This window comes from Phyllobates terribilis, unplaced genomic scaffold (assembly GCF_046119375.1).
Source record: "Phyllobates terribilis strain yellow unplaced genomic scaffold, ASM4611937v1 Scaffold_3__8_contigs__length_932513732, whole genome shotgun sequence".
Classification (NCBI taxonomy): domain Eukaryota; kingdom Metazoa; phylum Chordata; class Amphibia; order Anura; family Dendrobatidae; genus Phyllobates; species Phyllobates terribilis.
The window spans coordinates 8,341,255-8,413,343 of NW_027362763.1; the positions used below are offsets into that span (position 1 = coordinate 8,341,255).

At 48.7% G+C, this 72,089-nt stretch overlaps 6 non-coding genes across 6 annotated transcripts; 3 read left to right on the forward strand and 3 right to left on the reverse strand.

Moving 5' to 3' along the window:
- The first annotated feature begins 23,961 nt into the window (after nt 1–23,961).
- On the forward strand, nt 23,962–24,046 carry TRNAY-GUA (transfer RNA tyrosine (anticodon GUA)). Its single transcript is given in 2 exon segments — nt 23,962–23,998; nt 24,011–24,046. It is a non-coding gene; the product is annotated as a tRNA-Tyr (tRNA).
- A 1,287-nt stretch (nt 24,047–25,333) lies between these two features.
- TRNAN-GUU (transfer RNA asparagine (anticodon GUU)) lies at nt 25,334–25,407 on the reverse strand. Its single transcript has one exon. It is a non-coding gene; the product is annotated as a tRNA-Asn (tRNA).
- Nucleotides 25,408–28,306: 2,899 nt separating this feature from the next.
- Nucleotides 28,307–28,388, reverse strand: TRNAS-AGA (transfer RNA serine (anticodon AGA)). Its single transcript has one exon. It is a non-coding gene; the product is annotated as a tRNA-Ser (tRNA).
- A 4,554-nt stretch (nt 28,389–32,942) lies between these two features.
- TRNAS-AGA (transfer RNA serine (anticodon AGA)) lies at nt 32,943–33,024 on the forward strand. The gene has a single exon. It is a non-coding gene; the product is annotated as a tRNA-Ser (tRNA).
- Nucleotides 33,025–33,532: 508 nt separating this feature from the next.
- On the reverse strand, nt 33,533–33,617 carry TRNAY-GUA (transfer RNA tyrosine (anticodon GUA)). The gene is given in 2 exon segments: nt 33,533–33,568; nt 33,581–33,617. It is a non-coding gene; the product is annotated as a tRNA-Tyr (tRNA).
- A 447-nt stretch (nt 33,618–34,064) lies between these two features.
- TRNAG-UCC (transfer RNA glycine (anticodon UCC)) lies at nt 34,065–34,136 on the forward strand. The gene has a single exon. It is a non-coding gene; the product is annotated as a tRNA-Gly (tRNA).
- The last annotated feature ends 37,953 nt before the right edge of the window (nt 34,137–72,089 follow it).

The window sequence follows — 72,089 nt, forward strand, 5'->3', positions numbered from 1 at the left end:
TGGGGCACCCTAAAGGCAAAGGGCACCGTAAGAACGGCGGCGCCCGTGGTTACTCGGCCCTGCGGCCAGGCCGGTGGCTCCGCGGAGGTAGGGGGCGCTGTTGGAATGGCGGCGCCCGGGTGTACTAGGCCTTGCGACCAGGCCGATGGTATTTCCTGCTTTGCCACGCTCGAGGTCGAGGCGTGTGACGTCACAGGGGTCGCGGCCGCGGTTTCCGGTTGAGGCCTAGTCGGCGGCGGTGACGATGCAGCGACGGGCACGGCAGGGGGAATTTCGGGCTCTGCGACGGGGAGCTGGGGCAGGCACGCGGTTTCCCGGCTCGGGGTAGAGACGTCCCCTTTACCTGCCTCCGTCCGTTCAGCTCCCTTCTCGGCGCCGTCTCCTGCCTTCATTCCTCCTGCGCCATCCTCAGAGGCGGTCTGTCTCCTCGTCTCGGGTGGCGTGCTCCGCTGACGGGTGCCGGTCTGCTGGGCCATCTCTCGGCTCCACTCCGCCAACGTCTCCCGCTGCACCCGGGCCATCCTCCATGCGAGGCCCTCCAACGCGGTCTGTGCACACTCCCGGTCTCGGGGGAGCTGTGTTAGGATCTCCAGCAGGCCTTCTGGAGTGGCGACCTGCAACAGGCTCCTGACCACTGGGTCGGTGCTGCCTGACTCTCCCTCCATCTCCGGGTAGGCTTTCTCTGGACTCCTCTCCAGACTTCTTGTCTCCGGGTGCGCTCTCTCCAGACTGCTCCAGGCGACACCCATCTTTGTTCTCTTGTTCTGTCTCTGCCCACATCGAGGGTGGTCCCAGGGCAACTTTGTCATTGTCAGTTCCAGGGGCAGTTCTCTTACGCTGATGGACACTTCCAGCATCACAGTCTCTGTTGGTGGGCGCGGTTTCCGCTTTTGGCGCCATTCTTCGACCTGGCCCACGATGGGAGGTGGCCTTTTGCCACCCTCCGGCACGCCCATAATGGCGTCCGCTCTTCCAAGGCGGGAAATCTTTGGAAATGGCGGGAATCGTCTCCCAGTGGCGGGAAACTCCATGGATGGCGGGAAAAAGCTGCAAATGGCGGACAACCGGCGGGAAACGACCTGTGATGGGGTCCGTTGGCGGGGACCCTCCGGAACCGGCAGGAGACTTCTTTTTGAGGTAACGGTGAACTTCTCTTCAGGCACGCAGTACCCGGTTGTTGCGGGCACGTTATCCTGCCGACTACGCCAAAGTTGACGTGCCCCCTGGGCCAGTGTTGTTGGGGATACCCGGAGCCGGATCAGATGGGGGTTGTAGTCTCCGAGTGGCTGTGACCCGGTCCGTGCCCAGGGTGTCAAGCTCAGTGTGTGGCAGTCCTTATGATGTTACTAGATGTTCTTTTGTGTCGACTGCGCCACCCGTTGATTTGCGGTCAAAAGGCCGCCGCTGCAGCAGGGTCCGCTGAGGCTGTTGGTATGTGTGCAGCTTTGGTAGTATAACCCCCAACGGGAGGGGTATAGCCTCAGGGGGTCAGCCGTGGAGGATGGTGGTTGTGAAGGTGCAGCAAGGAGACTCAGAGGCATATAATGCAGTTCCAGGGTTTTACTTACTGGTGTTGCTCGGGTCACTGTGTACAGCAGTGACCACCCAAGCCGTGCTGCGTCCACCAGGTCCTGGACTCGGTCAACTCCCAGGCAACTCCGGAGTATGGTCCTGAGCTCCTTTCTGTCTCTCCCTTCTTCTGGCCGTTCCCACCAGGGATCCACCTAAGTCCGGCTCCCTCGGGCCTCTTGTTGGTCAAGCCTCCTCTGGGCTCCCTGACCCTATTCTTGGTCTGCCTTCCGGGTGGATTTAGTGGGTGATCGTGGCAGATCCTGCCCACGACCTCCGGTTCCTGGCTAAGGTGTGCTGTAGCCTCTGCCAGCTTGGGATCCGGTACCCTGTTGCCGACCCTTCACCCTATTAGCTCTCCTATGGGCTCTTGGGGTCCCCTCTGCGCCTCTGGGTCTCTCTCTCTTCTCCTCTGCTCTGCTTCTCAGGCTCTCAGACAGACTGTCTGACTGACTGTGGCTGACTGACCCTGATCTAAGATGGTTCCCACCTTATATACTCCCTCTATGTGTGAGCTCAGGTGACCAGCACCCAATGAGCTCCTAGCTTTACCCAGGCTGCTCCCCCTATCTGCCCCTACACTACTGGGATGTTCCACCCCCCTCCCACTCCAGCCAGGAACAGACACTGTCGTACCTGCACATTTCTCTAGTGGGAGTACCATCGGTCTGTTCCCCGGAAATGGGATGTGTGTAGTGCATGCAGCCTACTAGCTCAGTTCCACACTCCATCCTTACCCGGGAGTGGAATATCACACCTCTGGGTTGAGGTGCAATACCCCTGTAGCAGCCGAATCCTCAGGGTGCTACATGATTTCCATTGATGACTTTTGTGTGATTTTGTTGTCAGCACATTCAGCTTTCTACAGAACAAAGTATTCAATGAGGAGATTTCATTCATCAGATCTAGGATGGGTTATTTCACTGTTCCCCTTATTTTTTTGAGCTGTGTATAATAAATTCTCCTCCGAAAAATAGAGCTCGAGAGAAAACCTTGAGTCTCTTCTGTCACCAAATGTCAACTTTACTTCCACATCATTTTCTAATCCGCTTTTTATCTTCTTATGATGTTAGAAGGCTTAAAAGTTTTTATTATTTCAATGAAATGTACAAAATTTACAAAACCTGTTTTTTTTTGTGACAACTTGAGTCTTGAAGTAATTTTGAGGGGTCTATATGTCATATTGTGCCCAAACAAGACCCCGTTTACAAAGCTACAACCCCTAAAGTTTTCAGACCACATCCAAGAATTGTATGAACCCCTCAGCTGCTTCATAGGAAAACAAAAGGAAAAAATGACATTTTATTTTTTTTCACTAAAATTTTACTTTAGCATCAAATTTTTCATTTTCACAGAGATAACAGGAAACAGTGGACCCCGCAATGTATTGAGCAATCTCCTGAGAACAGCAGGACCCCACATTCGGTCAGAAGCTACTGTTTGGCCAGACGGCAGGACGGGAAGGAGCGCTATTAGACTTTTGAAGCACAATTTTGACTGTAATAAATTGTGGACGTCATTTTGCATTTGCAGAGCCCCTAAGGACCAAAACAGCAGAAAACCCCCACGAGTGACTTCATTTTGAAACTTGACCCCTGAAAAATTCATCTATGGATGTGGTGAGGAACATGAACCCACTGGAGATTCACCAAAGATTTTTCCACATAAATCTCTCCTATCCCCAAATTTTTCATTTTCATTAAGTGTAATAGGAAAATATAGACCCCATAATTTGGTTTGCAATCACTCCTGAATGCAGTAATACCCCACATGTGATCAGACGCTACTGTCCGAGGACACGGCCCGGCACAGATAGGAAGGAGCGCCATATTGGAGGGCAGATTTTGCTTGAAAGGTCTCCATGTGACTTGTATCATTTGTAGATCCCCCAGGTGCCAGAACAGAAGAGACCTCCGATGAGTGACCCATAGTGATGAGCGAGCGTGCTCGTCACTACTCATTACTCGCCTGAACATCTCACTTCTCGAGATGCTCGGCGCTCACTGAGTATTTCTGGGTTGCTCGGCGGGAGCTCGGGTCACCTCCCTGCATGTTTGGCGCTCATTACAGAGCCAATGAACATGCAGGGATTGTCTGCCACTGACTGTAATGTGGTAGCCATGTTGGTTGTGGCATTACAGTGATTGGCTGGCCGCACAGCGTCATCAGGTGTATATCAGACCTGGCGCCGCCATGCTCGTCACAGTCACTCCGGATCAGACAGTGTAGGGAGAGCTGCTACTGCGTCAGGGAGAGATTTTTACCTGCATTTAGGCTGGGATCCCACACCACTATTATTTATTTCATCTACACTAACAGTCCCTGTAAGGACTAATTCTGATGGATATTAATCCCGCTGATAGCAGTAGTTAAGCAGAGTTTGTGGAGACCTCCTATAGTACAGAATAGGGGCCGCTGCACGGTCTTTCTGCTGCTGGATCTCCTATCCATAGCCCTAGATATCAGGCTGATAATATTCTTTTTGCTCTGAATCCTGATACTTTTGGTAAGCAGTAATATAATATTCCATTCATACTGCTCCATTTGCTAGTTAGCAGCATACAGCCAGATTTGGTTGATGTGACTGGCATTTCTGTATTGTGCTATTTCCGCCTGTCAACTGAAAATGCTGATTGTCTGACTCTTATCAGAATGAATAAATTCTGGATTGGAGCCGACGTCTCATCACCACCAGATGACATCAGCGGAACATAAACTGAAATACATTTTTTTTCTGGTGTATTCCCATGCACCCCTTCACACCCAGACATGGGTAGATGCTTCAGCATTTAGACTTTTGATGTCATCCTCCTCCTTCTCCTTCTCCTCCACCACCATCTCAACAGGGTGACCATCATGCAGCACCCCCATTAATTTTTTTAAGAGTGTTTATGAAGCCTGTCGGAACTATTATTAGAGGCCTACCTCTAACATTCTGTATAATATATATGTATACCCCCCAGGGGTCAATGTTTTTCAGCGCACGCACTTAGTGTATGGGCATTACCAGTCTAGGATACCCACTCCTTAATAATGGAAAACATTTTTTACTGAGGCCCTCCACTACATCTCTTCAAAGGGGTATTGGAGCGCGTCATAATTTTTGGCAGCCCTTGCACTTACTGCATACGAATTAACAGTAATTTAGCAATAATTTACCAGATATATAGTTTCAATCCAGAAAAAAAACAGAAGCGACCAAAATATTAGAACTAAAAAACACTTTTTTATTAGAAAACATTTTAAAACCAATAAACAAACAGGAAAAGGTCCTGTAAAAGGAATGTGAAGAGCTCCTGCCTTCAGCCCCAGGGCATTTTGATGATGATGAGTCTAAAGAAATATGTTTTAGAGCACGCTTAAAACTCAGGAGGCTTGGAATTAATACTGTATGACTGCCTGGGGTGGAGTGTTCTGGAGAACTGGTGCAGCACAAGAGAAATCTTGTAGAGGATTTCAATCTTAGGTCATTAGTGGAGAGAAGAGAACGAGGAGAGATATGGCAGAGATGAGGAGGAGATGTAGTTGGTGCAGAACTGTGGAGAGTCTCGTGGCCGAGAGAGATAAGTTTATATTGTACTCTGCAGTTAATGGACAACCAGTGCAATGTCTGGCACAGAGTGGAGGCATAGGTGTAGCGGCTGGATAGAAATATGACCTTTGCTGCTGCCTTTGGTGCAGATTGGAGAGGGGAGTTTTTAGTAAGAGAGAGACCAATTAGTCAGCCGCCTAGACAAAAATGAAAAGAAAATCATTAATGAAACAAGGGAACGTTTTTTCTTTATTTTGCTTCTCTCTGGGGAAAATGAAAATTGGTTCTATCCTGACAAATTATCCATGTGTAAATGACGAGATCGGATCAATATCCATCATTTGTAAAATTGTTCTGATCAGTCACAAATCTTTTGAGTAGTTTGAAGTTAATGTAGCTGAGCTGCAATACTGTATACAACCTGTGGTCGGCGGGGGGCGTCTTTGGTGCTTGTATAATGCCGTCATGACTTTCATGTTGTGATGCTCTTGTTTTGCTTCTTATATAAATGTTTATGGTTAAAGGATTAAAACTAAATTACAAAACCAGACAAAGGCAAAAAAAGCTCTGGAATCTGTGATATTTATCTTGAGTTTTTTTCGTCCTTATTGAAAGCAGCGAAATAACAGGAAAAATGTCTAGAAAAACATCACAAGAAGAGCTGAGGTCAATATCCAACAAATCCTGGAATTTTTCCCAGACTTTTAGAGCTTTAAAGTAATATGAAGTGCGGTGCTCGCTCCAATTAATTGGTGATTAGCAATGGATGTACAACCTCGGTGCAGTCACCACTCGGTTACTCGGCTGTTGTAGACCTCTGCACAGTAAGACCTCGTAGTTCTCCAGTGATTGTCGCCTCGTACTGTGTCATAGACTAAGTGAGTTTTTCTGAACTAAACAGAAAAAATATATAACATAGTCACTCAGTTTAAAGAAAAATAAGTGGAGGATGCGGGCATCGATCACGCTACCTCTCGCACGCTAAGCGAGCGCTCTACCATTTGAGCTAATCCCCCTTTGCTGAGCTAGCGGTTGCTGTTCCCTTTCTCGTCACTAGGCGGCCGGTCACTTTCCACCTGATGTTTTCTTTCTTGGTAGTTGATGGTGGAGCGTTATATAATCTTCTCTGCTGTAATAATGATTCCCACAGACAGCAGGGACGTTCAAAGCAGGTTCTCACCGCATAGATGACGACTGTAAAATAACGTCTACTGATAGATCAGGACTCTCTGGCGATACAGCAGCTCCTGATGATGTTGTAATACAATCATGCCTCTTGATCCTGTTGTATTCCAGCAGGGTTGCCACCAGGAATTTCAGGGCCCCATACTGGCAAAACCTTCGGGTTCCTTTGAGACTCCACCCCAGCTGCTCCTCCACCCCTTGAACCTTTCACAGTCCCACCGCCCACTGTTGGAAAAACTCCATTCTGCACCACGTCCTCACCAATCACACATTATCAGCTCCCATCGAACACCAGATCACATACATAGCCAGCAGCTTTTGCTTTCGCCAAAAGATTTTTTAAGCCGCCACTGCGACAAGTTAGGGTCCTACTCTACTCTAATCTATTAAACAAGTCTTAAAATATCCAGTTCTCTTTTCAGATATATTTTTATTTATTTTTCTTTAAGGGAATGTGTCACATACATTTTTTAAAATGACCAATAATATCACATACAAGGGACAAATACCATCACACCATGACCAGATCACATATTACCACCACATAGTGACTGAATAATACCACATACAAGAGACAAATACCATTACATCATGGCCGAACTACATAGTGACAGAATAATACCACATACAAGTGACAAATACCGTTACATCATGACGATCCACATAGTGACCGAATAATACCACATACAGGGGATAGATGCTGCCACGCCATGACCAGACCACATATTACCACCACATAGTGACTGAATAATACCACATACAAGAGACAAATACCGTTACATCATGGCCGAACTACATAGTGACAGAATAATACGACATACAAGGGACAAATACTGTTACATCATGACCATCCACATAATACCACCACATAGTGACCGAATAATACCACATACAGGGGATAGATACTGCCACGTCATGACCAGACCACATATTACCAGCACATAGTGACTGAATACTACAATACTGATCATTAAAAAACCCCACAATACTCATATTAACATAAGTGCCATTATACACAGGTAATGCAGTGATCACCAGTGACTTTATAGACAAGAGCTCTGTATGAAGTGTATAGTGTATAGTGTAACACACTGACTCACCAGTGACATCTCTAGTTAAAGTCCTTTATCTTCACTTTTCCTCTTCATCCAGGGCACACCGCCATCACTTCTTCCAGCCAGGACTCATCTCAGCAAAAAATAACACAGTTATCTAGAGCAGCTTCCAGAGCACATTCCCCAATTTATCCCCAACTTCTACACTACGCATCATGAAGAAAAAAATGCGATATTGTGCCGCCCTGCACAGTAACAGGACCCCCCTCACTGAAAACAGTATCTTCAAAAATAAAATACATTATAACAGTAATAATATCCATAATTAGCTACTACAGTAATAGTGTCCCCCATCCTGGCCCCCTTGTGTCTCACTCCTAGCCCCATGAGACTCATTCTTGGCCCCAGCCATATGTTCTCTCCCCATGTGTCTTCATCCTGCCTCCATGTGTCTCTATTAGTGATGAGCGAGCACTTAAATGCTTGAGTGCTCGTTGCTCGGTTTGAGCAAATCGTAATGCTCAGGTGCTCGACCCGAGCAACGAGCATATGTAAGTCTATTGGAAACTCGAGCATTTTTCTTGTGGCCCACCCCCCGGAAGTCTGAAGGGGACTTAAAAATAGGACAAATCGATGGGAACAGTGCTAAAATGCTATGGGAACAGCATGGGAAGACCCCTGGAAGCATTTCTGACTCCCAGGTCACTGCTGTGAATAATGTTGTCAGAGTATTATGCCACTTTTACTGACTCACAATAAAACATACAAAAACGAAGCCAAAATGGATTTTCCTGAAAAAATGTTAAGGAACATTCTTTCCAGGGTACTGACTTGTATATAAGGCAAAATAAATAACCATAAACAAAAAATGCTCCTCCACACCTTGGGCTATGTTCACACGTAGCACTTTTGATGTGTTTTTGCACTTTTGGTGTATACCGGACTATTTTAAATTGATATATTTGCCACTGAACAGTGAGCAACACACTCAAACTGGGTTTTTTTAGGTAAAAATGGCCCAAAAGTGGATAATACAGAGGTTTGAACTGTGGAACTGCAAAACTACACTTCTATTTCTCTGTCCTACACCAGACTCTTTTAAAAATATATATTTGTGTCTGAACTGTCACAGACACACATTTTTTTTTTGGGGGGGGTGGACACCAAAAGGTTAATAAGGTGGGTATTTGTACAGTGTGAAGGAGGAAAAAAAAAAAAAAGAGGATTTAGATGAAAAAAAAAGGATTTTTCCTGGTCCCTGGTCCCTGAGACCTGGAGCTAAGTCCAGCAATTTCAGCAACAGGAGCACACAGGACTGTGATGCAGCGTTTGCTGGTATAACCACTGCGTCTCCTATACAGCCTGCCTGCCTGCCTGGTATCTGGGATGGTTATTAGTCCTGAGAAAGACTGTTTGATCTGGCAGCCATTACAGACCCTACACTAACTATTTCGCAGTATATATCTCTCCTTAAATCAGCAGCGCTGTCCCTACACTGGCTGATACGGAGCGACTGTGTCCAAGATGGCGGTGCCCGGTTTTAAATTCTCGAGGTGACGCTGTCCGGCCAGCCAATCAATGTAATGCCCACAACCAACATGGCTGCGGCATAATAGTGACTGGCTGGCAATCCCTGCATGTTCATTGGCTCTGTAAAGAGCGCCAAACATGCAGGGTGGAGAACCGAGCTCCCGCCCGAGTAACCCGGAAATGCTCGGTGCTCGCCGAACATCCCTAGTAACGTGATGCTCGGGGGAGTACCGAGCCGTGTCGAGCATGTTCGCTCAACACTAGTGCTCACACAGTAACTATAAGAATCAGACAGTAACCGCGCCGCCGCCCTAAGCAATCAGACAAGAGACATGCACACAGCAGATACTGGAGCAAAGTGTGCAGCCAGGACTGATAGGTAAGATGGCGGTCTTGCATGGTGGGAGGTGGTAAGCCATGCCAGCACGCCGCCAGGGATGTTACAGTACCCCGCCCCTTTATGCCCGCTCTTCTTCAAGCCTGCAAGGATTTTCTGCAGAGAATTTGTAGGCCGATCCTTCTCTTCAAGAAGATTACCTCTTCTGTCCACTAGAGGGAACGAAACATGTCTCACCATCTTGGTGACTAGGATGCTTCCTCCGATCGAGCCATCCTCAGCAACAGATGAAGTGAGTGAAGTACCCGGAACAGGACACAGGAAAGTCTCTTTCCATTTGTTAATATCGGGTAGCACCCCAAAGGATTCACGGGACAACTGGAAGTCCTCCGCCTGGTTGGAGGGGTGCAGAGACTTGGAGATAGCCACCGCCTTGATGGACTTATTGCCAGATTTATTAGAGATGGAGGAACCTTGTTTAGGGACCAACTTCAGTCTGATTTCTGAGATGACACGTCTGCGAGGAGGGATGGTACCTGAAGCCAGATCATTGGTACAATCGTTGAGACTGTGTGGGGACAATGCCTCCGCTTCCCTTCCTTCGGAGACTTCAGCACACAGCCAGTCAGCGACTAGCAGATCTGGTGAAGAAGATGAAGACACTGCTGACAGTCATGAAGATATGAGGACTGGACACCCCTTGTACCTCAACAGTCCCCCAGGAAACACCATACAGGATCTCCAGACCTGAGCAGGCACTAGATCTCTCGGCTCTGGACGACCTGTGGGTAAACCAGACAGCACCTGGAATGTGAACTTCTTCATGTGTTATGCTTCAATCTGGAGCTTAATTTGTACAGACATATTTTGACTGTTTCTAAGTAGGGCTCGTCCTTCCACTGACAATGCCCAAACCAGATTCTGGAGTTGTCGGATGGGATTCAGACACCGACTCTTCAAGGCAATACGCCAGAAACTTCCGGTTAATCCGAGGTCTTCACTTGTCATGGAGACTGTCACGGTCATCTGTGGAGAGGAAACACTAACGCCAAGGGCAGCCTCTCCTACAGGTCTAATGTCTTGGGATTCTCCAACCTTCGCTGGACAAAGATCGTCAGGGTGTTCCAAACAACTGCAGCGGGACCGCAATCCAATTTTGTGACTGAGTTCCGGCCTCTGCTTTGCCTGACAAACATGATCATCCTTCATGGATTCTGTATGGGTAGCTGCCTCTACAGGCTGGGGATCAGGAGGTCTTTGGGAGGACAGCTCCTGGCGTGATGATTTACCTCTACGCCTAGCACGTTTGGACTGCCTCTTGAGGTTGGGAAGAGAAGAATTCTGTGGAGCATTGTCATCCTGTGTGGATTCTGTGTGGGCAGCAGTCTCTTCAGGCTGGAGAGCTGGTGGGCTACCTACATGCATCACCCATCGGGACTGCTCCAGGATATTGGGAAGGGAAGCTTTAGCAGAAACTTCAGGGTTAGGGTCATCGAAGACCATTAGAAAGGCCACCAGGAAGGCCTGCTTCCCATAGGGGGGTGATCCAATTCAAGGCATCACCCGCTAAGTAGGACATCATAAATGCTACTTTAAACCGATCAGTGGGAAAATAGTGAGCATAGAATTTGAAATGCTGCATACATTGCTCCACAAACGCATGGCTTTGTTTTGGATCCCCGTAGTACCGTGGTGGATCCGCAGGAATGAGTGCTGATAGCTCCATTTGGACTGGTGCGTAAATCGCCTGGACCTCAGCTTTAGAAAAAATTTTTCCTTGGAGCACGTATTCTCCAGACAAGAATTCAAATGTCTCCGAGAGCGAAGGGCCGTGGGGCTCAACGGGGACCATGCCTGAGCAAACTGTTACGCACATGCCCGGACAGAATGGCGTGAGCGTGGTTAGTGATCCCACTGGACCATGAACTGAGGAGTGCCTGGAGGGGCGTGACTAAGTATCAACTCAGTCTGACCAAGGTCGCACTGCGGCTCAGTCGACTCTGTGAACCAGGGAGGAACTGAGCAGAGGGACCAGGTGCTACTCCAGGTCAGACCCCGGTCACAGCTGTTGACCCACACCGGGGAATGCAGGAACAGACAAGTTAGGCTGGCATACTGAGAGGTGGGTACTGGCAGGCACGGATGGTATGCAAACAGGTGGGTACTGGCAGGCACGGCTGGTATACAGACAGGTGGGTACTGGCAGGTAGGAACACAGGCAGGATAGGGACCAGTATAGACTGGGATAGAGGAAAAGCGACGCAGGTGCAGTAAACGAGCAGAGCAGAGCAAAACCCACAGGTGCGGTAGACAAGCAGAGCAAAGCAAAACCCGCTGGTGCGGTAGATAAGCAGAGCAAAGCAAAACCCGCAGGTGCGGTAGATAAGCAAAGCAGAGCAAAACCCACAGGTGCGGTAGACAAGCAGAGCAGAGCAAAACCCGCAGGTGCGGTAGACAAGCAGAGCAGAGCAAAACCCGCAGATGCGGTAGACAAGCAGAGCAGAGCAAAACCCGCAGGTGCGGTAGATAAGTAGAGCAGAGAAAAACCCGCAGGTGCAGTAGACAAGCAGAGCAGAGCAAAACCCGCATTTGTGGCAGACAAGCAGAGCAGAGCAAAACCCGCAGGTGCGGTAGACAAGCAGAGCAGAGCAAAACCCACAGGTGCGGTAGACAAGCAGAGCAGAGAAAAACCCGCAGGTGCGGTAGACAAGCAGAGCAGAGCAAAACCCGCAGGTGTCGTAGATAAGCAAAGCAGAGCAAAACCCACAGGTGCGGTAGAGAAGCAGAGCAGAGCAAAACCTGCAATTGCGGTGGACAAGCAGAGCAGAGCAAAACCCGCAGGTGCGGTAGACAAGCAGAGCAGAGCAAACCTCGCAGGTTCGGTAAACAAGCAGAGCAAAACCCACAGGTGCTGTAGACAAGCAGAGCAAAACCCGCAGGTGCAGTAATCAAGCAGAGTAGAGCAAAATCCGCAAGTGCGGTAGAGAAGCAGAGCAGAGCAAAACCCGCAGGTGTGGTAGACAAGCAGAGCAAAGCAAAACCCGCAGGTGTGGCAGACAAGCAGAGCAGAGCAAAACCCGCAGGTGCGGTAGACAAGCAGAGCAGAGCAAAACCCGCAGGTGCGGTAGACAAGCAGAGCAGAGCAAAACCCGCAGATGCGGTAGACAAGCAGAGCAGAGCAAAACCCGCAGGTGCGGTAGATAAGTAGAGCAGAGAAAAACCCGCAGGTGCAGTAGACAAGCAGAGCAGAGCAAAACCCGCATTTGTGGCAGACAAGCAGAGCAGAGCAAAACCCGCAGGTGCGGTAGACAAGCAGAGCAGAGCAAAACCCACAGGTGCGGTAGACAAGCAGAGCAGAGAAAAACCCGCAGGTGCGGTAGACAAGCAGAGCAGAGCAAAACCCGCAGGTGTCGTAGATAAGCAAAGCAGAGCAAAACCCACAGGTGCGGTAGAGAAGCAGAGCAGAGCAAAACCTGCAATTGCGGTGGACAAGCAGAGCAGAGCAAAACCCGCAGGTGCGGTAGACAAGCAGAGCAGAGCAAAACTCGCAGGTTCGGTAAACAAGCAGAGCAAAACCCACAGGTGCTGTAGACAAGCAGAGCAAAACCCGCAGGTGCAGTAATCAAGCAGAGTAGAGCAAAATCCGCAAGTGCGGTAGAGAAGCAGAGCAGAGCAAAACCCGCAGGTGTGGTAGACAAGCAGAGCAAAGCAAAACCCGCAGGTGTGGCAGACAAGCAGAGCAGAGCAAAACCCGCAGGTGCGGTAGACAAGCAGAGCAGAACAAAACTCGCAGGTTCGGTAAACAAGCAGAGCAAAACCCACAGGTGCTGTAGACAAGCAGAGCAAAACCCGCAGGTGCAGTAATCAAGCAGAGTAGAGCAAAATCCGCAAGTGCGGTAGAGAAGCAGAGCAGAGCAAAACCCGCAGGTGTGGTAGACAAGCAGAGCAAAGCAAAACCCGCAGGTGTGGCAGACAAGCAGAGCAGAGCAAAACCCGCAGGTGCGGTAGACAAGCAGAGCAGAGCAAAACCCACAGGTGCGGTAGACAAGCAGAGCAGAGGAGAACCCGCAGGTGCTGTAGACAAGCAGAGCAGAGCAAAACCCGCAGGTGCGATAGATAAGCAAAGCAGAGCAAAACCCGCAGGTGCGGTAGACAAGCAGAGCAGAGCAAAACCCGCAGGTGCGATAGACTAGCAGAGCACAGCAATATCCGGAGGTTCGGTAAACAAGCAGAGCAGAGCAAAACCGACAAGTGCGGTAGACAAGCAGAGCAGAGCAAAAACCGCAGGTGCTGTAGATAAGCAAAGCAGAGCAAAACCCGCAGGTGCAGTAGACAAGCAGAGCAGAGCAAAACCCGCAGGTGCGGTAGACAAGCAGAGCAGAGCAAAACCCGCAGGTGCGATAAACAAGCAGAACAAAACCCGCAAGTGTGGTAGACAGGCAGAGCAGAGCAAAACCCACAGGTGTGGTAGACAAGCAGAAGAGAGCAAAACCCGCAGGTGCAGTAGACAAGCAGAGCAGGGCAAAACCCGCAGGTGCGGTAAACAAGCAGAAGAGAGCAAAACCCGCAGGTGTGGTAGACAGGCAGAGAAGAGCAAAACCCGCCGGTGTGGTAGACAAGCAGAGCAGAGCAAAATCCGCAATTTCGGTAAACAAGCAGAGCAGAGCAAAACCCGCAAGTGCGGTAGACAAGCAGAGCACAGCAAAACCCGCAGGTGCGGTAGACAAGCAAAGTAGATACACAGAAGATACTTACAATGAAGTAGCGAGTGAACACTAAACTCACAAACAGATGTACAGAGACAATGAATTGGAGTTAGGTGCAGGATCAGACACTGCAGGAAAAGGGAAGATACGAACATAGAGACAAACAAGTAATGGGCTAGGACACTGTTCAGACAGGAACTGAACCAGGAACAAGATACAGGAACGAGCCTGGGGACTCAGCCCACAGGGTGGGGAAACAGACTAAAAGTCACAGATACAGGTAACGGGCCTGGGTATACAGCCCCCAGGGTGGCGGAACAGACTAGAAGTCACAGATGCAGGTAACAGGCCTGGGTATACAGCCCCCAGGGTGGCAGAAACAGACAAGATACAGGACAGGACCTGGCAACTCAGTTGCAAGAACAGACTGAAAGAAAGTGTTGCTCAGGTACCTCCTACTGGGTGGAGGGGGTTTAAGTACCAGTGACTCACAACAATAGGCTGGGGACGCATTAGGAGTGCTCACACAGTAACTATAAGAATCAGACAGTAACCGAGCCGCCGCCCTAAGCAATCTGACAAGAGACATGCATACAGCAGATACTGGAGCAAAGTGTGCAGCCAGGATTGATAGGTAAGATGGCGGTCTTGCATGTTGGGAGGTGGTAAGCCATGCCAGCATGCCACCAGGGATGTTACACCTTATAACTATTCAGTATCCAAGCTGGACACGTGGCATGAACTGGCTCTCTATGCCTTTGAGGTTCTGGCCTGCCCTGCCACTAGTGTTTTGTCAGAGCAGGTTTTTACTACCCCCGAGGGAATTAAAACTGATAGGCGCATCCACTTGTCAACTGAAAATGCTGTCAGGCTGACTCTTATCAAAATGAACAGGGGCTGGATTGGGCCAGACTTCTCATCACCACCGGATGATAGCAGCGGAACACAAAGTTTTTGATTTTGTCTATTTTCTGTTGTCCTCCTTCTTCTCCTTCTTCTCATCCCCCACCACAGTATCATCAGGGTGACCGTGATGCAACACTCACATAATTTTTTTAAGGGTGTTTACGATGCTCGTAGGAAATTGTTTTAGAGGCCTACCTCCAACATTCTGTATGTTATACAGTATGTTTTTGTGTACCCCCCAGGGGTAAATGTTTTTCAGCCCATGCTTTTAGTGCAAGTGTTTTACCAGTATAGGAGACCCACTCCTTACCAATATAATAATTATTTACAATTAAATAATACTATGGCATAATTTTTTTTAGTGAGGACCTCTTCTACGCCTCTTGAAAGGGGTATTGTAGTGCGGCCAATTTTTTTGAAGCCCTTGCAGTTACTTCATGGGCATTACCACTATAGGAGACCTACTCCTTAATAATGGGAACAATTATTTTAATGACGCCATTCTTTACGTCTCTTCAAAGGGCTATTGGAGTGTGTCCTAGATTTTGGCAGCCCTTGCAGTTACTGCATACACAATAACAGTATAGGAGACCCACTTTTTAATAATGGAAACAACAAAGAATAGCCGACTGATGGTTCTCTAACAATAGTGAGGGATGACTGCTGACCCCCTAACAATAGTAAGGGCAGCCTGATGGCCTTGTAAAAATAGGCTTTGTGACTTTCACTGTCCCTCCTTCATAAATGAAACAGGATGTGTCTGATCATGTCTCACACACCACTTGGCCAGATGAGGTAGTAAAATGTTAAAATTACATTTATCGGTGAATAAATTTTTCACCTTTGAAAGCAATGCAAAAGTGCAAAAACACATCAAAAGTGCTACGTGTGAACATAGCCCAAGGTGTTTAGGAGCATTTTTGTTTATGGTTATTTATTTTGCCTTATATACAAGTCAGTACCCTGGAAAGAATGTTCCTTATCATTTTTTCAGGAAAATCCATTTTGGCTTCGTTTTTGTATGTTTTATTGTGAGTCAGTAAAAGTGGCGTAATACCGCTGACAACATTATTCACAGCAGTGACCTGGGAGTCAGAAAAGCTTCCAGGGGTCTTCCCCATGCTGTTCCCATATCATTTTAGCACTGTTCCCATCGATTTGGCCAATTTTTAAGTCCCCTCCAGACTTCCGGGGGGTGGGCCACCAGAAAAATGCTCGAGTTTCCCATAGACTTACATATGACTCGTTGCTCGGGTCGAGCACCCGAGCATTACGATTTGCTCAAACCGAGCAAAGAGCACTCAAGCATTTAAGTGGTCGCTCATCACTAATAGAGACACATGGAGGCAGGATGGAGACACATGGGGAGAGAACATATGGCTGGGGCCAAAAATGAGTCTCATGGGGCTAGGAGTGAGACATAAGGGTGCCAGGATGGGGGACACTATTACTGTAGTAGCTAATTACGGATATTATTACTGCTATGATGAATTTTATTTTTGAAGATACTGTTTTCAGTGAGGGGGGTCATGTTACGGTGAAGGGCGGCACAATATCGCTTTTTTTTCTTCATGATGCGTAGTGTAGAAGTTGGGGATAAATTGGGGAATGTGCTCTGGAAGCTGCTCTAGATAACTGTGTTATTTTTTGCTGAGATGAGTCCTGGCTGGAAGAAGTGATGGCGCTGTGCCGTGGATGAAGAGGAAAAGTGAAGATAAAGGACTTTAACTAGAGATGTCACTGGTGAGTCAGTGTGTTACTTATACACTATACACTTCATACAGAGCTCTTGTGTATAAAGTCACTGGTGATCACTGTATTACCTATACACTTGCACTATACTCTGTATACTATGTACAGAGCTCCTGTGTATAATGGTACTTATGTTAATATGAGTATTGTAGTTTTTTTTTAATGATCAGTATTGTAGTATTCAGTCACTATGTGGTGGTAATATGTGGTCGGGTCATGACGTGGCAGTATCTATCCCCTGTATGTGGTAATATTCGGTCACTATGTGGTGGTATTATTTGGATGGTCATGATGTAACAGTATTTGTCCCTTGTATGTCGTATTATTCTGTCACTATGTAGTTCGGCCATGATGTAACGGTATTTGTCTCTTGTATGTGGTATTATTCAGTCACTATGTGGTGGTAATATGTGGTCTGGTCATGGCGTGGCAGTATCTATCCCCTGTATGTGGTATTATTCGGTCACTATGTGGTGGTATTATGTGGATGGTCATGATGTAATGGTATTTGTCACTTGTATGTGGTATTATTCTGTCACTATGTAGTTCGGCCATGATGTAATGGTATTTGTCTCTTGTATGTGGTATTATTCAGACACTATGTGGTGGTAATATGTGATCTGGTCATGGTGTGATGGTATTTGTCCCTTGTATGTGATATTATTGGTCATTTTAAAAAATGTATGTGACACATTCCCTTAAAGAAAAATAAATAAAAATATATCTGAAAAGAGAACTGGATATTTTAAGACATGTTTAATAGATTAGAGTAGAGTAGGACCCTAACTTGTCGCAGTGGCGGCTTAAAAAATCTTTTGGCGAAAACAAAAGCTGCTGGCTATGTATGTGATTAGGTGTTCGATGGGAAATGATAAAGTGTGATTGGTGAGGACGTGGTGCAGAATGGAGTTTTTCCAACAGTGGGCAGTGGGACTGTAAAACGTTTGAGGGGTGGAGGCGCAGCTGGGGTGGAGCGTGGGTGGAGTCTCAAAGGGACCCGAAGGTTTTGCCAGCATGGGGCCCCGAAATTCCTGGTGGCAACCCTGCTGGGATACAACAGGATCAAGAGGCATGATTGTATTACAACATCATCAGGAGCCGCTGAATCGCCAGAGAGTCCTGATCTATCAGTAGACGTTATTTTACAGTCGTCATCTATGCGGTGAGAACCTGCTGTGAACGTCCCTGCTGTCTGTGGGAATCATTATTACAGCAGAGAGGATTATATAACGCTCCACCATCAACCACCAAGAAAGAGAACATCAGGTGGAAAGTGACCGGCCGCCTAGTGACAAGAGAGGGAACAGCAACTGCTGAGAAGATCTCAGGGGGATTAGCTCAAATGGTAGCGCGCTCGCTTAGCATGCGAGAGGTAGTGGCATCGATGCCCGCATCCTCCACTTCATTTTTTTTTAAACTGAGGGACTATTTTATATATTTTTTCTGTTAAGTTCAGAAAAACTCACTTAGTCTATGACACAGTACGAGACGACAATCACTGGAGAACTACGAGGTCTTACTGTGCAGAGGTCTACAACAGCCGAGTAACCGAGTGGTGACTGCACCGAGGTTGTACATCCATTGCTAATCACCAATTAATAGGAGCGAGCACCGCACTTCTTATTACTTTCAATCTCTAAATGTCTGGGAAAAATTCCAGGATTTGCTGGATATTGACCTCAGCTCTTCTTGTGATGTTTTTCTAGACATTTTTCCTATTATTTCGCTGCTTTCAAAAAGGACGAAAAAAACTCAAGATAAATATCACAGATTCTAGAGCTTTTTTTTGCCTTTGTCTGGTTTTGTAATTTAGTTTTAATCCTTTAACCATAAACATTTATATAAGAAGCAAAACAAGAGCATCACAACATGAAAGTCATGATGGAATTATACAAGGACCAAAGACACCCCCCGCCGACCACAGGTTGTATCCAGTATTGCAGCTCAGCTACATTAACTTCAAAATACTCAAAAGATTTGTGACTGATCAGATCAATTTTACAAATGATGGATATTGATCCGATCTCGTCATTTACACATGGATAATTTGTCAGGATAGAACCAATTTTCATTTTCCCCAGAGAGAAGCAAAATAAAGAAAAAACGTTCCCTTGTTTCATTAATAGTTTTCTTTTCATTTTTGTCTAGGCTGCTGACTAATTGGTCTCTCTCTTACTAAACTCTCCCCTCTCCAATCTACACCAAATGCAGCAGCAAAGGTCATATTTCTATCCAGCGGCTACACCAATGCCTCCACTCTGTGCCAGACATTGCACTGGTTGTCCATTAACTGCAGAGTACAATATAAACTTATCTCTCTCGGCCACGAGACTCTCCACAGTTCTGTACATCTCCTCCACATCTCTGCCATATCTCTCCTCGTTCTCTTTTCTCCACTAATGACCTAAGATTGAAATCCTCTACAAGATTTCTCTTGTGCTGCACCAGTTCTCCAGAACACTCCACCCCAGGCAGTCATGCAGTATTAATTCCAAGTCTCCAGAGTTTTAAGCGTGCTCTAAAATATATTTCTTTAGACTCAACATCATCAAAATGCCCTGAGGTTGAAGGCAGTAGCTCTTCACATTCCTTTTACAGGACCTTTTCCTGTTTGTTTATTGGTTTTAAAATGTTTTCTAATAAAAAAGTGTTTTTTAGTTCTAATTTCTTGGTCGCTTCTGTTTTTTTCCGGATTGAAACTATAAATCCGGTAAATTATTGCTAAATTACTGTTAATGCGTATGCAGTAAGTGCAAGGGCTGCCAAAAATTATGACGCGCTCCAATACCCCTTTGTAGAGATGTAGTGGAGGGCCTCAGTAATTTTTTTTTTCCATTATTAACGAGGGGGTCTCCTAGACCGGTAATGCCCATGCACTAAGTGCGTGGGCTGAAAAACATTGACCCCTGGGGGGTAAACATATATATTATACAGAATGTTAGAGGTAGGCCTCTTATAATAGTTCCTACTAGCGTCCTAAACACCCTTAAAAAAATTAATGGCGGTGTTGCATGATGGTCACCCTATTGAGATGGTGGTGGAGGAGAAGGAGAAGGAGGAGGATGACATAAAAAGTCTAAATGCTGAAGCATCTACCCATGTCTGGGTGTGAAGGGGTGCATGGGAATAGACCAGAAAAAAAATGTATTTCAGTTTATGTTCCGCTGATGTCATCCGGTGGTGATGAGACGTCGGCTCCAATCCAGAATTTATTCATTCTGATAAGAGTCAGACAATCAGCATTTTCAGTTGACAGGCGGAAATAGCACAATACAGCAATGCCAGTCACATCAACCAAATCTGGCTGTATGCTGCTAACTAGCAAATGGAGCAGTATGAATGGAATATTATATTACTTCTTACCAAAAGTATCAGGATTCAGAGCAAAAAGAATATTATCAGCCTGATATCTAGGGCTATGGATAGGAGATCCAGCAGCAGAAAGAACGTGCAGCGGCCCCTATTCTGTACTATACGAGGTCTCCACAAACTCTGCCTAACTACTGCTATCAGCGGGATTAATATCCATCAGAATTAGTCCTTACAGGGACTGTTAGTGTAGATGAAATAAATAATAGTGGTGGGATCCCAGCCTAAATGCAGGTAAAAATCTCTCCCTGACGCAGTAGCAGCAGCAACTCTCCCTATACTGTCTGATCCGGAGTGACTGTGACGAGCATGGCGGCGCCAGGTCTGATATACACCTGATGACTCTGTGCGGCCAGCCAATCACTGTAATGACACAACCAACATGGCTGCCGCATTACAGTGAGTGGCAGACAATCCCTGCATGTTCATTGGCTCTGTAATGAGCGTCAAACATGCAGGGAGGGGACCTGAGCTCCCGACGAGCAACCCCGGAAATACTCGGTGAGCACCGAGCATCTCGAGAAGTGAGATGTTCAGGCGAGTAATGAGTAGTGACGAGCACGCTCGCTCATCACTATGGGTCACTCATCGGAGGTCTCTTCTGTTCTGGCACCTGGGGGATCTACAAATGATACAAGTCACATGGAGACCTTTCAAGCAAAATCTGCCCTCCAATATGGCGCTCCTTCCTATCTGTGCCGGGCCGTGTCCTCGGACAGTAGCGTCTGATCACATGTGGGGTATTACTGCATTCAGGAGTGATTGCAAACCAAATTATGGGGTCTATATTTTCCTATTACACTTAATGAAAATGAAAAATTTGGGGATAGGAGAGATTTATGTGGAGAAATCTTTGGTGAATCACCTGTGGGTTCATGTTGCTCACCACATCCATAGATGAATTTTTCCTTGGTCAAGTTTTAAAATGAAGTCACTTGTGGGGGTTTTCTGCTGTTTTGGTCCTTAGGGGCTCTGCAAATGGAAAATGAGGTCCACAATTTATTACAGTCAAAATTGTGCTTCAAAAGTCTAATAGCGCTCCTTCCCGTCCTGCCGTCTGGCCAAACAGTAGCTTCTGACCAAATGTGGGGTCCTGCTGTTCTCAGGAGATTGCTCAATACATTGCGGGGTCCACTGTTTCCTGTTATCTCTGTGAAAATGAAAAATTTGATGCTAAAGTAAAATTTTAGTGAAAAAAAATAAAATGTCATTTTTTCCTTTTCTTTTCCTATGAAGCAGCTGAAGGGTTCATACAATTCCTGAATGTGCTCTGAAAACTTTAAGGGTTGTAGCTTTGTAAACGGGGTCTTGTCTGGGCATAATATGACATATAGACCCCTTAAAACTACTTCAAGACTCAAGTTGTCACAAAAAAAAAACAGGTTTGATAAATTTTGTACATTTCATTGAAATAATAAAAACTTTTAAGCCTTCTAACATCATAAGAAGATAAAAAGCGGATTAGAGAATGATGTGGAAGTAAAGTTGACATTTGGTGACAGAAGAGACTCAAGGTTTTCTCTCGAGCTCTATTTTTCGGAGGAGGATTTATTATACACAACTCAAAAAACTAAAGGGAACAGTGAAATAACCCATCCTAGATCTGATGAATGAAATCTCCTCATTGAATACTTTGTTCTGTAGAAGCTGAATGTGCTGACAACAAAATCACACAAAAGTCATCAATGGAAATCACATTTATTAACCAATGGAGGCCTGGATTTGGAGTCACCCCCAAAATGAAAGTGGAAAAACACACTACAGGCTGATCCAACTTTGATGTAATGTCCTTAAAACGAGTCAAAATGAGGCTGAGTTTTGTGTGTGGCCTCCACGTGCCTGTATAACCTCCCTACAACGCCTGGGCATGCTCCTGATGAGTCTCAGTATTGTGTGTGGCCTCCACGTGCCTATATGACCTCCCTACAACGCCTGGGCATGCTCCTGATGAGTCTCAGTATTGTGTGTGGCTTCCACGTGCCTGTATGACCTCCCTACAACGCCTGGGCATGCTCCTCATGAGGCTGAGTATTGTGTGTGGCCTCCACGTGCCTGTATGACCTCCCTACAATGCCTGGGCATGCTCCTGATGAGTCTCAGTATTGTGTGTGGCCTCCACGTGCCTGTATGACCTCCATACAACGCCTGGGCATGCTCCTGATGAGGCTCAGTATTGTGTGTGGCCTCCACGTGCCTGTATGACCTCCCTACGATGCCTGGGCATGCTCCTGATGAGGTTGCGGATGGTCTCCTGTGGGATCTCCTCCCAGACCTTGACTAAAGCATCCGCCAACTCCTGGACAGTCTGTGGTGCAACGTGACGTTGGTGGATGGAGTGAGACATGATGTCCCAGATGTGCTCTATCGGATTCTGGTCTGGGGAACGGGCGGGCCAGTCCATAGCTTCAATGCCTTCATCTTGCAGGAACTGCTGACACACCCCAGCCACATGAGGTCTGGCATTGTCCTGCATTAGGAGGAACCCAGTGCCAACCGCACCAGCATATGGTCTCACAAGAGGTCTGAGGATCTCATCTCGGTACTTAATGGCAGTCAGGCTACCTCTGGCCCCCAAAGAAATGCCACCCCACACCATTACTGACCCACTGCCAAACCGGTCATGCTGAAGGATGTTGCAGGCAGCAGATCACTCTCCACGGCGTCTCCAGACTCTGTCACGTCTGTCACATGTGCTCAGTGTGAACCTGCTTTCATCTGTGAAGAGCACAGGGCGCCAATGGCGACTTTGCCGATCCTGGTGTTCTGTGGCAAATGCCAAGCGTCCTACATGGTGTTGGGCTGTGAGCACAACCTCCATCTGTGGAAGTCGGACCCTCATACCACCCTTATGGAGTCGGTTTCTAACCGTTTGTGCAGACACATGCACATTCGTGGCCTGCTGGAGGTCATTTTGCAGGGCTCTGTCAGTGCTCCTCCTGTTCCTCCTTGCACAAAGATGGAGGTAGTGATCCTGTTGCTGGGTTGTTGCCCTCCTATGCCCCCCCCATGTCTCCTGGTGTACTGGCCTGTTTCCTGGTAGAGCCTCCAGCCTCTGGACACTATGCTGACAGACACAGCAAACCTTCATGCCAAAACTCGCATTGATGTGCCATCCTGGATGAGCTGCACTACCTGAGCAACTTCTGTGGGTTGTAGAGACCGTCTCATGCTACCACGAGTGTGAAAGCACAACCAACATTCAAAAGTGACCAAAACATCAGCAAGAAAGCATTGGTACTGAGATGTGGTCTGTGGTCCCCACCTGCAGAACCACTCCATTATTGAGGGTGTCTTGATAATTACCAATAATTTCCAACTATTGTCTATTCCATTTGCACAACAACATGTGAAATTGATTGTCAATCAGAGTCGCTTCCTAAGTGGACAGTTTGATTTCACAGAAGTTTCATTTATTTGGAGTAATATTCTGTTGTTTAAGTGTTCCCTTTATTTTTTTGAGCAGTGTAGGTAATGCTAAAAAAAATAAGTTTCTTTGTTGGCTGGGAATCGAACCCGGGTCAACTGCTTGGAAGGCAGCTATGCTCACCACTATGCCACCAATGCTTGGACTGGAGGATGGTGTTTTTTTCTGGCTTCCATCGCTCTGCCTGGGGGAAGTACATGAAAGCTCACAGGATATTTCCCATACAGCTCACATACAGCTCAGGTACTTTTTTTGATGGAGATTCTACAATCTTTTCTTTCTCCCCTATCACTTCCGGACTTGTTGCTTAGTTCCTTTCCATCATTCTAACGCCAATGTCTCACAGCTGTGTCTCTGCCATGTGGTCTAGCGGTTAGGATTCCTGGTTTTTATCTGGGCGGCCTGGTTTCGACTTCCGGTATGGGAAGATGCTATTCATTTATTTGGTTGTTACTTTATTATTGTCACAGTCAGAATCTTATTGACCAGTAAATAATGTACATGTATAATATATTATAGAAATGTCCAGTATTATGTGACCCATACACCTGGAGACGCAGTGAGGTGATGGCGGCAGGAGAGCTGCAGTACACAAGCCTTCGATAGCTCAGCTGGTAGAGCGGAGGACTGTAGTGGGGCACAGACATCCTTAGGACACTGGTTCGATTCCGGTTCGTAGGACTTTTTATTACTTATTGTTAGTATGGTATAATTATCTCCAGAATTAAGCAGCCACATTACTGGTGGGGTCACATTAGCCACAATATTAATTTTCCTTAACAATCCCTCCTCGCCGTCCGCTCTTCTGAAGTAGGGCTTCTATTAGGGTCATTACGGTTCTTCACTTACAGCGGATTATCCGGACAGAAGTTTCCTCCCTCTCTTCCTCCTCATTTTTGACTTTTTCGGAAGATGATGTTTTTAGCTCTTTGGCCTCGATTCATGATTGTGTTTTTCGGCTGTACCTCAGTCATTACTTACTTTGAGCCTTTTTTAAGTCTATTTCCTCTGTGTTCACCTGTTTTTTCTTCTGGTCCCCATTGTAGGCGAGGTTTGGAGTTTCTACATCAGGGGTGGGGAATCTTTTCTCTTCCAGGGGCCATGTGGATCATTGTACCATCCTTCGGGGGGGCGTATAAATTACCCGCTAATTAAGTCCGTCCTGACGCGGCGCTGGTGTCAGGACGTAATATTTCATTGCACGCGCCTTAGCGTTCGGCAGTGAAGACTGCGTACACGTGCTCACCGAGCGAGGAGACATTAACCGTCACAATACAGCTGCCGGCCCCAAGTACTGGGGTCCCCGGATATCTACCCGGGGGCAGATAAAAGGTCATCAAGGGGTGTAAATGTCCCACGGGCCTGAGGTTCCCCACCCCTGTTCCAGATGTTTTCGACTCATCCAATTGTCACTTTTTAAAAAGTCAACACATTTTTGTTAGAAGATGTTCTCCAGTCTCCCCATGGAGTGAATTTATGGACGTCTATAGTTTTTCTGCAAGTTTGGGGACATTTTAGCCGAACATGTCACTTTTTGCTCTAAAAAGACTCCTAAAAGGTGGAAGAGAAAAATGATAAATGATTTTGCAACAAAATGTAAGAACCGCCTGCGACACTGAAGAAACTGGCGCATAAGATACCAATGAATGGCGCAAGCTGAAAAAGAAAAGTGACTTTCTGTGAATGATTTACCAGGAGACAAGTGAAGCCGTGTCGCTTGGTCGCTTGGTGGAGGCAAAGGACTAGAAATCTGTTAAGGTCTCCACGTGCAGGTTTGTATCCTGCTGACTACATAAGAAGTTCTTCTGATGGACACTAATTACAGATCTGTACCTTATAGGGGCTGTTTTGCTGGGTTCACGTTACTTGTATTCCAAAAATGCGAATTATATAGAATCCGTGAATTTTGAAAATTATTAATTGACAACATAAAGCAATTTGGGTAGCTGTCCAAGCAAAAGACACCAACGTCCCTGGGTGGGCTTGAACCACCAACCTTTCAGTTAACAGCCGAACGCGCTAACCAATTGCGCCACAGAGACGTCTGTGCTCAGCAGCTCTGCCTGAACAGCAAATAACCAACATTTCCGCTCAGTGCACATTGCTCAGTAGCGGCTGATGGTGACTATTGAGCTCCTGGGTCGGAGGACGACACCACAGAATCCTGGGAATTTCCTCTACATTCAGACATTCTCATTCTTATTCCAGTGACTTATGATCGCTCAGACGATGTCCTGGGAGGTTTCTACGTTTAGGTATCGGTGGCTCCTCTCTTGGGTTTTATAACACTGGATGATGTCGGGTTTTCATATGGACGGTCTTGGGTTCGATTCCTGGAAAGGGAAATTAAGTTTCAATTGTTTCCTGAGAAAATCTATAGTTGTATTATGTGAATAATTATTGTTATTAACTAGAAAACAATATAACGGTATTGAATACATTTCATCACTGTCGTATTGTCTGCGAGCTTATGAAACTCCATCACAACTTTTATGTGATATTCTTTTATGGGCTTGATGTGTTTTTTGTTCCTTGTATTTTATTTTATATATGAAGGTCTATGGGAAAACAGTTTGAAGACAATCTCCTACAGCGCGTCTCGGACCCCGGGGGCCATTACAATATGTTTTTCTATGAAATGCTGCAGCGTTTTAGAGTTAAACATACCTGACTGAGATCATACAGCCGATGGCCACGAACGTGGCATTATGTATCAGCTGTCAGGTTCACTTTAAATGGGACAGGTTTCATCCCAAACACATAAAATCTCATTGAGCCATCAGATACAATGAGAAATGTTCAGACCCCAGTGTCAGACTGAAGAACATTGGGCCCACCAGAGGATTTGATTCTGAGGGTCCACCTTTCTCCCCCACTCAAGTGCTCCATAGCAGCTGCAAGATTTGCACTATGAACTCTCCTGAAGGAGAAGCCAGGGCCCACCAGAGGATTCTCCGGTTCTCTGGTGGTCCAGTCCAGCCCTGCCAGACCTTATATATCACTTTTGAATCATGGTTACCATCCAACAACAATTAAAAATCAGATTGCAAAAGCCACTAGAATATCAAGGAATCATCTCCTACATTACAAAACTAAAGAAAGCCACTGGATCCCTCTAGTAGTCACCTATCATCCAAATCTAGATGGTAGGTGACTGCAATTGCAAATCGCCAAATGATTAAAGGAAAAAGATTACCAGTGACAAAAGATTTCTGTAGCCCTGATCATAGCATCACGGACATGAAATTGCTGGTATTGAAAGAAAAATACATGTCTCAGAGACAGAAGAGTCTGGGAGCACAAACTTATGATGACCAGTGACACATACAGAGCAGGAAAGCAGATATTGGATGGATTTATGTCTTTTTACATGAATTAAGAAATGTGCACCTCTGACCTTGTGGGGTCATCACAAACCTGGACCAGAGCTCAATCAATATTTACTGTCACATCTGCTTCTCCCCTTCTCAGATTGATTATTCTGCTTTACGACACTTGTCTTATTACTGCATTATTCTGTGTTATGTTGAGTATAAATATGTGACCCTTCAAATTTTGTATTATACTGAGCCTGATGAAGAGACGGAGGAGTCTCCAGAGCTGATGTTTATCACCATCTTTTCAGTTCAACATTAGAAGGTATCAGCCACTGAGGACTCTCAATTCATAATATTTTTTTATCTACTGGTGAACTCAGTACAAAGATATCTCTGTCCTGTGACAGAATTTCCCCCACAATTTTGTAGACTTGTAAGTAATAAGTAGTGCGGTGCTCGGCTCTATCGGCTCCTTGGTGATTAGTAATGGCCGTACAATCTCGGTGCCGTCACCTCTCGGGGCCTTTACTCTTCTGTTGTAGATTTCTGTACAGTAGGACCTCGTAGTTCTCCAGTGATGGTCGCCTCATACTGTAATACAGTTTATACAGGGGGATTACTTGATCAGGACTAAAAAATTAAAAGAATAACTCAATAATAACTGTTCCTCCATTTGAAGAAAAGGTGGAGGATGCAGGTATCGATCCCATTTCCTCTCACGTACTTAGGATCATGCTTTTCACTGCAACTTTTACCTCTTGTGTCACCCAATGGCAGGTTATACTTTCTATTTTGATGTGTTCTTTAGGTGTGATGGCCACGAGTGGTCGTGGTATCGAAGGCCTTAAACTGTCTACAGGAGTTAGGTAAGTATCACGCTCTTGGTCTCGCACCTCTCTTCCTCTTTGTTTCCTTAGATGCCACAACCTATAGCAACAATAACATCAAAACAGTTAGAGGGGGTGGCTCCCACTGTCAACCCATCAACACCCCCATTGAATGTTATTGCAGGTCACCAACAGATGGTGTCGGCCTCCTAACTATCCAAATATGACACCAATCACTAATGTGAATCATGAACATGGATCAGCATCTTCATAAACAGACAATACCGGGCATCCTAGAACTGGACAGCATGGCAAAGAAAATAACTAAGATCCCCCAGAAAGTCTCCAGACCCGTCTCCTGATGGCAGACATTACATCAGTACATTACAGTAATCACCAATGAGGGAGGTTTCTACAGAGATCATCCGGATCCATGGAAGCTCTGGATTCTCCTTATGAGGATCTAGTTGGTAATAAGTCTTTATGTAATGTATCCAAGATAGATCCTCTCCATAAAGAAGAAAATGATCCTGTTAGTGGCCCTAAAGGCCCGTGCCTTGTAAATTTCTGTCTAACTCTTTAGATGATTTACAGGATATCCACCTATAGGTGGCACTAGCGAGGTGGATTACTTCTATAATCGTATAGAAATGATTTCTACAACTGATCTGTCAGTCATACAGAAATGACAGGAGTAGTCCGTCCACCTAAGACAGCCTCGTATATACAACGGCCTCCCATTTTTACATTAAATTAGCATTTATTTTTTTTTTTAAAAAAAAAAAGAAGATCTTACACGTAGTCGACAGGATTTGAACCTGTGCGGGGAGACCACAATGGATTTCTAGTCCATCGCCTTAACCACTCGGCCACGACTACAGAAGAACACACCAGGTGTGGAGTCACCGGCTCACTATCTACACACACAGCGTTCTCTATTCTGAGGAGAAGACATTAGTGTCACCACCCAACTCCACAATGTGCTCCGAGGAGGAGACATCGATCCTACACGCGAGGTCCTGCCGGCTGCCATGTGATACTTTCCTCTGGTGACATCTGGGACTAGTGTCCTCCTGGGGATCGGCCATTGTTTCTTTATGTTTGTTGCTTTCTTTTGTGATATTATGGGTGTAATGGACGCACAATGTCGGAGCAGTCACCACTCGGGGCCATTACTCGGCTGTTGTAGACCTCTGATCTCTGAGACCTTGTAGTTCTCCAGTGATAGTCGTCTTGTACTGTAATAAGGAGCAATTGGGGTAACTATGGGATCAGGAGTAAAAAGATTATAACAATTTGATTAAAAAAATAAATCAGCGAAAGAAGCTTTGAAGGAACCAATCTCGCTACCTCTCGCATGCTAAGCCATTAATAAACATAAATGCTAATATACGATAGTCCCCAGCACTTATATACTTCTTTATGTGTTCTATTCTATACTGGAGTAGACGCCGCCGGATTTCCGAGGACACATCTTGCAGCAATAATGCTACCATTGTACTGACACCCATCATCTGCCAACTTAGTAAACTTGTTGGGGTGCCATCACAGGACGAGCCTCCCTGACACTCTGACTTCTGTCACCCAGCTAGCTGCCTCACTGTCCTGCAGCTCCGTGCTACCATCCTCCCCCACATCTATCCCCGCGAGCACCTGCTCATTGAGGAGCAAACTCCTTTCCATAATGTCTTTGGTTCTCAATGTTGCCAGCTCTTCATTTATACCTGGCCTGCACAACATGCGGCCCACCAAGGGGTTTGCTGCATCTCGCAGGAAGCAGGTGCTGGCACTGACACAGTGTGGCACTGGGACTGGGCAGAGTGGTGCTCGTCAACCCCTGCCCCGACTTGCAGCAGCGGGATGAGGTCAGCATGCTGGTGGTCTCCTCACACTGCTGATGGTCTCCTCACACTGCTGGCGCAGTGGAGAAGTCGGCACCAGTAAGCGCTTCATGGAGGAGCTGACGATTAAATGTGGTATTATTTTAGATAAGGGAGCTGTGGGAGGGGAGGATTAATGTTACTTACCCAGGAACATTATGGGGCAATTGAGGACATTTTGGGGCAATTAAGGGGGATTGTGAAAGGTGCCACAGTATAGCAGTGGGTTGTGGGGGACTTTATGCAGAGAGGCAGTGTGGGGGTGATATTATGGAAAGAAGCAGTGTGGGGGACTATTTTGGAGATGGTCAGTGTGTTGGGGACATTATGGAGTGAGCCAGTGTAAGAGGGGGACATTATATAGAGTGATATCGTGGGGGGGGGGTTATAGAGAGGGGCAGTGTGCTGAGAACATTATATAAAGGGGCAGTGTGCTGAGAACATTATATAAAGGGGCAGTGTGCTGAGGACATTATATAAAGGGGCAGTGTGCTGAGGACATTATATAAAGGGGCAGTGTGCTGAGAACATTATATAAAGGGGCAGTGTGCTGAGAACATTATTGAGAGCGGCAGTGTGTTGGGGACATTATGGAGTGAGCCAATGTAAGAGGGGGACATTATGGAGAGGAGCAATATGGGGAACATTATATAGAGTGTTATTGTGGAGGGGACGTTATGGAGAGGGGCAGTGTGAGATGAGCTCTGGGTGTGGAGTCTCATCATGATATCTGTGCTACATGGAGACAAAAGGGGGATTTAGGGGAATAATAAACACATAGGCTGGGATTTAGGGGAATAATAAACACATAGGCTGGGATTTAGGGGAATAATAAGCACATAGGCTGGGATTTAGGGGAATAATAAGCAAATAGGCGGGGATACTGCAGCCTGTCAGCAGGTGTAGTGTCTCCTCACCCAGGTAAGGAAGGTGCACTGGTCAGGACCCTGAATCTACATTCAACACCACACACTCCTGACCTATGGGAGGCAAGTATGCACCATAGTGCTGCCTCAGCAGGATCACGAGTGGGGGAACCAAAAGTAAGGGGAACCTTGTAGTGGGTGAAGGGTAGAACACAGTTTTAGTTTACACACATAATTTGATATATAATAGCCAGCCATCTTAAGCACAAGGTTCTTTGATTGTGGTCTTCACAGCTGGCAGCGGCCTTGTGTAGGAGCCTGCAGTATGCTGAAGATGCACAGTCCTCATGCTCTGACCTTGACACGAGGAGCGGGAATGAGTTAACAGTGACACTACCCTGGTCAAGTTCCCTTGCTTAAGAAGGTCAGGAGCTATAGTGACAGCTCCACAGGCAAGAGGATCCCAGGGAGCACGGACGGAGCGGCGTATGCCACCTGTACTCTCCATTGTGGCCCCGCCAGAGGGACTCTTGCTGCAAGAGGGGTACCGGCCCCCGACATCTGACTTTGCCACTTCACGTCTCTATCAGAGAAGCCCGGTAGGCTACAGTGGATCCTGTCGGGTGACAGGCGGAATGGAATTGCAGCCTTACCCTATATCTGTGCATAGTCCAGAGGGAGACCCAGCCTTTCCACGCACACGGACAGGAGAGGTTCAAAGGGGACTGTTAGGAACATTCGGAGGGTCCTGATCGAAGTACCTGAATACCTTGGGTGCGCTGAGCCCTCATCCCTGGTGGCCGCAGTGATCTGTGAGGAGCAGGGAGAAGCCTTGCCGCTGCTTAAAAGAACTGTGAGTAAAAGACCTGGAAGACTATCCCTATGGCCTCTGGTTCCTTCATTTCTGCACTGCACCACACAGCACCTGAGTGACCCAGGACTACTCTCCCCATCCTCCTGTCACATCTGCCCTGAGGCCCTGCTCCGCCTGTGGGGAGTTATAACATCGCCTGCTGCCACTACATCCAGCCTCAGAGGACTGCTAGCAGCGCTGGTGGCGCATCACCTGACACCACAGGTGGCGTAGTCGATGAATACCACTCAACCCTGAAAGCCCTTACATCCTTTTTAATGTGACGGCCCTGGGCACGGGACGGGTCCAGGCCACGGCTGCATCCCCTCAACATCTGACCCGGCTCCGAGTACCCCCATCTTCCTAGGGCAGGGCTGCGAGCGTCACACGCAGATCCGAGGGCAGAGACTAGGCACTAAGCAGAGTCCGGCAGCCATAGACCCAGGCCAGGGTTAGAAGGTGCGCAGATCCGAGGACAGAGACTAGGCACTAAGCAGAGTCCGGCAGCCATAGACCCAGGCCAGGGTTAGAAGGTGCGCAGATCCGAGGACAGAGACTAGGCACTAAGCAGAGTCCGGCAGCCTTAGACCAAGGCCAGGGTTAGAAGGTGTGCGGATCCGAGGACAGAGACTAGGCACTAAGAAGAGTCCGGCAGCCATAGACCCAGGCCAGGGTTAGAAGGTGCGCAGATCTGAGGACAGAGACTACGCACTAAGAAGAGTCCGGCAGCCATAGTCCCAGGCCAGGGTTAGAAGGTGCGCATATCTGAGGACAGAGACTACGCACTAAGAAGAGTCCGGCAGCCATAGACCTAGGCCAGGGTTAGAAGGTGCGCGGATCCAAGGACAGAGACTAGGCACTAAGCAGAGTCCGGCAGCCATAGACCCAGGCCAGGGTTAGAAGGTGCGCGGATCCGAGGACAGAGACTCGGCACTAAGAAGAGTCCGGCAGCCATAGACCGAGGCCAGGGTTAGAAGGTGCGCGGATCCGAGGACAGAGACTAGGCACTAAGAAGAGTCCGGCAGCCATAGACCCAGGCCAGGGTTAGAAGGTGCGCAGATCCGAGGACAGAGACTAGGCACTAAGCAGAGTCCGGCAGCCATAGACCCAGGCCAGGGTTAGAAGGTGCGCGGGAGAGAGAGTGCCAATAGCCCTCAGCAAGAGCTGAGGACCGAACAGAGGCTGTGGAAAAGGGATGTACATGTATATATCTATATCCGAGTAGCACAGCGAGAGAGGACAGGGACTGTGGAAAAGGGTTAGGAGCCTTATCCGAGTAGCACAGCTTCCCTAGGACAAGCGACAACCTGCACAGAGGGTGTGCTGAAGGTGAGCGTCTGCCTGCTGTGATAAACTGAGTCGGAAGGTAGAAAAACGGCTTATTGTCCCTGCATAAGACCTGGGCCTGAGAATATCTGCTGCACCTGCCTGTACACTGCAATCTGTCAGTAAAGTTGGTTTTATTTAAAAACACTGACTCTATCTATTTATTCATGTGCGAGGTGCCGAGGTGCTCGCTGAAGGTTGCTCAGTAGACTCGCCCACGGCTACCACCCCGTGCCACCTCGTTACACGTCCATTACACATATAATATCACAAAAGAAAGCAACAAACATAAAGAAACAATTACAGATCCCCAGGAGGACACCAGTCCCAGATGTCACCAGAGGAAAGTATCACATGGCTGCCGGCAGGACCTCACGTGTAGGATCGATGTCTCCTCCTCGGAGCACATTGTGGAGTTAGGTGGTGACACTAATGTCTTCTCCTCAGAATAGAGAACGCTGTGTGTGTAGATAGTGAGCCGGTGACTCCACATCTGGTGTATGCAGCTGTAGTCGTGGCCGAGTGGTTAAGGCGATGGACTAGAAATCCATTGGGGTCTCCCCGCGCAGGTTCAAATCCTGCCGACTACGTGGAAGATCTTGTTTTTCAAAAAAAAAAATACTAATTTAATCTAAAAATGGGAGGCCGTTGTATACAGGAGGCTGTCGTAGGTGGACGGACTACTCCTGTCATTTCCATATGACTGACGGATCAGTTGTAGAAATCATTTTCTGTGTGAATATACGATTATAGAAGTAATCTACCTCGCTAGTGCCACCTATAGGAAAAAGGCTAAAAGTAAGTAATGACTGAGGTACAGCTGAAAAACACAATCATGAATCGAGGCCAAAGAGCTAAAAACATCATCTTCTGAAAAAGTCAAAAATGAGGAGGAAGAGAGGGAGGAAACTTCTGTCCGGATAATCCGCTGGAAGTGAAGAACCGTAATGACCCTAATAGAAGCCCTACTTCAGGAGAGCGGACGGCGAGGAGGGATTGTTAAGGAAAATGAATAATGTGGCTAATGTGACCCCACCAGTAATGTGGCTGCTTAATTCTGGAGATAATTATACTCTACTAACAATAAGTAATAAAATGTCCTTCGAACCGGAATCGAACCAGTGACCTAAGGATGTCTGTGCCCCACTACAGTCCTCCGCTCTACCAGCTGAGCTATCGAAGGCTTGTGTACTGCAGCTCTCCTGCTGTCATCACCTCACTGCGTCTCCAGGTGTATGGCTCACATAATACTGGACATTTCTATAATATATTATACATGTACATTAATTACTGGTCAATAAGATTCTGACTGTGACAAAAATAAGGTAACAACCAAAAAAAGAAAAAACATCGTCTTATACCGGGAGTCAAACCCTGGCGAAAACCAGGAATCCTAACCGCTAGACCATATGGGAGAGACATCTTAATGAATCATTGGCGTTTGAATGATGGAGAGGTTCTAAGCAGCAAGTCCAGAGGTGATAGGGGAGAAAGAATGATTGTAGAATCTCCATCAAAAAAAGTACCTGAGCTGTATGTGAGCTGTATGGGAAATATCCTGTGAGCTGTCATGTACTTCCCCCAGGCAGAGCGATGGAAGACAGAAAAAAAACGCCATCCTCCAGTCCAAGCGTTGGTGGTATAGTGGTGAGCATAGCTGCCTTCCAAGCAGTTGACCCGGGTTCGATTCCCGGCCAACGCAGAACATTTTTTTTTTTTTTTTATCATTAACTATAATTAATTGTCCAAAAAATAGAGCTTGAAAGAAAGCCCTGAGTCTCTTCTGTCAACCAAATGTCAACTTTACTTCCACATCATTTTCTAATCCGCTTTTTATTTTCTTATGATGTTAGAAGGCTTAAAAGTTTTTATTATTTCAATGAAATGTACAAAATTTACAAAACCTGTTTTTTTTTGTGACAACTTGAGTCTTGAAGTAATTTTGAGGGGTCTATATGGCATTTTGTGCCCAAACAAGACCCTGTTTACAAAGGTTTACAAGGAGTATACCTCTTGACAAAGGCTCGTTTGCCGAAACGTGCGTCGGGGCTGGCGCACAGGTGGCAGTGACTGAAGGGTGGCTCTGTTATTGACAGGTTTATTATATCTCAAAGATGTGCATGATGTATAAGTATGTATTAATTATGTGTGGCGCCCCTGGGGGTTCGGTTGCCACAGGGGTACTGCATCTCTTTAATGAGGTGTGGTATCTCTCTTTCGAGGTAAGGATGGTGCAGCTGTCAGGACCCCACCTCCGCATTCATCACTACATCTCTCCCACCTGAGGGGGGCTTATATGCACCAGGGTGCTGCCCCAGCCCGGATAGGAGGAGATGGGGGGGAACCAAAAGATAGGGGGAACCTAGTAGTGGGTGAGGGTGGAGGACGCACTTTTAGGTTACACTTAATAATTCATATTTAATAAACGGCCATCTTGGGCTTATGGTCTTTGATTGTGATCTTCATCACTGAACGTGGCTTTCTGTGTGAACCTGGAGCTGATTGAGGATACACGGTCCTCGTGCTCTGGCCTTGACGCGAGGAGCGGGCTAGAGTTAAGGGCTGTCTCTACCCGGTCAAGGTCCCTACCTAAGAAGACCTGGAGGGGAGCAGAGGAGGCAAGCTCCACAGGCAAAAGGATCCCAGGGGGATGCAGACGGAGCGGCATATGCCACCTGTCCTCACTATTCTGGCCTAGTCAGAGGGACTCCTGCTGCAAAAGGGGTACCGGCCCCCGTTACCTGACTTTGTCACTTCACGTCCTAGTCAGGAAAGCCTGGAAGGCTCAGTGGATCCCACCGGGTAACGGACGAAGCTGAGTCGCCACCTGTACCCTTGTTCTGTGCATAGACCAGAGGAAGACCCGGCCTTACCACACGTAGTGCAACCAGACAGGAGAGGACTTAGTAATAAGTCTAGGAACACTCTGGTGCGTGGTCCTGACTAGTGTTGAGCCACCCCCGTAGTGTTCGAGTTCGGTTCGGTTCGTCGAACACCCGTGTGTTCGCCGAACTGTTCGTCGAACTGTTCGTCGAACACCTTCGAACACCATTAAAACCAATGGCAGGCAAACAAAAACACATAGAAACACATAGAAAACACCTTCAAAGGTGTCCAAAAGCTGACAAACTGCTCAGAAGACACAACTAACACATGGAAAAGTGACAAGTACATATAGTCATGAGAAAAGAAAAGAGGTGGAGGAGTAAAAGGAGGGGGAGACACAGATATAGGCATGTCATGCCCTTCTAAAATCCAAAAAGTGAGAAGCCGACACGTTCAGTCCTCTCCTGCCCGTGCCGCCGGGTTTGTGCCAGAGCCGCGGTGAACCCTGACGGCCAGCCCCCCTCTCCCAATACTGGTGCCTGTCCGCTGGTGGGTCGAGCGAGCCCCCCTGTGGTGGAGGCAGCTTTAAGCTTTTTAATTTAAATTGTCTCTCTAATTTGAATGAATACACTTTAAATGCATTTACAAGGATCTATTGGAGGACAAGTCTCATGCCAGCAGCCGCGTAATTCCAGCTCCAGTAGCGTCCACTAAAGCTGCTGCAGTTAAAAAGCTTTTATAAGGATCGAGCTCGGCTGTCCACCGCAAGGCATCCTACTGCCAGTCCCAGCCCCTATGCCTTGGGGTGCCTCCTGATGCTCTTCACTGAGTATCCCGTGGTCCCGAAGCATTTCCTTTGAAAAAATTAAGTGTCCAAACTACAGGTGGTGTAGCTTGCTTAACAGCCGGGATAATCCGCTGACTAGCAGACACTGCTACTAGGTACAAAGTATTTCCTGGGCTAGATGCAGTTAAAAATTTGTAATTAGATACTCTCGTTGGAAGCTGAGAAAACATTCCATAGAGTCTCCTGGCACGCCATATATGATTCTCTTAAAAAGCTTGGGGTAGGGGTCTAGGGGCCCCTTTTATAGCCAAAATCACAGCCCTGTATCACAATACGTCACCTAGGCTGAAGATAAATGGAACTGTAGCACCCTGAGGGCTCGGTTGCTACAGAGGTATTGCACCTCACCCAGAGGTGTGATATCTCACTCTCAGGTAAGGATGGAGTGTGAATCAGGACCCGACACCTGCATGCATTACACCACATTGCCGTGGGGCAGGGCGACCAATATGCCTCTGAGATGGGCACGATAGTCCCTGTCCCTGGCTGGAGTGGGGGGAGGGAACACTGAGGAAGGGGAACCCTGTAGTGCAGGAGCAGGGAGGAAGCAGTTCCTGGGTGCATTGAGAAGGGAGTATAAAAGGTGGGCACCATCTTAGTTCAGTGCAGAGAAGTCTGAGCAGAAGTGGCAGGGAGCAGGGGCTCTGCATGAACTCTGCTCCGGAGGCGGGCCTAGTAACAGAGGCCCAGGCCTGGAAGAGGGAGAAGGAAGGAAGAGGAGCGGAGAAGGCTCCAGGAACGAGGAATGAAGGGATCCCAGGGGTGCGGACGGGCGAGTCGCCACCGCACGTCCGAATCCACCTGCGTGGAGGGGTCAGGCCAAAGGGGGAGACCGGTCCCCGAAACTAGTGGAGGCAGGAAACGACCCTCAGCTAGAAACCGGAGGCTGTGACATTTTATGTGGCGCAGCCCCTCGCTACACCCGCTAGGAAGGCACCACATAGGGTCAGGGAAACTGGCGCCAAGTTTACCAAGAGGAGGCCCGAGGCAGCCGGACAGAAGGGTTGGTAAGAAAGGCCAGACAAAGGACACACAAAAGGGGTCCTGTGAAGCGCTCCAAAGTTATCTGGGAGTTGTCTGAGCCCCTCACCTGGTGAGCACAGTACGACGTGGGCAGCCGTTACCTGCAGACGTGGTCTGGATAATAAGAACTGTGAGTAAAGGCCCTGGACTGCATCACTGACTCCGTGTCGTTACTGCTGCTGCCCTGCACCATCACCCCCATCCTCCGCATACACTGCCCTGAGGCTATACTCCTCCCGTGGGGAGTTATGCTACGCTCTGCTGCACCCACAACACCAGCCTCAGCGCTCTGCCCTGCAGCAGCGGTTCACTCTGACCGCAATCCACGGGTGGCGTAGTCGGACATTTAAACATCAAAACCACATAAATAGTTCCGCCACTGGTTTGACCACCCTGAGCCACGGAACCGGGTCGCCGCCACGAAGACTACAACCACCAGCATCCACCAAAAAGCGTCCGGCTCCGGGTGTCCCAAGGCCCAGGGGGTGCATCAGAACATTTTCATCACCTTTCACAATCACCAATGGGACAAGGCAGGGATGTCCTCTGTCCCCTCTCTTATACATCCTAGTAACGGAGCACCTGCTCTCATCAATTCGCCATAACCCCAATATTAGGTGGATTGAGGTGGGAGGCACCGAGTACAAGTGCTCTCTATTTGCTGATGATGTCCTAGTATATATCACTCAATCACATATATCCATCCATGCTGTTATGGCTGAAATAGATCACTTTGTTACATGGTCAAATTTTAAAATCAATGCTGCGAAGTCTGAGGCCCTCGATGTCTCCCTCCCCAAATCCATATAGGATTCCATCCAGTCCAACTTTCCCTTTGCCTGGCCCTCACAGGGTATCAAATACTTAGGAATTCCTATTCATAGAGACCTCTCCCATCTATGTTATCTTAATTTTGGGCCCTTTATTGAACAACTCCATACAGACCACGGTTGGCAAGTTAAAACTGTAAGATTGACTACGTGAACCACTGGTGTTTTGTGGAAAAGCACATGTACACTGTGTTCCAAATTATTATGCAAAAAATGTTTAGGAGTGATAAGGGAAGAATTTGTTTGTTTGTCAGTTAAACTCATTGATGGTGATGTGTGTCAGGGCTCTTTATATCACTGTAAGCAATTGCAGACACCTGTGCTAATTAGTTTGGCAGGTGTGTCCAATGAAAGGCAAGACTACTTAAGAAGGCTGTCTCACATTATTAAGCAGCCTACATTTTCTGCCAAAATGGGAAAGAAAAAGGATGTGTCGGCTGCTGAGAAGCAACAAATTGTGGAGTGTTTAGGTCAAGGCATGACTACAATCAACATTGTGCGATGATCAGGATGAAGTGTCTTGGCAATCAAGAAGTATGTAGCTTATTCACAGTACACACATGTGCGTGCTGATAAGGGCAAATTGAGGACTCTTTCCTACAGGCAATTACGTCAGGTTAAAAGAGCAGCGGCAAAAAAGCCTAGTCATAGCAGCAGACAAGTTTTTGAAGCTGCTGGTGCCTCCAACGTCCCCCGAACAACAAGATGCAGGGTCCTTCAGAGGTTTGCAGCTGTGCATACGCCATCCTGTCGACCTCCTCTATCCACTTCACACAAGCAGAAACGGCTCCAGTGGGCCAAACATTATATGAAGACTGATTTCAAAACTGTTTTGTTCACGGATGAGTGCCGTGCAGCGCTCGATGGTCCAGATGGATGGAGTGGAGGATGGCTGGTTGATGGACACCCCACGCAAACACAGCTACAGCGCCAACAAGGAGGAGGTGGAGTAATGTTTTGGGCTGGAATCATGGGGAGAGAGATTGTCGGCCCCTTTAGGATCCCTGAAGGCGCTAAAGATGAACTCCATAATGTATGTGGATATTCTCAAACAGCACTTCCTGCCATGGTTCAAGAAGAAGAACCGTGTATTTCACAGCAAGATCATTTTTTTGCATGATAATGCACCATCTCATGCTGCACATAAAACATCTGCATCTCTGGCTGATATGGGCATAAAAGGGGACAAACTTATGGTGTGACCCCCATGCTCCCCTGACCTCTACCCCATTCAGAACCTCTGGAGCATCATCAAAAGGAGTGTCTATGATGGCGGGAGGCAGTTCACATCTAAGCAACAGCTCTGGGAGGGTATTCTGTCCTCATGCAAAACAATTGAAGCAGAAACCATCCAAAACCTGGATCCTGAGTTGAAAACTGTTTGATTTCAGTTTCTAATAACCTGCTAATGCTTATAATTTCAAAAATGACCATTTTTTTGGTCTTTATTAAAATGAAAAGGTTGATCGAAAAGTTTGGGGGATATAAGAGTGTGGCAACCCAGTAGTCATGATTACTTCGAATTCTGACAATATGAGGGTCATGTTGCAGGTAGTGCAGCAAGAAGGCACTTATGTGTCTTGCGCATCTCGGAGCCCCAAAATTATTTTCCGGGCTAGATGCAGCTAAAAATTATTATTAATTTTAAATCTGGTGGAGCTTAGTATAGATGGCCTAATAGGATCAGTGCTGCACACTGCTACAAAGCCCAAATTATTTTCCAGTCAAGATACAGATAAACATGATTAGTAATTTTAAATCTGGTGGAGCTTATTATAGATGGCCTAATAGGATCAGTGCTGCACACTGCTACAAAGCCCAAATTATTTTCCAGCCAAGATACAGATAAACATGATTAGTAATTTGAAAGCTTAAAACGGTTGGTAGGGTGATTTTAACCAATCATCAAGCTTTTACTCTCCCCAGGATGACACAGGGGTAGAAAAGTCGTTTCGGATCCATGATTTGTTCATCTTTATGAACGTGAGTCTGTCTACATTATCAGTGGAGAGCCGCGTGCGCTTATCTGTCAGCACACCACCAGCAGCGCTGAACACACGTTCAGACAGAACGCTGGCTGCGGGGCATGACAAGATCTCCAAGGCGTAAGTGGCTAGCTCCGGCCATTTATCCAGATTGGAAGCTCAAAAAGAGCAAGGGTCCAGTGACACAGTCATGGCTTCAATGTTTACTTGGAGATACTCCTGTACCATCGTCTCTAGGCGTTGACTATGTGTCAGACTTCTTGTCTCCTGTGGCCTTGCAAAGGATGGGCTAAAAAAGTGGTGAAATGATTCCGCAAAACTGATGTTACCAGCAGATACTGTGGTTCTGTTACGGTTTGAGTGCTGAACACTTGACGGTCCCACAGTTGGCAAGTTGGAACTGTGAGATTCACTACGTGCACCACTGGTGTTTTGTGGAAAAGCACATGTAAGATTCTGCAACAGTCTCTGCTGATACTCCTGCATGCGTGCATCCCTTTCTATGGCAGGAATAATTTCTGCAAATTTACTTTTGTACCGGGGATCTAACAGTGTAGCAACCCAGTAGTCAGGATTATTTCTAATTCTCACAATTCGAGGGTCATGTTGCAGGTAGTGCAAATAGAAGGCACTCATGTGTGTTGCGCATCCAGGAGCACCAAGTCCCTGTTGTGTTGGTGGCGAGGTAACAATCATGCTTCCTTCCTCTGTCCTCTCCCCCCAACCTCGCACAACAGAAATGTGATCAAGGTCTCCCTCATCTGATGAGTCTTCCATCAGTTCGTCCTCCACTTCTTCCTGGGCTCCTGCACCTTCCTCACTAGTTTGGCTGCTACCATGCGCCCTGGTAAAACCATCTCCCCCACCCTCACATGCCTGCCGCCTTGGTGCTGCCGACCGTCTGGACCTTGCAGATGTTAGCCCTTCCGCATACAACTCCTCCTCCTCTACTTCCTCCACCTCCTCTTGTGCCACCACCTGACTCCGAATTCTGTTTAACATGTGCTCCAGCATGTAAATCACCGGAATAGTCATGCTGATAATGGCATCGTCAGCACTAAACATCTTCGTCGCCATTTCAAAACTGTGCAGAAGGGTGCATAGGTCCTGATCTGAGACCACTCCTTCAGCGTGATTTGCCCCACCTCTGGATCTCGTTGGCCCAGGCTATACGTCAGAACGTATTGCACCAGGGCTTGTCGGTGCTGCCACAGTCGCTGCAACATGTGCAGAGTTGAATTCCACCGGGTAGGCACATCGCATTTTAGCTGGTGAAGTGGCAGGCCCAACGACTTCTGTAGAGATGTAAGTCGCTGAGCTGCGGGATGCGAACGTCGGAAGTGAGCACTAGAGATGAGCGTTGTTCTACTCGAACTGTTCGCCAATCTCAAATTCGAGCTGTTTTGGGCGGTGTTCGAGACGTTCGGCGAACACGAACAATTTGAGAAAAATTCGGCTGTTCGAGGTTATGTTCGATAACTGTTCGTGCACCAAAATCATAACTGGATTTTTTCTCAGTAATGATGAAAATTAATGTTAATATGCAGTTTGAGTGTACAGCGGGGTGGGGGGAGGGGCAGGGGATGGATCTCTGCAGGAACAATGAAGATCTCCATTTTTTTTTCTCTTTCCCGCATTTACAGTGGGGAGGTGCAATCTATCAGCCTATCAGCAGCGCACACACGGAGCGAAGTGCTTTTTTTCACACAAGCAAGGGCATGTGTCATTGGCAGTGTATGTCACATGTCCTTGCCCTATAAGACCAAGCCATTTTCCCCGTCGCCACCATTTTCTCACTGCTGCAGCTGCGTGTTAGACGGCACCGCTGTTGCTGTGTGCGCTATACCTTGTTAATTTCAAGCCAATTTTCGCACAAATATACAGATAGCTTGGGAGTAGGGAATAGTTGTGATTGCAGTCCTTTTAAGGACTAGGTTACAGCATTTCCTACGACTTTTATCAGGCAGGTCTGTGCTCTTAAATAGATAGATTGTGGGAGTAAAGACTAATTGTAATTGGAGTCCTTTTCAGGACTAGGTTACATCAGTTCCTATCAGTTTTTGCCAGGCAGGTCTGTGCCAGTGCTGTGCAAGATTTTTTCACAGCATTTGGCTGAATCTAGCAAAGCTAATCCTTTTTGGCCTATTGCAGAGTGTGTTAGTCAGTGGAGTAGCCTATCTGTGTTGCAAGATATACCACCTGTGTATAGAATACCAATTTTTTTACTGCACCTAGTGAAGTAAAATTTTTTGGGTATAGCATCATTCTATTAGTCCATCTATACTGACCTCCATCAGGTTGCAAACTGAATCTAATTTTTTTCTGCATCTACCTCTGAAAAAATATTGGGCCTTCTAGCAGTGTGTGGGACTTTCTCTATTAGTCCATCTATACTGACCTCCATCAGGTTGCAAACTGAATATATTTTTTTCTGCATCTACCTCTGAAGAAATATTGGGCTTCTAGCTGTGTGTGGGTCTTGTTCTATTAATCCATCTATACAGACCTCCATCAGGTTGCAAACTGAATATAATTTTTTTCTGCATCTAGCTCTGAAAAAATATTTGGCCTTCTAGCAGTGTGTCGGACTTTCTCTATTAGTCCATCTATACTGACCTCCATCAGGTTGCAAAGTGAATATATTTTTTTCTGCATCTACCTCTGAAAAAATATTGGGCTTCTAGCTGTGTGTGGGACTTGTTGTATTAGTCCATCTATACTGACCTCCATCAGGTTGCAAACTGAATATATTTTTTTTCTGCATCTAGCTCTGAAAAAATATTTGGCCTTCTAGTAGTGTGTCGGACTTTCTCTATTAGTCCATCTCTACTGACCTCCATCAGGTTGCAAATTCAAAATAATTTTTATCTGCATCTACAGTACCTCTGAAAAAATATTTGGCCTTCTAGCAGTGTGTCGGACTTTCTCTATTAGTCCATCTATACTGACCTCCATCAGGTTGCAAATTGAATATAATTTTTTTCTGCATCTAACCCAGCCAATAGTTTTGGCCTAATACCACAGTTTGGCCACTCAGCTCTGCTCGGTTCCCATCCATTGTTTTTTTGTGCAAACAACTCCAGAGTTGTGAATTAGTTAACCACCAAAATGAGTGGAAAAAGGCCTGCTGCTGGTGGAAAGGGGAATAGGCGTGTTGGGAAGGGGAAAAAAGGTTGTGTCCGTGGGGTAGGTGTTAAAGCAACAGTAACATCTGCAGAAGAAAGACCATCTTCCAGCCAAACTAAAATGTCTACTTCCTTTAGCGGACAATGTGATAAGATCCCTTTCTTACGGCCACGCCAATCGCTACAAATTCCAGATGAGGCACAAAAACAGCAGGTGCTTCAACGGATATCAAGTGCTCCTTTAAGTGGGCTCTCCTCCACATCAACTTCAACATCACAAATACTCCAGTCCTCAAAGGTGTCACCCAAATCGCACTTGCTTCCTCACAGCTCCCAAATCTCCAGCTGCCCGTCTGAGTATGAGGTAGAACAGATGGTTGAGTCTGCAGAGCTGTTTACTCATACTATAGCCTGGGAATCAGAGGTCGACTCCAGCGCTTCTGTGAATCCAGACGAGGAAATGATCTGCACTGATGCCCAGAATCTTTATGAGTCGGATCCAGGACCAGACGCAGAAGGTTCTGACCATAATGTAGACCCTCATTCCCAAACTGTAACTCCTGTTGATGGAGACAATGAGGAAGACGATGATAAGACTCAAACACCTGATTGGAGCGACAACTTTAGTTTTTTGTCAGGGCAGGAACAGGTTGGCTCTGAAGACGACGGGTGTGATAACACACAGGGTGATGATGATGAGGTTGGAGATCCCACTTACTGTCAACCCACAGTCAGCCAAGAGATGAGGTCAGCAGAGGAGGTGGAGGAAGATGCTAGTGACGACGAGGTCAGGTTGCGCCTTCCTGGACAGAGACGTAGTACTGGAAGCACGTCAACAACTGCATCCTCAAACACAACTCTGCCTCTCACCACAAGTCGTGGTGGCTCTTCAGGTCGCATGGGTGCTAAGCCTTGCATAGCCTGGGCATTTTTTCAGATCGATAAAGATGACCCAACTCGTGTTATCTGTAACATTTGTCAGCAAAAGCTAAGTAGAGGCCAAAAAATACATAGTTTGAGTACTTCATGCATGAACCGGCACATGGACATGAAGCATAAGTTGCAGTGGGAAGCTCAGTGTGCTACAATGCGGCCTAGCCGGCCGGGCCAACCACCGTCTGCCATATCTTGTGCATCCGCGGCCTCTTCATCCTCTGTGACTTGGGGGGACAGCAGTCACACCTGTTTTGGGGCGCAGACCTGCCACCTCTTTACCCGCAACAGCCAGCGTGATTGGCAGGTCATCATTTTCTTTGGAGGTGGTAACACCAGCTGGTGTTGAGCGCTGTCCGACATCGATAGCACCACCTTTGGATCAAGGCAACCTAACATGTCCGCCTGCATCTTCCTCACAGACCGGCAGTTTGCCGGGGACACCCTTATCAACCCCGTCTAAGCACAATAGCCAGCCCTCGGTCCCTCAGATGTGGACAAGTAAAAGACCATTTCCTCCTAGCCATGAGAAAGCTAAGAGGTTGAATTTCACCATCTGCAAGCTCTTGGCTACAGAAATGCTGCCTTTCCGCCTGGTGGACACAGAGGATTTTCGAGACCTTATGTCCGTCGCAGTGCCCCAGTACCAGATGCCCAGTCGGCACTACTTCTCAAAGAAAGGTGTGCCTGCGCTCCACCAGCATGTCGCACACAACATCACCGCTTCTTTGAGAAACTCTGTGTGTGACAGGGTGCATTTCACCACAGACACTTGGACGAGTAGGCATGGACAGGGGCGTTACATGTCGCTGACTGGGCACTGGGTAACTATGGTGACAGCAGGACAAGGGGCTGCTGTCCAAGTCTTGCCGTCCCCACGAGTTGTGCGTCAATCCTCTTTATGTCAAAGTTCCTCCACTGCTTCTGCCTCCTCAACCTCCTCTCGGTCTTCCACCTGCACCCAAAGCCTGTCTGGTCATGCCACAAGCTTTCTAACTGCGCAGAAGGGATCCTGCACACCTCCTTACTATGCTGGCAGTAGGGCTCAACGTCATCAGGCGGTTTTTACTTTGAAATGTCTGGGAAATGTGAGTCACACAGCTGAGGAGTTGTGGTCAGCTCTGGAAAACCAATTTCATGAATGGTTGTCTCCACTGGACCTGAAACCAGGGAAGGCCGTGTGCGACAATGCTGCAAACCTGGGTGCTGCCCTTCGCCGGGGCAATGTCACACACGTGCCTTGTATGGCTCACGTGTTGAATTTTTAGCCCACTATCCCAGACTAGATGGCCTTCTGCAGAGGGCACGGTCGCTGTGTGCTCACTTCCGCCGTTCGCATCCCGCAACTTAGCGACTTACATCTCTACAGAAGTCGTTGGGCCTGCCACTTCACCGGCTAAAATGCGATGTGCCTACCCGGTGGAATTCAACTCTGCACATGTTGCAGCGACTGTGGCAGCACCGACAAACCCTGGTGCAATACGTTCTGACATATAGCCTGGGCCAACGAGATTCAGAGGTGGGGCAAATCACGCTGGAGGAGTGGTCTCAGATCAGGGACCTATGCACCCTTCTGCACAGTTTTGAAATGGCGACGAAGATGTTTAGTGCTGACGATGCCATTATCAGCATGACTATTCCGGTGATTTACATGCTGGAGCACATGTTAAACAGAATTCGGAGTCAGGTGGTGGCACAAGAGGAGGTGGAGGAAGTAGAGGAGGAGGAGTTGTATGCGGAAGGGCTAACATCTGCAAGGTCCAGACGGTCGGCAGCACCAAGGCGGCAGGCATGTGAGGGTGGGGGAGATGGTTTTACCAGGGCGCATGGTAGCAGCCAAACTAGTGAGGAAGGTGCAGGAGCCCAGGAAGAAGTGGAGGACGAACTGATGGAAGACTCATCAGATGAGGGAGACCTTGATCACATTTCTGTTGTGCGAGGTTGGGGGGAGAGGACAGAGGAAGGAAGCATGATTGTTACCTCGCCACCAACACAACAGGGACTTGGTGCTCCTGGATGCGCAACACACATGAGTGCCTTCTTGCTGCACTACCTGCAACATGACCCTCGAATTGTGAGAATTAGAAATAATCCTGACTACTGGGTTGCCACACTGTTAGATCCCCGGTACAAAAGTAAATTTGCAGAAATTATTCCTGCCATAGAAAGGGATGCACGCATGCAGGAGTATCAGCAGAGACTGTTGCAGAATCTTACATGTGCTTTTCCACAAAATACCAGTGGTGCACGTAGTGAATCTCACAGTTCCAACTTGCCAACCGTGGGACCGTCAAGTGTTCAGCACTCAAACCGTAACAGAACCACAGTATCTGCTGGTAACATCAATTTTGCGGAATCATTTCACCACTTTTTTAGCCCATCCTTTGCAAGGCCACAGGAGACAAGAAGTCTGACACATAGTCAACGCCTAGAGACGATGGTACAGGAGTATCTCCAAGTAAACATTGAAGCCACGACTGTGTCACTGGACCCTTGCTCTTTTTGGGCTTCCAATCTGGATAAATGGCCGGAGCTAGCCACTTACGCCTTGGAGATCTTGTCATGCCCCGCAGCCAGCGTTCTGTCTGAACGTGTGTTCAGCGCTGCTGGTGGTGTGCTGACAGATAAGCGCACGCGGCTCTCCACTGATAATGTAGACAGACTCACGTTCATAAAGATGAACAAATCATGGATCCGAAACGACTTTTCTACCCCTGTGTCATCCTGGGGAGAGTAAAAGCTTGATGATTGGTTACAATCACCCTACCAACCGTTTTAAGCTTTCAAATAACTAATCATGTTTATCTGTATCTTGACTGGAAAATAATTTGGGCTTTGTAGCAGTGTGCAGCACTGATCCTATTAGGCCATCTATAATAAGCTCCACCAGATTTAAAATTAAAAATAATTTTTAGCTGCATCTAGCCCGGAAAATAATTTTGGGGCTCCGAGATGCGCAAGACACATAAGTGCCTTCTTGCTGCACTACCTGCAGCATGACCCTCATATTGTCAGAATTCGAAGTAATCATGACTACTGGGTTGCCACACTCTTAGATCCCCCAAACTTTTCGATCAACCTTTTCATTTTAATAAAGACCAAAAAAATGGTCATTTTTGAAATTATAAGCATTAGCAGGTTGTTAGAAACTGAAATCAAACAGTTTTCAACTCAAAACTTTATTGTAGGTGATGTTACATTTTCACATAGGACCCCTTGTTCGAAAGGAGCTTCTGAACTCTCTCGTCCATTGAATTTGTCAGGTTTTGGATGGTTTCTGCTTCAATTGTTTTGCATGAGGACAGAATACCCTCCCAGAGCTGTTGCTTAGATGTGAACTGCCTCCCGCCATCATAGACACTCCTTTTAATGATGCTCCAAAGGTTCTGAATGGGGTAGAGGTCAGGGGAGCATGGGGGTCACACCATAAGTTTGTCCCCTTTTATGCCCATATCAGCCAGAGATGCAGATGTTTTATGTGCAGCATGAGATGCCCTATCAGTCTCCATCCTGCCCCATGATCCTGCCCCATCTGTCTCCATCCTGCCCCATGATTCTGCCTTATCTGTTTCCATCCTGCTCAATGATTCTGCCCCATCTATCTTCATCCTTCTCCAAGATCCTGCCCCATGTGTCTCCATCCTGTTCCATAATCCTGCCCCATTTGTCTATATCCTGCACCATGATCCTGCCCCATCTTTCTCCATCCTACCCCATGATCTGGCCCCATCTGTCTCCATTTTACCCCATAATCCTTCCCCATCTGTTCCATGATCCTGTATATGTGGTCGAACATTCAATTACCCCCTATAATGTGACAGCTGGAGCTGATTGTCGTTGGTGCGATGTGAGATGTTAGGTGCTATGGATGATGTTGTTATGCATTGTTACTCACACGCCCGGACTGACTGGCGTGAGCGTGGTTAGTGATCCCACTGGACCATGAACCTAGGAGTGCCTGGAGGGGCGTGACTAAGTATCAAGTCTGTCCGACCAAGGTCGCACAGCGGCTCAGTCGACTCCGTGAACCAGGGAGGAACCGAGCAGAGGGACCAGGTGCTACTCCAGGTCAGACCCCGGTCACAGCTGTTGACCCACACCGGGGAATGCAGGAACAGGCAGGTTAGGCTGGCATACTGACAGGTGGGTACTGGCAGGCACGGTTAGTATACAGACTGGTGGGTACTGGCAGGCACGGCTGGTATGCAAACAGGTGGGTACTGGCAGGCACGGTTGGTATACAGACAGGTGGATATTGGCAGGTAGAAACGCAGGCAGGATAGGGACCAGTACAGACTGGACTACAGGAACAAAGCCGCAGGTGCGGTAGACAAGCAGAGCAGAGCAAAAGCCGCAGGTGCGGTAGACAAGCAGAGCAAAACCCGCAGGTTTGGTAGACAAGCAGAGCAGAGCAAAACCCGCAGGTTTGGTAGACAAGCAGAGCAGAGCAAAACCCGCAGGTGCGGTAGACAAGCAGAGCAGAGCAAAACCTGCAGGTTTGGTAGACAAGCAGAGCAGAGCAAAACCCGTAGGTGCAGTAGACAAGCAGAGCAGAGCAAAACCCGCAGGTGCGGTAGACAAGTAGAGCAGAGCAAAACCCGCAAGTTCGGTAGAGAAGCAGAGCAGAGCGAAACCTGCAGGTGCGGTAGACAAGCAGAGCAGAGCAAAACCCGCAGGTGCGGTAGACAAGCAGAACAGATACACACAAGGTACTTACAATGAAGTAGCGAGTGGACACTAAACTCACAAACAGAAGTACAGAGACGAGTTGGAGTTAGGTGCAGGTTCAGACACAGCAGGAAAAGGGAAGATATGAACATAGAGACAAACAAGTAATGGGCTAGGACACTGTTCAGACAGGAACTGAATCAAGAACAAGATACAGGAAGGAGCCTGGGTACTCAGCCCCCAGGATGGTGGAAACAGACTAAAAGTCACAGATACAGGTAACATGCCTGGGTATAGAGCCCGCAGGGTGGCAGAAAAGACTAGAAGTCACAGATACACCACCATGCCTGGCTGTAGGTTCAGCAGTGATAACCACAGATCTGCCTTCTCTGTTACAGCTGTTAACAACTCTGCAGTGGTGTGTGGTTTGTCCCCTAAGCATATTATCTTCAGCACAGCCTGTTGTTGCTTGGCCGAGGAAGTGCTGCAGTGCTTCCAGCTTCCAACTGATTTGGTCAGGCTGAAGAGGAAGAGGAGATGCAGGAGCTGTAGAATGTGGGAGCAACCATGATTGACCCAGGGCCAACAATCCTCGGCTTTGGGAGGACGTGTTCCATCCCAAGGTCCGACTGGGTCCCGGCTTCCACTATATTAACCCAGTGTGCCATCAGTTAGATGTATCGTCCCTGGCCACAAGCACTTGTTCATTTGTCTATGGTTAGGTGGACTTTCCCTGTAATTGTGTTGTTGAGGGCACGTGTAATGTTCTGGGACATGTGCTTGTGTAAGGCGGGTATGGCACACTTGTGAGAAATAGTAGTGGCTGGGGACAGAGTACCGAGGGACAGCTGCCATCATGAGGATGCGGAAAGATTCTGTTTCCACGAGCCTTAAAGTCAACATTTCAAGTGCAATTAAGTCTAGAAATGTGGCAGTTTAGCGCTGTAGACTGTGGGTGGTTGGCTGCATATTTGTGCTTGAGTTCAAAGGACTGGGGTAGGGAAATCATAACGCTGTGCTTTGACAAGAACGTGGACATGGTTGCTGATGGTGGTGGTTGCAAGTGTGCAATGACAGGTGCAGGGCGGGAGACATTTTCGCCTGTGCCATGGACAGGGGATTGGCATGCATGCACAACAGCGGAATAGGAAGTGGTGTCACCCGCAGATACTGTTTCTGGACTCTGGCGTTCGGCACAACTAGTTAGGTGCTTTGCTGTCAAGTGCCTGATCATGCTGTTGGTGGCCAGGCTAGTAGTTTTGCTGCCCTTGCTGATGCTGGCATGGCAGATGTCACAAATGGCCTTTTTGAGTTTATCTGGACAGTTTTTAAAAAAGAGCCAGATTTTGGAAGACCTAACAGTTGGACTGGCAACTTCCCTCGTGTTGGTGTTCTGTAGGAACAGTAACCCGCCTTGTGTCTGTGATCACCCCACTGCTTGTTCCTGCCTGTTGTGGTGCTATGCTTCCCTTGCACTGTCTGCCCTGTGCTACTGTTCTCGCTATGCATGTCACCTTGCCAGGTTGGGTACTGGCAGACACAGTTGGTATACAGACAGGTGGATATTGGCAGGTAGAAACGCAGGCAGGATAGGGACCAGTACAGACTGGACTACAGGAACAAAGCCGCAGGTGCGGTAGACAAGCAGAGCAGAGCAAAACCTGCAGGTGCGGTAGACAAGCAGAGCAAAACCCGCAGGTTTGGTAGACAAGCAGAGCAGAGCAAAACCCGCAGGTTTGGTAGACAAGCAGAGCAGAGCAAAACCCGCAGGTGCGGTAGACAAGCAGAGCAGAGCAAAACATGCAGGTTTGGTAGACAAGCAGAGCAGAGCAAAACCCGTAGGTGCAGTAGACAAGCAGAGCAGAGCAAAACCCGCAGGTGCGGTAGACAAGTAGAGCAGAGTAAAACCCGCAAGTTCGGTAGAGAAGCAGAGCAGAGCGAAACCTGCAGGTGCGGTAGACAAGCAGAGCAGAGCAAAACCCGCAGGTGCGGTAGACAAGCAGAACAGATACACACAAGGTACTTACAATGAAGTAGCGAGTGGACACTAAACTCACAAACAGAAGTACAGAGACGAGTTGGAGTTAGGTGCAGGTTCAGACACAGCAGGAAAAGGGAAGATATGAACATAGAGACAAACAAGTAATGGGCTAGGACACTGTTCAGACAGGAACTGAATCAAGAACAAGATACAGGAAGGAGCCTGGGTACTCAGCCCCCAGGATGGTGGAAACAGACTAAAAGTCACAGATACAGGTAACATGCCTGGGTATAGAGCCCGCAGGGTGGCAGAAAAGACTAGAAGTCACAGATACACCACCATGCCTGGCTGTAGGTTCAGCGGTGATAACCACAGATCTGCCTGCTCTGTTACAGCTGTTAACAACTCTGCAGTGGTGTGTGGTTTGTCCCCTAAGCATATTATCTTCAGCACAGCCTGTTGTTGCTTGGCCGAGGAAGTGCTGCAGTGCTTCCAGCTTCCAACTGATTTGGTCAGGCTGAAGAGGAAGAGGAGATGCAGGAGCTGTAGAATGTGGGAGCAACCATGATTGACCCAGGGCCAACAATCCTCGGCTTTGGGAGGACGTGTTCCATCCCAAGGTCCGACTGGGTCCCGGCTTCCACTATATTAACCCAGTGTGCCATCAGTTAGATGTATCGTCCCTGGCCACAAGCACTTGTTCATTTGTCTATGGTTAGGTGGACTTTCCCTGTAATTGTGTTGTTGAGGGCACGTGTAATGTTCTGGGACATGTGCTTGTGTAAGGCGGGTATGGCACACTTGTGAGAAATAGTAGTGGCTGGGGACAGAGTACCGAGGGACAGCTGCCATCATGAGGATGCGGAAAGATTCTGTTTCCACGAGCCTTAAAGTCAACATTTCAAGTGCAATTAAGTCTAGAAATGTGGCAGTTTAGCGCTGTAGACTGTGGGTGGTTGGCTGCATATTTGTGCTTGAGTTCAAAGGACTGGGGTAGGGAAATCATAACGCTGTGCTTTGACAAGAACGTGGACATGGTTGCTGATGGTGGTGGTTGCAAGTGTGCAATGACAGGTGCAGGGCGGGAGACATTTTCGCCTGTGCCATGGACAGGGGATTGGCATGCATGCACAACAGCGGAATAGGAAGTGGTGTCACCCGCAGATACTGTTTCTGGACTCTGGCGTTCGGCACAACTAGTTAGGTGCTTTGCTGTCAAGTGCCTGATCATGCTGTTGGTGGCCAGGCTAGTAGTTTTGCTGCCCTTGCTGATGCTGGCATGGCAGATGTCACAAATGGCCTTTTTGAGTTTATCTGGACAGTTTTTAAAAAAGAGCCAGATTTTGGAAGACCTAACAGTTGGACTGGCAACTTCCCTCGTGTTGGTGTTCTGTAGGAACAGTAACCCGCCTTGTGTCTGTGATCACCCCACTGCTTGTTCCTGCCTGTTGTGGTGCTATGCTTCCCTTGCACTGTCTGCCCTGTGCTACTGTTCTCGCTATGCATGTCACCTTGCCAGGTTGGGTACTGGCAGACACAGTTGGTATACAGACAGGTGGATATTGGCAGGTAGAAACGCAGGCAGGATAGGGACCAGTACAGACTGGACTACAGGAACAAAGCCGCAGGTGCGGTAGACAAGCAGAGCAGAGCAAAACCTGCAGGTGCGGTAGACAAGCAGAGCAAAACCCGCAGGTTTGGTAGACAAGCAGAGCAGAGCAAAACCCGCAGGTTTGGTAGACAAGCAGAGCAGAGCAAAACCCGCAGGTGCGGTAGACAAGCAGAGCAGAGCAAAACATGCAGGTTTGGTAGACAAGCAGAGCAGAGCAAAACCCGTAGGTGCAGTAGACAAGCAGAGCAGAGCAAAACCCGCAGGTGCGGTAGACAAGTAGAGCAGAGCAAAACCCGCAAGTTCGGTAGAGAAGCAGAGCAGAGCGAAACCTGCAGGTGCGGTAGACAAGCAGAGCAGAGCAAAACCCGCAGGTGCCGTAGACAAGCAGAGCAGATACACACAAGGTACTTACAATGAAGTAGCGAGTGGACACTAAACTCACAAACAGAAGTACAGAGACGAGTTGGAGTTAGGTGCAGGTTCAGACACAGCAGGAAAAGGGAAGATATGAACATAGAGACAAACAAGTAACGGGCTAGGACACTGTTCAGACAGGAACTGAACCAAGAATAAGATACAGGAAGGAGCCTGGGTACTCAGCCCCCAGGATGGTGGAAACAGACTAAAAGTCACAGATACAGGTAACATGCCTGGGTATACAGCCCCCAGGGTGGCAGAAAAGACTAGAAGTCACAGATACAGGTAACAGGCCTGGGTATACAGCCTCCAGGGTGGAGGAACAGACTAGAAGTCACAGATGCAGGTAACAGGCCTGGGTACTCAGCCCCTAGGGTGGCGGAAACAGACAAGATACAGGACAGGACCTGGCAACTCTGTTGCACAGAACACACTGAAAGAAAGTGTTGCTCAGGCACCTCCTATTGGGTGGAGGGGGTTTAAGTATCCAGTGACTCACAACAATAGGCTGGGTACGCATTAGGAGTGCACACACAGTAACTATGAGAATCAGGCAGTAACCGCGCCGCCACCCTAAGCAATCAGACAAGAGACATGCACACAGCAGGCACTGGAGCAAAGTGTGCAGCCTGGACTGATAGGTAAGATGGCAGTCTTGCATGGTGGGAGGTGGCAAGCCTTGTCAGCATGCCGTCAGGGATGTTACACTCATAAATGCTTTTCCAGATGTGCGTTGGTCTGGAGCGCAGGTGACTCTTTGTGATGATCAATTTTGTAAAGAACTCGCAGCAGTAAGGTCTGAACACAGACGTATATTACACTGCAGGTCTCTTCACAGGGAAGAACTAATCAATGCTCACGTTATATTTATAGAATCAGCTGAGCTATCGAAGGCTTGCGTACTGCAGCTCTCCTGCCGTCTCTCACCTCACTACTTCTCCTGTTCTATGGGTCACATAATACTGGACATTTCTATAATATATTATACATGTACATTATTTACTGGTCAATAAGATTCTGACTGTAACAATGATTAGGTGACAGCCAAAAAATAAGGAGATGTGTTCCCATACTGGGAGTCGAACCCCGGCCACCTGCGTGGAAACTAGGGATGAACCTAACCGCTAGACCATATGGGAGAAGCTGTAAATATGCAGCACCAGCAAAGAGCTGAGAGGCCTCAGATCCAACCCAGGACTCAACCTGTGGAGATGAAACAGGAGTCGCTGTACTTTCTTATTCGGACTCCTCTATTTATGTATCAAGCACAAATAATGACGGCCGGTGCTGAAGTCCCACATCACAGGCTTGTGCCGCCCATCACTTCATGTATCTGACTCGCCCCCAGGGCAATGGGGTACTCGGGAGCCAGGCCTATGGATGCTGGGGGGGGTATGTCACAGTGGCTGACCCAGGGCGGTCAAAGGGGATTGTAACTTGGATAGAAAATAAAAATAAAGTAAATAGTTCGTGACGCCACCTGTGGTACCTGTTAAGTTTTACCAGCGCTGCTGCAGACCTCCGGTGGGTGATGGGATGGCAGCTGAGGTGTTTCTGCTCCCCACAGGTGGAGCAGGCCCCCGGGGCAGTGTGGAGTTTGATGGTGGGTGGTGATGCTGGGACTTGTAGTGCATGCGGGATGGCACAGCAGGAGTAACTGGCAGAGAGAGGGGATTCGCTTCAATACCTTTACTGGTGCGGATGTCAGGTACGGTCCAGGGTACTCAGTAGAATGGGTGCACTTCAGGACTGCTCCCCAGTGAGCAGGTATAAAGCCTCCTGGTCCGTGTCTGACTCTCTGTATGCTCCTGGCCAGCCTGCAACTGGGCCTAGCTTATGTGTCGTGCTGTTCCTTCACCTGTCGCTTTGTAGTGGGACCTTCTGCTGGCAACCACTATCCCTGGTCGCCGGGGCCTTAGTGGTTCCTGGTCCTGTAATGGGTCTAGCTTCAGGTCTGCCAGGGACTTGTAGTCCTCCTGGAATGCCGGTGGTCCTTACTGGGTATAAAGGACCCTGTAGGCACGGACCCGGTGTCCGGTTTGTATCTTCGGGGTGAGCCTATGATGATCCTCTGCCCCTTTCAACTCCTCTCTCCTCTCCTCCTTGCCGTCGGCCAGACTCGGGGCCCTCAGAACTCAGCAGCAGACGTGCTGCGTCTTCGCTGCTCTCAGCGTCAGCATGCTCTCAGACACTCTGACTCTGTCTGACTGACTGAACTGCCTGGCTCCACCCTCCATATATATATGTCCCTAACGGGCTCCCTCTGGTGGTGTGAGGTGGAAGGGTGGAGGTGTTTGTATGTAGTGAGGGCCTCTTGAGGAGAAGTTCGTCCATGCACCCTGGGTTCTGTGGTACCTGTGAACAGGTGCCACATATCTCCCTCCCATCACTGGTGTAGATCTGATCTTCTTGAGATGAGACCCCAGATCTGCTCCTGGTTTATTACGAGGTGCGGCGGTTCTTACTGCTGGCAGCTCCTTATTATGACTGATGAATATAATGTCGATATTTATCATTTTCTTTTTCTACAAGTTTTTTATGTAAGCTTTCTTTCACCAATTTTTTTTTCACGTTTTATACGTCCTATAGAAGGTCCTAACGGAAAACGCAAAACACCGTCACGATTCTGTGTTTAAAAAATATCAATGACCTAAAAAAATATAGAACAAAATGAAGGAATAGTCACAAAAACCAGAAGACGCAGAACAGTTTTATATTTCGTTATGGAATTACAGCTGACAACTATTTTTTATCAGCAATGAATTATCTGAATAAAACCATAAAAAAATGGAGGAATTACGTTTATTCACTGCAGGTTTATATCGCGCTGCTGGGAGGGACACCATTTCAATTCTCACCTCAGGCAGCAGGAAAGTAAAAGTTGGCGCCACTCGCCGTCCTCGGTGACACTGGCCACATGTCAGCCAAGGTACTAGATCGAAATCAGGGGCGCACAACATTTTATGGTCCAAGGGTCACATTTCTATACTGAACCAATCCCAAGGGCAGTAAAACATTTTAAAGGGAACCCGTAACGTCCTAGCTACTATCTACACTGCCCCCATAGAGTTGTTAGTAAAGCACTAACAAGCTTTTTTCATTAAAATCGGTGGTAATATAATGATTTTCTAACATTATAATCACTTTGTCCTACCTGATGTATTCATTCATAGTGGTGTGATCCTGCTATTCAGTCATGGGCAGCCCCGCATTCAGTCACTGCTGGCGCCGCCCATGTATTTGAATACTGCTCCCGGCAAGGTTGCGTCTAGATCGGAAGTGATTCTAGATCGGAGGTGATTCTAGATCGGAGGTGATTCTAGATTGGAGGTGATTCTACGTAGATCGGAGGTGATTCTAGATCGGAGGTGATTCTAGATCGGAGGTGATTCTAGATCATAAGTGATTCTAGATCGGAGGTGATTCTAGATCGGAGGTGATTCTAGATCGGAAGTGATTCTAGATCGGAAGTGATTCTAGATCGGAGGTGATTCTAGATCGGAGGTGATTCTAGATCGGAGGTGATTTTTTTGTGGTCCTCACTTTAGCCTCCAATCTAGATGCTTCACTGCGGAGAAGACGAGCTCGGAGTTGCTGGAGTGAGGAGCACAAAAAATCACCTCCAATGTAGACACAACCTTGCCGGGAACAATATTCAAATACATGGGCGACGTCAGCAGTGACTGAATGCGGGGCTGCCCATGACTGAATAGCAGGATCACACCCCTATGACTGAATGCAGCAGGTAGGACAAAGTGTATATAATGTTATAAAATCATTATATTACCACCGATTTTAATGAAAAAAGATTGTTAGTGCTTTACTAACAATGCTATGGCGGCAGTGTAGATAGTAGCTAGGACGTGACAGGTTCCCTTTAAGGTATTAAGGGAATCTGTCACCACTTTGGAGTTATCAGACCTCTATTATGGCCATACAGGGTAGAGGAATGTAAATCTATACTTACCTGTATGGCCAATAGCAGAGGTCTGATTGCAGAGAAAAGCGCTTTATTCAATTCTGTCTTGTACAGGCTTTGTGTCCGGGGAACGCCAAGAAATCCCAGACTATGTGCTTATTACTCCCCTAAATTCCCGCCTATGTGCTTATTATTCCCCTAAATCCCTGCCTATGTGCTTATTATTGTGGCACCCCAGGTCTGGTCACCACAGTGGCAGCAATATCATGTCTGAGAGCAGGTGGGTGGTTCCCTGGTTGGGGACAATTAGCATGCAGCACCTCCTGCCTCAGTCCAGGGAGGGGAGAAACCTGCCCTTTATAAACTGGATCTGGGGCGGGGTTAGAGAGACAGGTTCCAGACCAGTGAGAGACAGGTTGCAGATAGGGACAGGTCAGCTGCAGGCTGAGGAGTCCCTGTAGGCAGAGGAGGAACACAAGGCCAGGAGGGGAGCCAGCAGAGCTCGTCATGGCTAGAGACTCACAGAGCCAGACACTGGAGTCCGAGGCTGTGAGGGTTATAAGCTCAGCAGCAGAAAACCACCACGCAGGGGATTTCAGGTCCTCTAGCCCAAGGAAGCCCGGAGGCTCAGCCACACGAGAGGGACCGCTACTGCCCTGGAGGGGTGAGAAGTACGGAAGGCCCGAGTCGCCAGTCATACGGGTGAGAACAACACGGTACACTCAGAGTCGTGGGCTACCACTACACTATAGCGGGGTAGCCAAGAAAGAGTGAAGTCAGCAAGGTAGGCCTACAAACTCCCCCTGACCAGCAGGATTTCCCAGTTGCTCTCAGACTGACCAGGCCTCCATTGTTAACCTGTATTCCGGATGGGTCCCTTAATACCACCAACAGTAAAGACCCTGAATTGCATGACAGACTCCATATGGTTATTGCTGCTCCCGTGCACCATCACCACCAACATCCCTATTACAGCCCTGAGGCTATACTTCTCCCGTGGGGAGTTATACTACCCTAAGCTGCACCCACAACACCAGCCTCAGCGGTCTGCCCTGCAGCGGCGGTTCACTCTGACCGCAATCCACGGGTGGCGTAGTCGGACATTCAGCATATAGACTGCCATTTGGGTTGACCGCCCTGGTCACGGACCAGATCGCCGCCACGGAGACTACAACCCCCAGCATCCACAACAGGTCCGGTTCCGGGTATCCCCCCACACACACGGTCCAGGTGGCGCGTCAACTTTTGGCATAGTCGGCAGGATTTCGTGCCAGCCACCAACGGGTACTGCGTGCCTGAAGAAAGACTGTAAAACTTACCTTGGTGGAGTTTCCCGCCATCCGCAGCCATTTCCCGCCATCCGCAGCCATTTTCCCGCCATCGGGCATCATCTTTGGGACGCCGCGCGGGAAGAAGAGGGGCGTGGACGACGAAAGCGCACGAGAACTGAAGCCCCGCCTTACGCACGGACGCTGCTCAACGTCCTGAAAGGAGCCGAGCGGACGCTGACGTCACCAGGACGCGACGCAAGGTCCTCAACCCCGACGGTCGCCTGCGGAGCAGCGGCCTACAGAAGTAAAGCAACGGAAGGTAGGCCACGGTTGACTAGGGTGGAAGAAGATGTCGGTAGCGGAGGGAACTGCCACCGCCAGCGCGGCCGCTGCCGCAGTAATGCCGTTCACGATGCCTTATATCCCCGGAGCGGCCTGGTTGCCCCAGTACTCAGGGGAGTCGCATACCCTGAGCGACTTTAATGAGAGACTGTATAGCCTATTCAAGGTATACCCCCTGACAAAGAAACAAAAAGAGAGCATACTGATAGGCCAGTTAACCGGCGCGGCCCAACAAGAAGTATAGTCCTGGTCAGTCAGGGACAAGGGGACCGTGAAGGAGATTTTAGCCCATCTAAAGGACACTTTTGATACCCGCACCTCAGCAGAGATCAAAATGAGATTTTATGGGTGCAAGCAGCGGGCCCAAGACAGTATAAGAGACTATGCTTTGAATTTGCAAGAGGCCCTGAGAGCCATTAAGCAGGCAGACCCTGACAGTGTGCGGAATGCAGATAAACTGCTGACTTAACAATTCATTGAGGGTCTGCGCCCACCGAACCCAGTTATGCCTAATGGCCCTGCAGAACCCTGAGCTAGACTTTGCGCAGTTTAAGGACAGAGCCATCCGGGTACTCCGAGATCCCGCACCCGGTGGCGTTGCGGCCTCCAGGCGCTCTGCTATCACTTATTACCAGGAGGCGGCGCCCCAGTCTATAGAAGCTGCAGGAGCCAATACACAGACTACGAATAGTACCCCGTCTACAGACCTGCACCATCAGGTCAAAGAACTGACCAAAAGCGTTGCCGCACTAACCAGGACTGTGCAGTCGTTACAGGTATCCGCTCCAGGAAAGATCCAGCTGGCTACCAGTCCGGAGGACGTCCCGTGGCGCCGACAGAAGAGGATCCCGCTGTCCAGAGGGAAGCCAACAGACCGCTACGACCAGGATGGACAACCCATCTGCCGCCGCTGCAGCCAGCCAGGACATATTGCGAGGTACTGTAATTTAAACGGGCCCAACCTGGGGCAGAGGGCCACCCCCCAGGCGTAAGATCATCAGGCCGGTCAAACTGGCATGACAAGTATGTTGGGGGACGACCGGTCTTGCCTGTGGAACTGGATGGCATTCCCATGAGTGCACTGTTGGACACCGGGTCACAGGTAACCACCATCCCCTATGTACTTTTCAAGCGGTACTGGAATGACACGGATATTACTCAGATAATGACTTGAGCATCATCGCCAGCAATGGTCAGCCCATGCCGCAGGTGGGGTTCAAGGAGGTGACCATCAAAATTGGTAAAGTTGAACTGCCAGCGCAAGGACTGATTATTGTGGACATTGACCGTCGTGAAAGTCACCCTAAAATAACCTTGGGTACTAACGTTATTGAAAATTGTCTTTCAGAGATAATTGTTATTATACAGCAGGTTGCGGTGAACGCCAGCTCCAGCCAGCAGCATGTCTTACAAAAGGAGATCAGAGCCCTGATGAAGCGGCAACAGGTAGAACTGTCTGGTGGTGAGATTGGTAGCATTAGGATGAGTGACCCGTTCCCTATCGCCATGCCCCCAAAAAGTGAAATGATGATCTGGTGTCGGACTGCAATCGGGTTAAGAGGTATAGACTACCAAGCTATGGTATAACACGTATGGTACAGACAGTAGGCCCACCATTTTGACAGCACGGGGGGTGGTTGATGTCCGCCATGGGAGGGTACCTGTCCGCATCCTAAATATTGGGTAAAGAGAAGTACACTTGCCCCGGTATGCCACTCTAGCCAAATTGTTCACCATTAACCAAAACTCTGTAAAAGCCGTGGAACCCTTGACTCCATCTCCCCCAGAGGAAGGTAACGGCTCCAAAATGCAAATGGAGGACTGGTGCCAGAAGCTGCACGTGGCCACTGACTCCACTCCCCCACACAAGAAACAGGGAGTCTACCGGGTGGTTCAGGAGTGCGAAAGGGTCTTTAGCAAACACCCGCTAGACTTTGGGCAAGTAAAGGGGGTAGAACACCAAATCCTCACAGGAGACCATAAACGCATAAAACAGAGATACCGGCCTGTACCCCCTGCACACCATCAGAATGCCAAGGGTACGTTGCGAGAAATGAAGGAGGCTGGGGTGATCAGCGACAGCTGTAGCCCCTGGGCAGCTCCTCTGGTTCTTGTAAAAAAGAAGGATGGCACGATGAGGATGTGTGTAGATTATAGAAAGGTCAACAGAATAAGACACAAAGATGCGTATCCGTTACCTAGGATAGAGGAGTCTTTGGCTGCATTAAAATCTGCTAACTTCTTCTCTACTTTGGATCTCACTAGCGGGTACTGGCAGGTTCCTCTAGCAGAGTCAGACAAGGAGAAGACCGCATTCACCACCCCGATGGGTCTCAGTGAATTCAACTGTATGTCGTTCGGACTCTGTAACGCACCAGGGACCTTCCAGAGGCTGATGGAGTGCTGTCTGGGGCACAGAAATTTCGAGACGGTCCTACTCTACCTGGACGATGTCATCGTATATTCCAAGACCTATGAGGACCATCTAAAGCACCTGGCAGAGGTGTTCGATGCCCTGGCAGGCTTCGGCCTAAAGGTGAAACCCTCCAAGTGTCATCAACTGAAGCCCAAAGTACAGTACCTGGGACACGTGGTGAGTGCTGACGGAGTAGCCCCAGACCCTGACAAGAGCACGGTGATTAAGGACTGGCCAAGACCCTCCAGCATAAAGGAAGTGTGGCAGTTCCTCGGGTTGGTAGGCTACTACCGAAGATTCATCTCCGGGTTCACCAAAATGGCAGCCCCTATGCAGGACCTCCTGCTAGGTCAGTCAAAGACTAAAAGTCAGAAGCCGCCCTTTAAGTGGGACAAGCTGGAGGAGGAGTCTTTCCGCCAGCTGATGATGGCCCTCACGGGGGATGAGATCCTGGCCTACCCTGATTACGGCCAGCCTTTTATCCTCCACACCGACGCCAATTAACGTGGGGCTAAGAGCCGTACTGTCCCAGATCCAGCAGGGCAGAGAACGGGTAATTGTTTATGCTAGCAGAAAGCGGAGACCCACAGAGAGAAACCCTGAGAATTATAGCTCCTTCAAGCTAGAGTTGCTGGCAGTGGTGTGGGCAGTCACCGAACGCTTCAAGCATTACCTGGCTTCTTCTAAGTTCACTGTGTACATGGACAACAACCCGTTGACACACCTGGACACTGCAAGACTTGGTGCCCTAGAGCAGAGATGGATGGCCCGGCTGTCCAATTATGAATTTACTATCAAATACCGGACAGGGCGCGCAAATGCCAATGCAGATGCATTGTCTAGAATGACTCACTTGCAGGACGGGGGAGAGGATCCAGAAGAACTGGAAGAAATTGAACTCCCTGCATTCCATAGTCATGGGATCACCCAGTGTTCCCACTGCATAAAGGAGAGGAGCTCTGCTACCATTACGTTCAATCCCTTACCCCACCATGGCTGGGCAGAGACACAAGATAGTGATCCCGCAGTCCACCTGGTAAAACAGATGCTGACCCAGGCTGATTCCCACTTTGATCCAGATGCTCCAGAAGAGACCAAACAGCTGTTGAAGGAGAGGAGCAAGCTGTTTCTCTACGAGGGGAGGCTGTGCCGCAGAACCGTCAACTCTCTAACACATGAGCTGACCTGGCAGGTAGTAGTCCCAAGGCGGGATGCAGCTATGGTCCTAGAAGCATACCATGACGGTGCAGGGCACTTTGGATGGAAGAAGCTGGAGTTCCTGTTGCGTGAGCAGTTCTTCTGGGTAGGCATGAGAGGGGCTATACAGAGATGGTGCAGAGACTGTGGCCCGTGCAACCTAAGGAGGAAGGACCGCGCCAGCCAGAAGACTCCCCTGCGGCCCATCATCACAAAGCAGCCCCTTGAGCAGGTGGCCCTGGACCACGTAAAGCTGGCTCCGAGCAGATCGGGATACATCTACGCCCTCACAATCATAGATCACTAGTCCCGGTTCCTAGTGGTGGTCCCTGTCCAAGACTTAACAGCTCAGACGGCCGCCAGAGCCTTTCAGCAGCATTTCTGTCGCCCACACTGGTATCCAGAGCAAGTGTTGAATGATCAAGGTCCAGCGTTCGAGGCTGAAGTCTTCCAGGAATTCTGCAACCTGTATGGCTGGAAGAAGATAAGCACAATGCCTTACCACCCCCAAACAAACGGGATGTGTGAGAAAATGAACCAGGTACTAATAGACCTGCTCAAAATGTTGCCCCTGGAGGAACGCAGTCTGTGGCCTGAGAAACTGCCGGATCTGGTGGGCTTGTATAACCATATCCCAGTGGGTTCTACCAACTGTACCCCAGCTTACCTAATGAGAGCAAGACCTGGTAAGCTGCCAATTGACCTGGAAATGGGAGTCATGACACCCGAGGACACCTCACCAGAAGCAGACTGGGACACAGAACGACAGCAGCAGTACCGGAAAGTACAGGAGAGTGTGGAGCGAAGTCTGTCTCAAGCAAGAGAGAGGCAAGAGAGGAATTACAACCAGCATGCTCCTGCTGCTCCCCTGGCACCTGGAGAGCAGGTCTTGAAGAGGAAGAGACGGCTCCACAAGTTGGATGACCAGTGGGAGAAAGACCCGTACACCGTACTGCCCTCAAGCCATGAAAACCCAAAGGTATGTGTTATCAGTAAGGATGAAGGAGAGACCACAGCCAGAGACCACCTGAAGAAGTGTCCCGAGCAGCTGCAAAGCGCTGATGAAGACCAAGATAGCCCGCAACCCACAGAGGAAAGGGAAGAAATGGTCAGTACAGTGCTCGGAGAATTTCCCCGGTCCTGGACACAAATCAACAGCGCTATTGTGGCACCCCAGGGGTCTGGTTTCCACAGTAACGGCAATGTTATGTCTGAGAGCAGGTGGGAGGTCTCTTGGTCAGGAATCCTATGCATGCCACACCTCCTGCCCAGTCCTGGGAGGGGAAGAACTTCCCCTATATAAACCTGGGGCTGAGGCAGGGTTGGAGAGTTCAGAGGGAGAGTTCAGCCAGGAGGGCTGACAGGGAGCTGTGGCTCCGGCTGGGCCCAGCTCCTGGGCCATGCCAGAAGTAGAGACAGAGAAGAGAAGCAGCTATGGGAAGAAACAACAGGAGCTCTGTGGGAGCAGTGTTACAAGGAGTCAGGGGCTGGCAGCTGCAGAGCTCGCCCTGACTGAGAAGATTTCTTACCGGACCCGGAGTCCGAGGCTGTGGGGACTAACTCCTACCCAGCAGCAGAATCCGTCAGGCAGGGGATTTCAGGTCCTCTGGCCAAGAAACCCGAAGGCACGGTCACACGCATGGGACCAGCACCGCCGTCGTGGAGCGGAAGCTACTAGAAGGCCCCGAGTCACCGGCCATACGGGTGAGCACCACACGGTACACTCAGGGACGTGGGCTACTTATACCCGCCTCTAGCAAGGTAGCCAGAAGAGTACAGTCAGTTTGGGAGGCCTACAACTCCGCCTGGCCAGAGGAGATCCCATCTGCTCAAGGACTGACCAGGCCCCAATCGCTAGCCAGTACTCCGGGAGGGTCTATCTTTGTCACCAGTAAAGACCCTGAATCACACCGCATCGTCTCTGAGTGATTCCTGCTACCCCCATCATCCACGTCGGCTGCCCTGAGGCCATACCCCTCCCGTTGGGGGTTATACTATCACGCTGCACAATCCTACCACCGGCCTCAGCGGTCTGCCCTGCAGCAGCAGCTCCTTAGCTGTACTCAACGGGTGGCGTAGTCGTCCAACATCTACTGCTAATAGACTCGCCACTTAGTTTGACTCCCTGGGCACGGACCGGGTCACCGCCACGAGACTACAACCCTCAACAGATCCGGCTCCGGGTAAGCTCCTGCGTGCGCAACGCAGCGCGACACAGGCCCAGGGGCGCGTCAACTTTTGGCGTAGTCGGCAGGATCTCGTGCCCGCAACCACCGGGTACTGCGTGCCTGAAAAAGACTGTTCAAACTTACCTGTGGTGAAGATTCCCGCCATCCGGCGCCATCTTCCGCTTCCTTCCCGCCATCGGTGGAGTTTTCCCGCCATCCGGCGCCATCTTCAGCCTTCTTCCCGCCACACGTGGAGTTTTCCCGCCATTGGACGCCATCTTGAGGACGCCGCGCGGGAAGAAGAGGGGCGTGGACTCCGAAAGCGCGCGAGAACTGAAGCCCCGCCTCACGTCCGGACGTTGCGTAAGGTCCTGGAAGGAGCCCAGCAGACGCCGACGTCACAGGAGCGCGACGGAAGGTCCTCAACCCTGACGATCCACTGCGGAGCCGCGGCCTACGGAAGAGGATCATCGCAAGGTAGGCCACGGTCCACTAGGGGGGAGAAGGATGTCGGATACGGAGGAGAGCTTCACCGCTTCAACCCCCGCCAGCGCCACCGCTGTTGCGGTCATGCCTTTCACCATGCCCTATATCCCGGGGGCAGCCTGGCTACCCCAGTACTCAGGGGAGTCACATACCCTGCATGACTTTAGAGAAAAGCTGGATAGCCTCTTCCAGGTGTACCCCCTCACAGAGGAGCAAAAAGTGAGCATCCTGGTGGCCCAATTAACCGGGGCAGCCCAAAGGGAGGTAAAGTCCTGGCCACCTGGGAGGAGGACTGTCGCAGAGATACTAACCCAGCTAACTGAGGAGGAGCTGCAGTACTACCAATACGAGGAAAGCCAAGAGGACCCGGACGGGTCTGAGGACTACCCTCAGGAGGGAGCACAAAGAGGACATAGCTACTGAAGGGAAGTAGCGTGAATAAAGAGCTGTAAATAGTTACCCGTAAGGGTACAAGGACTGCTGCTAATTAAAATATGGTCCCCGTTGGGATTAGTGAATTGTTCCCCATGTGCCCCTATCTTAAACCAGGCTGAGGACTGTGAGCAGCCATTCCTTATCCCCACTGGCCGAGGACTGAGAGCGGCCATATCCTGTAAATAATTATGTGTTTCTAGTAATTTATGGGAGTCTTTGGTGGATTTACCGGGAATCCTTTGTACATAGTTGGAGCGTAACCCAGGACGGACTAAAGACTGTTAAGGACTCGGGGCAGGACAGACCCCTACCTGGTTACGTCTCCCTGTTTTGGTGAAATGGACACCTTGCTTTTCTTCAAAAACTGCACCCGGTTGGGAACACGCCGTAACCATCTTTATGTGTTTTTCTTATTGTATTATTATTGTTTATACCTTGTTATGTTTTTTTAAAAATATGTTTAGTCCCGGAGTACTAAATTTCACTAGGGGGGAATGTGGCACCCCAGGGGTCTGGTTTCCACAGTAACGGCAATTTTATGTCTGAGAGCAGGTGGGAGGTCTCTTGGTCAGGAATCCTATGCATGCCACACCTCCTGCCCAGTCCTGGGAGGGGAAGAACTTCCCCTATATAAACCTGGGGCTGAGGCAGGGTTGGAGAGTTCAGAGGGAGAGTTCAGCCAGGAGGGCTGACAGGGAGCTGTGGCTCCGGCTGGGCCCAGCTCCTGGGCCATGCCAGAAGTAGAGACAGAGAAGAGAAGCAGCTATGGGAAGAAACAACAGGAACTCTGTGGGAGCAGTGTTACAAGGAGTCAGGGGCTGGCAGCTGCAGAGCTCGCCCTGACTGAGAAGATTTCTTACCGGACCCGGAGTCCGAGGCTGTGGGGACTAACTCCTACCCAGCAGCAGAATCCGTCAGGCAGGGGATTTCAGGTCCTCTGGCCAAGAAACCCGAAGGCACGGTCACACGCATGGGACCAGCACCGCCGTCGTGGAGCGGAAGCTACTAGAAGGCCCCGAGTCACCGGCCATACGGGTGAGCACCACACGGTACACTCAGGGACGTGGGCTACTTATACCCGCCTCTAGCAAGGTAGCCGAAGAGTACAGTCAGTTTGGGAGGCCTACAACTCCGCCTGGCCAGGGGAGATCCCATCTGCTCAAGGACTGACCAGGCCCCAATCGCTAGCCAGTACTCCGGGAGGGTCTATCTTTGTCACCAGTAAAGACCCTGAATCACACCGCATCGTCTCTGAGTGATTCCTGCTACCCCCATCATCCACGTCGGCTGCCCTGAGGCCATACCCCTCCCGTTGGGGGTTATACTATCACGCTGCACAATCCTACCACCGGCCTCAGCGGTCTGCCCTGCAGCAGCAGCTCCTTAGCTGTACTCAACGGGTGGCGTAGTCGTCCAACATCTACTGCTAATAGACTCGCCACTTAGTTTGACTCCCTGGGCACGGACCGGGTCACCGCCACGAGACTACAACGCTCAACAGATCCGGCTCCGGGTAAGCTCCCGCGTGCGCAACGCAGCGCGACACAGGCCCAGGGGCGCGTTACTATAGTGGTACCCATCCTTACCTTTCTTCAGCCAGCCCCTCAAGGGCCTGCAGAGGAGCAAGTAGTGTTGGAAGAGCAAGTGGCCCCGGAGGCAGAAGAGTGCATACCAGCAGCTCAGGAGAATCAACCCTCTGCTAGTAGTGAACCTGCCATGCCCGTGGTGAGCCAAAGAGTACGCAGAAAGCTGCCCAACCTACCTGTAACATCTGCAAACACCTCCAGTGCAGACACAAGCACACCCACTACACAAGGGGTAGAAAGAGGGGACCTGAGTAGAGTACCACCAGATAGCGTGTTACGTACTGTAGGTCCACCAGGAGCACTAGGGGTCAAATACCCGCTCGCTGGAGAATCTAATATGTCGTATATACCTGTATATTGCAACTGTTGAAGCGTTTAATGTTTGTTGCCTGAATACTAATTATGCTTTTCTAGTTACCCGACAGGATGTATGGACTAACAGGTTATGGACAATGAATAGCCGGAACTGTACCTTGTACATAGTTGCACCTGGTAAGGTGCCCTCTTTTGAAGACGACCACAGAACACAAAACCCGTGGAGGTGGCTGAAGACGTGGTCCAACTCCGTATCATCAAAGCCCTGTAGCCACCCCAGGGCCTACGTGGAGGGTTTGGGACGGGTCCCTCAAAGTGCATCATGGGTGACAAGGACACCTGGTTACGGGAGCGCCATGACCTAAAAAGACTAAACTTCTTGTATATATGTTACTGTATTGTTATTACCTGTTGTGTTTTTGCAAAATGTGTTTAGTCCCGGAGTACTAAATTTCACTAGGGGGGAATGTGGCACCCCAGGTCTGGTCACCACAGTGGCAGCAATGTCAGGTCTGAGAGCACGTGGGAGGTTCCCTGGTTGGGGACAATTAGCATGCAGCACCTCCTGCCTCAGTCCAGGGAGGGGAGAAACCTGCCCTTTATAAAATGGATCTGGGGCGGGGTTAGAGAGACAGGTTCCCGACCAGTGAGAGACAAGTTGTAGATAGGGACAGGTCAGCAGCAGGCTGAGGAGTCCCTGTAGGCAGAGGAGGAACACAAGGCCAGGAGGGGAGCCAGCAGTGCTCGTCCTGGCTAGAGACTCACAGAGCCGGACACTGGAGTCCGAGGCTGTGAGGGTTTTAAGCCCAGCAGCAGAAAACCACCATGCAGGGGATTTCAGGTCCTCTGGCCCAAGGAAGCCCGGAGGCTCAGCCACACAAGAGGGACCGCTACTGCCCCGGATGGGTGAGATGTACGGAAGGCCCGAGTCGCCAGTCATACGGGTGAGAATAACACGGTACATTCAGAGACGTGGGCTACCACTACACTATAGCGAGGTAGCCAAGAAAGAGTGAAGTCAGCAAGGTAGGCCTACAAACTCCCCCTGACCAGCAGGATTTCCCAGTTGCTCTCAGACTGACCAGGCCTCCATTGTTAACCTGTATTCCGGATGGGTCCCTTAATACCACCAACAGTAAAGACCCTGAATTGCATGACAGACTCTGTGTGGTTACTCCTGCTCCCGCGCACCATCACCACCAACATCCCTATTACTGCCCTGAGGCTATACTTCTCCCGTGGGGAGTTATACTACCCTCGGCTACACAAACAACACCAGCCTCAGCGATCTGCCCTGCAGCGGCGGTTCACTCTGACCGCAATCCACGGGTGGCATAGTCGGACATTCAGCATATAGACTGCCATTTGGTTGACCACCCTGACCACGGACCGGATCGCCGCCACGGAGACTACAACCCCCAGCATCCACAACAGCTCCGGTTCCAAGTATCCCCACACACACACGGCCCAGGGGGTGCGTAATTATTCCCCTAAATCCCCGTCTATGTCCTTATTATTCCCCTAAATCCCCTCCTATGTGCTTATTATTCCCCCAAATCCACGCCTATGTGCTTATTATTCCCCTAAATCCCCGCCTATGTGCTCATTATTCCCCTAAATCCCTGCCTATGTGCTTATTATTCCCCTAAATCCCCGCCTATTTGCTTATTATTCCCCTAAATCCCCGCCTATGTGCTTATTATTCCCCCAAATCCCCGCCTATGTGCTTATTATTCCCCTAAATCCCCACCTATGTGCTTATTATTCCGCAAAATCCCCGCCTATGTGGTTATTATTCCCCTAAATCCCCACCTATGTGCTTATTATTCCCCCAAATCCCCGCCTATGTGCTTATTATTCCCCGAAATCCTCTCCTATGTGCTTATTATTCCCCTAAATCCCTGCCTATGTGCTTATTATTCCCCTAAATCCCCGCCTATGTGCTTATTATTCCCCCAAATCCCTGCCCATGTGCTTATTATTCCCCTAAATCACCGCCTATGTGCTTATTATTCCCCCAAATCCCCGCCTATGTGCTTATTATTCCCCAAAATCCCCGCCTATGTGCTTATTATTCCCCGAAATCCTCTCCTATGTGCTTATTATTCCCCCAAATCCCCGCCTATGTGCTTATTATTCCCCAAAATCCTCTCCTATGTGCTTATTATTCCCCTAAATCCCCGCCTATGTGCTTATTATTCCCCTAAATCCCCACCTATGTGCGTATTATTCCCCTAAATCCCCACCTATGCGCTTATTATTCCCCCAAATCCCCGCCTATGTGCTTATTATTCCCCTAAATCCCCGCCTATGTGTTTATTATTCCCCTAAATCCCCGCCTATGTGCTTATTATTCCCCTAAATCCCCACCTATGTGCTTATTATTCCCCCAAATCCCCGCCTATCTGCTTATTATTCCCCTAAATCCCCACCTATGTGCTTATTATTCCCCTAAATCCCCACCTATGTGCTTATTATTCCCCCAAATCCCCGCCTATGTGCTTATTATTCCCCTAAATCCCCACCTATGTGCTTATTATTCCCCCAAATCCCCGCCTATCTGCTTATTATTCCCCTAAATCCCCACCTATGTGCTTATTATTCCCCTAAATCCCCACCTATGTGCTTATTATTCCCCCAAATCCCCACCTATGTGCTTATTATTCCCCTAAATCCCCACCTATGTGCTTATTATTCCCCTAAATCCCCGCCTATGTGCTTATTATTCCCCCAAATCCCTTCCCATGTGCTTATTATTCCCCTAAATCCCCACCTATGTGCTTATTATTCCCCCAAATCCCCACCTATGTGCTTATTATTCCCCCAAATCCCACCTATGTCCTTATTATTCCCCCAAATCCCCGCCTATGTGCTTATTATTCCGCCAAATCCCCGCCTATGTGCTTATTATTCCCCTAAATCCCCACCTATGTGCTTATTATTCCACCAAATCCCCGCCTATGTGCTTATTATTCCCCCAAATCCCCGCCTATGTGCTTATTATTCCCCTTAATCCCCACCTATGTGCTTATTATTCCGCAAAATCCCCGCCTATGTGGTTATTATTCCCCTAAATCCCCGCCTATGTGCTTATTATTCCCCCAAATCCTTGCCCATGTGCTTATTATTCCCCTAAATCACCGCCTATGTGCTTATTATTCCCCGAAATCCTCTCCTATGTGCTTATTATTCCCCCAAATCCCCGCCTATGTGCTTATTATTCCCCAAAATCCTCTCCTATGTGCCTATTATTCCCCTAAATCCCCGCCTATGTGCTTATTATTCCCCTAAATCCCCACCTATGTGCTTATTATTCCCCTAAATCCCCACCTATGCGCTTATTATTCCCCCAAATCCCCGCCTATGTGCTTATTATTCCCCTAAATCCCCGCCTATGTGTTTATTATTCCCCTAAATCCCCGCCTATGTGCTTATTATTCCCCTAAATCCCCGCCTATGTGCTTATTATTCCCCTAAATCCCCACCTATGTGCTTATTATTCCCCCAAATCCCTTCCCATGTTCTTATTATTCCCCTAAATCCCCACCTATGTGCTTATTATTCCCCCAAATCCCCACCTATGTGATTATTATTCCCCCAAATCCCCACCTATGTGCTTATTATTCCCCCAAATCTCCGCCTATGTGCTTATTATTCCCCCAAATCCCCACCTATGTGCTTATTATTCCCCGAAATTCCCGCCTATGTGCTTATTATTCCCCTAAATCCCCGCCTATGTGCTTATTATTCCCCTAAATCCCCGCCTATGTGCTTATTATTCCCCCAAATCTCCGCCTATGTGCTTATTATTCCCCCAAATCCCTGCCTATGTGCTTATTATTCTCTTAAATCCCCACCTATGTGCTTATTATTCCCCTAAATCCCCACCTATGTGCTTATTATTCCCCCAAATCCCCACCTATGTGCTTATTATTCCCCCAAATCCCCACCTATGTGCTTATTATTCCCCCAAATCCCCCTTTCGTCTCCATGTAGCACAGATGTCATGATGAGACTCCACACCCAGAGCTCATCTCTGCAGACTTGCCTCTTCTCCATCTTCAGCAGCACATCCCGACATGGTGCCCTTAACAATAAAAGTATCATTATACTGCCATATAAATAAAGATGTCTCCTATGCTGTGCCCCTGAAAAAATAATTGCCCCTCACAGTGCTCCCTGCACAAAACATCCCCATAACAATGCCTCCATAATAGTCCCCCACACTGCCCCTCTCCATAATGTCCTCAGCATACTGCCCCTTTATATAATGTCCCCCACACTGCCCCTCTCCTTAAAGTCCCCCCACACTGCCCCTCACCATAATGTCCCCAACACACTGCCGCTCTCAATAATGTCCTCAGCATACTGCTCCTTTATATAATGTCCCTCACACTGCCCCTCTCCTTAAAGTCCCCCCACACTGCCCCTCTCCATAATGTCCCCAACACACTGCCGCTCTCAATAATGTCCTCAGCATACTGCCCCTTTATATAATGTCCCTCACACTGCCCCTCTCCTTAAAGTCCCCCCACACTGCCCCTCTCCATAATGTCCCCAACACACTGCCGCTCTCAATAATGTCCTCAGCATACTGCCCCTTTATATAATGTCCCTCACACTGCCCCTCTCCTTAAAGTCCCCCCACACTGCCCCTCTCCATAATGTCCCCAACACACTGCCGCTCTCAATAATGTCCTCAGCATACTGCTCCTTTATATAATGTCCCTCACACTGCCCCTCTCCATAACGTCCCCCCACACTGCCCCTCACCATAATGTCCCCCCCACGATATCACACTATATAATGTCCCCCATATTGCTCCTCTCCATAATGTCCCCCTCTTACACTGGCTCACTCCATAATGTCTCCCTTCCACACTGACCATCTCCAAAATGACCCCCACACTGCTTCTTTCCATAATATCTCCCCCACACTGCCTCTCTGTGTAAAGTCCCCCACAACCCACTGCTATACTGTGGCACCTTTCACAATCCCCCCTTAATTGTCCCAAAATGTCCTCAATTGCCCCATAATGTTCCTGGGTAAGTAACATTAACCCTCCCCTCCCACAGCTCCTTTATCTAAAATAATACCACATTTAATCTTCAGCTCCTCCAAGAAGCGCTTACTGGTGCCGACTTCTCCGCTGCGCCAGCAGTGTGAGGAGACCATCAGCAGTGTGAGGAGACCATCAGCAGTGTGAGGAGACCATCAGCAGTGTGAGGAGACCATCAGCATGCTGACCTCATCCTGCTTCTGCAAGTCGGGGC